The following is a 71,091-nucleotide window of genomic DNA, read 5'->3' as shown; positions in this document are numbered from 1 at the left end:
CTTGTTTTTAACTCTAAATCTTTTACTGTTTTTTGGTAAACCAATAATAAAATTTAACATGGTTGGATTTTACGTTCACGTTTTCACTCTGTAAATCACAATTCTCATCATTAAAATTCCAGGTTAATTGCACGTCTTCACTCTGTAAATTACAATTAATCTTATACATACATATATATTTACAATTCACCTCTGGAGTTTACTCATTACTAAGTTATTTTAGTTCTGATATGTAGAAATTAATAGGAAATTCCAAGTTTCTTATGATACTGTCATATTCAAGTTGGTTACTGAAATTGTAATCAATTTCTTGAAATTAATCTCTTCTAATTCTAATGGAGGTGTAAGGTAGAAGCATATAGCATGTATATGACCTTTCTTCCATACCGATGCGTCATATTTACACCCTAATTTAATATTTACACCCTAATTTACTAATGCATCCGTCTTGTAACGATCTCGGAAATTTAAAATGAAATACGTGTATTAAAAATGTCAAATGCGGAAGCGTAATAAAAATTTTGATTAACATCCCTTACACTAAAACCAAAAACGTGCTCAAAGTATAAAAGAACAAACTAACTAAAAAAGAAACTCGAAAATAAAAACTATAAATATAACTACGGAGTCTTTAGGCGTCCCATTCGCCGTCTTCCTGATCTGAAATGGTTAAATAAGGAGTGAGCTACACCAGCCCAGTAAAAACATCACACTATCTCACCGCCACGGAGGTAAAGGTGGGTAGAAAATACAAAAAGACCAATGGAGCATAATTTATAACAAATTCTTTTATCAATAATAAAATCCTTTACTGTCCACTTACCTCGGTGAGATCCATAAAACAACATACGAAAGCAATAACATTATCATCATCATGAAATCATATGAACTGTATAACATAATACTTACCACGCCTTTGCATTTCAATCATTACACAATATATTTTTCTCATTTACCAGCCTACTAGTATCCATGGGGATCCATAAGGGTCCCGCTACCCGTGAACCCTTAACATTTATAACCTGATTCCAGAGCCGTCCCCATACCCCGTTCGGTATGGGCACCAAAACTATGAACCTCAATACCCCGTTCGGTATGAGGGTGAAACGGGTCGTCCCCATACCCTGTCCGGTATGGGCGCCAAAACACCGAAGATCTCCATACCCCGTCCGGTATGAGAGACCACGTTCCCGGTAGGGTTCCCTACGGACCCGGTCCGTCCACCATCTCCCAGGATATCTAGTCAGGCTGTCCACATTATCCATTTATTAATGCACGTAACCTTTTATTCTTTTTTCCTCACTCACCATCATCAAATCACACATAAACATGCAAACCAGTAGTTTATGCCAAACAAGACAACACACAACATCGGGTTCTCAGTCATTCAACCCATAATCAATAAAACAGTGATATATACACACGAAACTATGAAATGAAAACACCAGACATCATACTGCATTTAGAACTGTGAAATAGAACAAACAACAACTGACCGACAAATACACCAGACTCGGGCTCCATTAGCGACCTTAAACAATTTCACACATCTATTGATTCATGAAATACTGTTTTATCATTTATTGAACTTTAATACCGTGATAGGAAATAGGGTGAGGGGTCTTTACTTGTTTCGGAGTCTGAATACGACTCTACAGTGCGCCTACAGGCTGTCCCTAATTTTTCCTGAATTTATTCCGGGGAGCTGAAACGCACTACTAGTACCTGCACATGTCCCAAAAAATTCCAAATTAGACTTAGGACCCCTTTCGGCCAATATCGCAATTCTGGCACGGCGGCTCTGCCGTGCTCCAGCGACGGCTTGCGGTGGCGATTCGCCTCGGGTTGGCCATTTTCGGCCGTTTCCGGCTGAATTCGGCCACACTTACTCGGTTCCTACGATAAAACAACCCTAGGGCCCTCGGTGGGCCAAAAAATCACGAAAAACTGAAGCTTACCGGCAGCGGTGCTCTCGGGTGCGGTGGCTCTCCGGCGTGAATCGTGTTTTGGTGATTTGGCTCCGATCAACCTGTAGAAAAAAGAACGGTGATTACAGTGGTATAAAATTTGCATCGAACGGAGGCCGGGAAGGGCCTCATCGGAGGCAAAAACCGAGGAGGGGCGCGGCTCTGCCGCTGGGTTTCGGCTGAATTTTTCGGCCGTTTGGCCGGTGGTTTGGCTTCAGTTTGGCCATAGGCGGACTCAGCATCGAAAAACGAGCAAGGGGAAGAAAAATTACCTCGATCGGCGGTCGGAAATTTCCTCGGTGCGGCGGCGGGCGGCGGCAGCCGGCTCCTCCGACGATTGGTTCTTCTTCTCCGGCGAGCACTGGCGACTAGGGTTTCTTTGATCAGGTGTGGGTGGGGGTATTTATACCCTTCGCCTTTTAATCTTGACCGTCCATCAAGATTGAATTTGGGCCGTTCGATTGCGATTTAATTGGGATTAAATCTGGGCCGCTCATCGCGATGCAATCTGGGCCATCCATGAACGTGAATCTGGACCGTCCTTGCGCGTGAATCTGGGACGTCCGTGCGCGTGAATCTGGGCCGTCCGTGCGCACGTTTGATCCGGTCACGTGGGCGATCCGCGTGCGCGCAATCGAACGGCAGAGATCCGTTCCCGTGCACACGGATGGCCTAGATATCACACGTGCGGACAGCCCAGATTGAATCACGCATAGGCGGCCCAAATCGCATCACGATGGACGGTCCAGATTCATTTCTAATTTAATCGTGATCGGACGGTCTATATTAAATCGTGATGGACGGCTCATATTAAAAGGGGAGGGTTATAAATAATCTCATCCACACCTAACCCCAAACCCTAGCCGCCAGAGCCCTCGCCGGAGAAGACAGCCCAGCCACCGGAGGAACCGACCGCCGCCACCCGCCGCCGCACTGGGGCACTTTCTGACCACCAAACGAGGTAAAATTTCTCTCTTTGGCTCGGTTTTCGATGTTGAACCCATCTGTGGCCAAATCAGAGCCAAACCACTGGCCAATTGGTCGAAAAACACCTCTGAAACCCAGCGGCGTCGCTGCGAGTTTTCTCGATTTTTGCTTCTGATGAGGCCCTTCCTGATTCCCGTTCGACGTAATTTTTACACCACTGCTACCACCATCCTTTCCTTTACAGGTTAACTGGAGCAAAATACCAAACCGCGACTCGCGCTGAAGGAGCTGCCGCACCCGAGAGCTCCGTTGCTGGTAAGTCTCGGTTTTCTTGATTTTTTTTACCCACCGATGGCCCTAGGGGTATTTTATCACAGGAACCAATGCAAGTTTGGCCGAATTCAGCCGAAAACGGCCAGAAACGGCCAACCCGAGGTGGATTGTCGCCGCAAGCGGCGGCACTGTCGTCGGAGCACGGCGGAGCCGCTGTGTTAGAATTTTGAAATTGGCCGAATAGGCCCTGGGTCTAATTTGGGGTTTTTGGGGACATGTGCAGGTACTGAAAGTGTGTTTCAGTTTTCGGAAAAAAAATTCAAGGAATCTAGGGACTGCCTGTAGGCGCAGTGAGAACCCGATTTCAGACTCTGAAATAAGTAAAGATCCCTCACCCTATTTCCTATCACGGCATTAAAGCTTAATAAATGATAAAACAGTATTTTATGAATTAATAGATATGTATAATTAATTAAGATTGCTAATTGGGCCCGAACCTGATGCATTTGTCAGTCTGTTCCTGTTTGATGCATTTTATAGTCTAAATACAGTATAGTATTTGATTGTTTATTCTGTGGTTTCGTATGCATGAATCACTGTTTAATCTATTATGGTTTGAATTATTGTAAACCCGATGTTGTGTTGCCTTGTTTGGCGTGCGTAACTGGTTTACGTATTCATGTTGATTGGGTAATTGAGACTAAGAAAAATAAAAAGGGTATGTGAATTTATAAATGGATAAATCGACAGCCTCACTAGATATCGTAAGAGATAGTGTACGGACCAGGTACGTAGGGAACCCTACCGGAAACATGGTCTCTCATATCGGACGGGGTATGGAGACTTTAAATATTTTGGCGCTCATACCAGACCGGGTATTGAGGTTTATAGTTCTGGTGCTCATACTGGACGGGGTATAGGGACAGCCTTGGAATTAAAGTGAATGGTTTACGAGTAACGGGGACCCCTATGGATCTCCATGGATACTAGTAGGCTGATAAAAGAGTAAATTTGTTACCTGATGATTGAAATACAAGAGTATGATATGTTATGTTACAGAGTGTGCATGATCTTATGATGTTTATAATGTTATTATTTTTATAAGTTGTTTTCATGAATCTCACCCATGTAAGTGGACAGTAAAAAGTTTTATTATTGATAAATGAATTTGTTATGAATTATGTTTCATTGGTCGTTTTTGTTTTCTATCAACCTTTACTACTGTGACAGTGAGATAGTGTGATATCTTTATTGGGGTAGTGTAGCTCATTCCTTACTTAATTATTTCAGATAAGGAGGACTTGGTTCCCGAGCCCGTTCCGCAGGAAGACGGCGAGTAGAAGCCTAAGAATTTATTAGTTTTCCTTATAGTATTCATTCATAGTATTTCCTTTAGTTAGTTTATTCTTTCATATCTTTAATACGTTTTTATTATTGTGTAAGGGATGTTAATCATAATATTTTACTTCGCTTCCGTACTTAGAATTTTATATATGCGTTTCGTTTTAATTTTCGGGACCGTTACAGTTGAGTATTTTGGATTCCTGCATGAAAAATTCAGAAAATTCGAGACCTATTGAGAGGCGTATTGGACAGTTTGAGATTTTGAAACATCGATTCGGATAAGGATCTCTCATCCTATTCCCTGTTACGGTAAATGAAAGCTTAATAATTGGTAATTATGTGTTTTTATAAAAAATAAAAAAACTCTAACAATAATTAGAGGTCAGTAGTGGAGCCAAAAAACTGATCAGTATATGTTCGCGCTAAGCTCGTCTATGTTGCCTATTTATTTTCTTGTACTGCCTAAATTATTTATTATTATACTGTGCATGTTTACACTAATTGTTTTTATAGTCTTCTTGATTATGTTGTTCATTTGGATCCTTCCTGCATGATTTATTCTCTTATCTGGTTACTCAGTTATTAGTTATGATAAATTAAATCGTTTGTTTAAATACTATTAAAATTTATTTGTGAATATGATATGAGAGGTTAGTATACACTAGGTGTTCATTTTGTTGATGGAGATCTTTATGTGAAAGGCTTGTTGGGTATCCTGGGAAAGGGCTGGGCAGACGCGGTACATAGAGAACCCTACCATGAACGTTATCTCAGTCAGATGGGGCTAGAAAGTTTCATACCGGAAGGTTTTGAGAGATATAGTTCACTTTTATACCGGACGGTGTATCGAGGCGATGGATGTTTGACACCCATTACCAGATAGGGTATGGAGATGGCCGGTTAACTGATAAATTTGGATATTTGGTTCACGCATATGAGGACATATCTATGGACCTTTAGGGGTACTAGTAAGTAGGTAAGAAAGAAAACTTTATATTTTTTGTTCACTTGTGCATGAAATTGAAAAGTTGTATGAATATTGGTCTTCATAGATTGATATTTGGAAAACTCATAACAGTAAGTATAAAATAAACTCTTTTTTTTCACGATAATTGAATTTACTTAAATTAGAGGCTCTATTAGTTATTTTGTAATTTTTACCAACCTTTGTTTTTCGTATAAGTGATTAGCATGATATTCTTACTAGATTAGTGTAGCTCACCCTTGTATTAACTATTTCAGATCAAGAGAACCAATATCTAGATCTCGATCATTAAGAAGGTTGTGAGTAGTTTACCTCCTAAACCCCTTCAAAAGTTAGTGGAGGTTAACCCCTAGGACATTTATTTATTTGTTTTAAATCATTTATTTGCTTCTTTTTATGAGCCACTGTAGTAGATACATTTTCATAGCTCTATTTGACATTCTAATTTACTGTGTAAGAAATGTAAATCATAACATTATTATTTGTTTCCGCATTTAAATTAAATTTTTTTTTCTTTAAGGTTCTGCACCTTTATAGTTAGTATCAAAGCTGCGTTCTTCGAAACAATTCCTGACACAAAGACTTAAAACACCAAATACAAACTATCGCTCAATTATTTCTTGTGAAATACAGGTACAAGAATATGAGGAGAGGAAGGGCTCCACTAAATCGAGCAGCTTGGGATGGTTCGATTTGAGATGATGTTTACCGACTTTTTGAGATGCTAAAGAAACTCATATCTACCCAACAGGCCTAGAAGAAAAAGAAGGAGCTGCCTGACCCTCATCTGCTGCCACAATTTAAGACACCTTGCAGCAAAAAGATTCAGAGCCACTCCAATACAACCCTGCCCTCCACCGTATCATCCGGCACTGCCACAGGGTCACCCAATCCCTCTACAACACAATCCAGTCCTTCTTCCACAGGACTCAATTCTACCCATTATGGACCTAAATTACATTGAAATGTACAAAATACTAAACTCATCTATCTTTGTAAGGGCATCCTCTTTCGAAGAAGCTGAGTATTGGTTAGCTGAGATAGAGAAGACTTTTGCAACTCTTGTGATGGTTCCTGAACAAAAGGTCATACCTACTACTTACATGCTCGTGGGTGAGGCAGGTTGCTAGTGGCAGCTCAAGCAGGCCACCCTGACCGTTCCAATTACTTGGGAATATTTTCTAATAGCTTTCAATGCAGAGTACCTCCCAAAACACCTCCGACACTTGAAGGAGATGGAGTTTACACACCTAGTTCAAGGTGATATGACTATGTCGAAGTATACCCGAAGGTTCCTATCGGTATTCCCCTAAAAGCATGGTGGATGAAGTCAGGAAAATAAAGAAGTTCGAGTGAGGTCTCCGTCCTGAGATCAGACAACAGTTATACATATTTGAGCTTAATACCTACTCAACCGTTCTAGCTAAAGCACAGCTCGTGGAGAGGAACCTTAACACCTTTCCTCAAGCAGTGGAGAATTCAAGACCTCCAGTTCCAAAATGCAGACCAGCGTCTATTGCACCAGTTCAGCAAAACAAGAGGTCTAGATCAGTGACTCAGACTCCTCCTCAAGGCCTGGTAACAGCACGCGGTAGGACTTGCCAGCACTGTGACAAGGATCATGGGGACCAACCATACTATTGTCTCAACAATACCTGCCGTATATATGGGAGTGCCCAACACTACTTAAGAGAGTGCTCACAAAATCAGAACTAGACCATACCTCCTATCTAGGGCAAAATTTACAATCTCACTCAATAGGATGTTGAAACTAATCCAGACGTGATACAGAGTACGTACACTATTTGTAATCACCTTGCACATATTTTGATTGATACTGGTGCTTCACATTCGTTTGTCTCACATGTTTTTACACCAAACTTGAATGTATTACCTAAAAGACTTGATTATGTATTATTTGTGTCTACTCATGGGAGTAGGACACTAATAGGAAATGTTATATGCAAAACATGTATCATAAACATAGTAGATAGAAAATTGAGTGTGGACCTAATAGAGATTAATACGGAAGAGTTTAAAGTAATTCTATCAATAAACTGGTTAGCGACGTATCATGTCACCGTAGATTGTTTGTATAAGAAACTTGTATTCACCCTTCCTAATGAAGAGTCATTTACTAGTTAATAAAAATTTTAAATATTATTTTCTCATGAAAATTTTCTTATTATATAGTGCTTTAACTCGGTTGTCTTCTTTACATTAGGTAAACCTAAGAAAGAAATCTGTATTTAAGAGATCCTGGTAGTTCGAGACTTCTTGGATGTGTTTCTTGATAAACTACTTGGGCTGTTAATGGACAGAAAAGTTGAGTTTACTATAGATCTTCAGCCTGGCACCCAGCCTATCTCGGTTGCCCCTCACTGCATGAGTCGTGTTGAGATAAAAGAGCTAAGAAAACAGATCAATGAATTGCAGAATAGTAAGTTCATCCGACATAGTGTGTCTCCTTGGGGTTTTGAAATCACATTTGCAAGGAAAGAGGTTGAGACGTTAAGATTATGTATTGACTATAGGAGATTGAACAGAATCATAATTAAGAACATAGACGTTGCAGGGTGCTCAAGTCTTCTTCAAAATAGACTTGCGTTCGAGTTACCATCAAGTGATAATCAGAGCAGAGGACGTTCCCAATATAGCCTTCAGAACTAGAAACAGACACTATGAGTTCCTGATCATGCCATTTGGACTAACTAATGCACCAGCTATTTTTATGGACTTGATGAACATGATTTTCAGACAATTTCTGGATTATGTGTTTATCGATAATATCTTAGTCTATTCAAAGAGCATAGAGGAATACACTCACCACCTGACTCAGGTTTTGCAGGTTCTCATGGAGAAAAAGTTGCATGCAAAATTAAGTATATGGGTTCTGGCTCGAGTAAACTACCTTCCTAGAGCATATCATATCAAGAGATAGAGAATCAATAAACCCCAAAAAAGTTGAAGCAGTGCTTGGTTAGGAGAAACTGACATCAATTAAGGAGATTCGTTACTTTTTGTGAGTAATAGGTTATTACCGTAGGTTTATGAAAGGATTTTCTAGTCTTGTCGTTCCTTTGACCCGACTAACAAATAAAAATGTTAAGTTTGAATGAAATGAGGATTACGAAAGGAGTTTTATAGAACTCAAGAAGTAGTTGACTACTGCACTCATGTTGGTTTTACTGAGTGGGACAGGTGGATATACAGTGAATAGTGATGCCTCCTACCTAGGGTTGAGTTGTGTTCTGATACAACATTAGAATGTCATTGCCTATGTGTCTATGTAACGACCCCGGAAATTTAAAATAAAATATGTGTATTAAAAAGGTCAGATGCGAAAGCGTAATAAAAATTTTGATTAAACATCCCTTACACTAAAACCAAAAACGTGCTCAAAGTATAAAAGAACAAACTAACTAAAAGAAAAACTCGAAAATAAAAGCTATAAATATGACTACGGAGTCTTCAAACGTCCCCTTCGCCGTCTTCCTGCGGAACGGGCTCGGGAACAATGTCTTTCTGATCTGAAATGATTAAATAAGGAATGAGCTACACCAGCCCAGTAAAGACATCACACTATCTCACCGTCATGGAGGTAAAGGTGGGTAGAAAACACAAAAGGACCAATGGAGCATAGTTTACAATAAATTCTTTTATCAATAATAAAAGCCTTTACTATCCACTTATCTCGGTGAAATTCATAAAATAATATACGAAAACAATAACATTATCATCATCATGAAATCATATAAGCTGTATAACATAATACTTATCACGCCTTTTGTAATTCAATCATTACACAACATATTTTTTCCTCTTTTACCAGCCTACTAGTATCCATGGGGATCCATAGGGGTCCCGCTACCCGTGAACCCTTAACACTTGTAATCAGATTCCAGGGTCGTCCCCATACCCCGTCCGGTATGGGTGCCAAAACTATAAACCTCAATACCTCGTCCGGTATGAGGGTGAAACGGGCCGTCCACATACCCTGTCCGGTATGGGTGCCAAAACTCATAAGATCTTCATACCCCGTCCGGTATGAGAGACCACGATCCCGGTAGGGTTCCCTACGGACCCGGTCCGTCCACCATCTCCCAGGATATCTAGTCAGGCTGACCACATTATACAATTATCAATTTACATAACCTTTCATTCCCCTTTTCCTCAGTCAGCATCATCAATTCGCAAACAAACAAGCAAACCAGTAATTTATGCCAAACAAGACAACATACAATATCGGTTTCTCAGTCATTCAACTTATAATCAATAAAACAGTGATATATGCACACGAAACTATGAAATGAAAACATCAGACCTCATACTGCATTTAAAGCTGTAAAATAGGCCAAACAACAATTGACCGACAAATACACCAGACTCGGGCTCCATTAGCGACCTTAAATAATTTCACACATCTATTGATTCATGAAATATCGTTTTATCATTTATTAAACTTTAATACCGTGATAGGAAATAGGGTGAGGGATCCTTACTCGTTTCGGGGTCCGAACACGGCTCCACAGTGCGCCTACAGGCTGTCCCTAATTTTTCCTGAATTTTTCCCAGTGAACTGAAACGCACTATTGGTACCTGCACGTGTCCCAAAAAATCCCAAATTAGACCTAGGGCCCCTTTTGGCCAATATCACAATTCTGGCACGGCGGCTCCGCCGTGCTCCGGCGACGGCAAGCGGCAGCGATTCGCCTTGGGTTGGCCGTTTTCGGCCGTTTCCAGCCGAATTCGGCCACACTTGCATCGGTCCCTGCGATAAAACAACCCTAGGGCCCTCAGGGGGCCAAAAAATTACGAAAAACTGAAGCTTACCGACGGTAGTACTCTCGGGTGCGGCGGCTCTCCGGCGAGATTCATGTTTTGGTGATTCGGCTCTGATCAACCTGTAGAGAAAAGAATGGTGATCACGGTGATATAAAAATTGTATCAAACGGAGGCCGAGAAAGGCCTCATCGGAGGCAAAAATCGAAGAGGGGCGCGGCGGCGCTGCTGGGTTTCGGTCGTGTTTTCCGGCCGTTTGACCGGAATTTTGGCTCCGATTTGGCCACAGGGGAACTCAGCGTGGAAAAACGAGTTGGGGGTATGAAATTTACCTCGATCGGCAGTCGAAAAACTCCCCGGTGCGGCGGCGGGTGGCGGCGGCCGGCTCCTCCAGCATCTGGTTCGTCTTCTCCGGCGAGGGCAGGCGGCTAGGGTTTTTGTGGTCAGGTGTGGGGGTTTTATTTATACCCTTTTGCCTTTTGATCACAGCCGTCCATTTTGGTTAAATCTGGGCCGTCTATTTTTTATTGAATCTGGGCCGTCCATGCACGTGTATCTGGGCCGTCCGTGCGATTGCATCTGGGCCGTCCGTGCGCACGCTTGATCTGGGCCGTCCGTGCGCGCGGGGACGAATCTGGGCCGTCCGATCGCGCGCATGCGGATCGCCCACATGGCCCGTTCCCCGGTCGACGTGGTCTTGCCATGCGGCAGGTCCTGGTTGGCCAGGGCTGCTGACTGGACTGCTGATGTGGTTGCTGACGTGGCGCTGACAGGGCATAATTTTTCTAAATTACGTTTTGACCCTCGGTTTCCGATTTTCTTTTCAAAAATACCCCCAGAATCCTAATTTTCAGCCCTTTTTTCTAAAATCAATTTTAATTAAATCCAAATAATATTTTTACCCAATTTTACAATTATTATTATTTTTATTATTATATTAAATTAAATTAAAATAAACAAAATAAAACAAAATAAATAAAAATAAAATTAATAATAATAATAAAAATAATTTAAAATTATTTGGGCGTTACAGTCTAGGCAGTTGAAGAGTCATTAGAAGAATTATCTCACCCACGATTTAGAACTTACCACCATTATCCACGCCTTGAAGACCTGGTGTCACTACTTGTATGGAGAGACTTTTGAGATTTATACCGATCATAAAAACTTAAAGCATATATTTACTCAGAAGGATCTCAACATGCGTAAAAGGTATTGGAGAGCTCCTCAAGAACTACAATTGCAATATTTTGTATCACCCAGGCAAGAGCAATGTGGTAGCCAACACGCTCAGTAGAAAAAGTGTAGGTATATTGACTCACTTAATGATTTCTGAATGTAGGCCAATAGGGGCTCACAATAAATATGACTTTAGGACTTGAAGAGAGTTTCATGTTTGCTCCACATAGTTATCCAACCCGAATTGATTCTGAGAAAAAAGAAGCCCAATTTACTAATTCCACCCTAGCTTCATGAAGGATGCAGAACATGGAGTAAATCCAGAATTTCGAGTCTCTACTGATAGGTCGCTCAGATTTTAGAATAGGGTGTGTTTTTCAAGTGGCAGTGAACTGAAAATGGACATCATGACAAAGATTCATAGCTTAAAGTTCACCATATATTCCGAAAGTTTTAAAATGTATCAAAGTATGTAGCTCTAGTTTTGGTGGAGCAGGATGAAATGAGAGATAATCAACTTTATCCCTAAGTGTCTGGTATGTTAACAGGTTAAGACAAAGTATAAATGCTTAGCCGAGCTACTTCATCCATTTGCGATCCCAAAATGGAAGTAAGAATATATCATAATGGATTTTGTGACAAGGTTACCTAAGGCACGCTTAGAACATGATGTTATCTGGGTAATTGTCGACCGACTCACCAAGTCCTCTTACTTCTTGGCTATCAAGATGACCGACCTTTTGGATAAGGTAGCAAGAATATATATCTAGAATATAGTTAGGTTACATGGAGTTTAAGTGATAGTGGTATCCGACAGAGACCCCAGATTTACTTGTCGATTTTGGTCCAGTTTTCAGCAAGTTATGAGAATGAAGTTGTCCCTTAGTACTGCATTCCACTCTTAAATTTATGGACAATCAGAGAGGACAATTCATACACTAGAGGATATGATTTAAGCTTGTGTTCTAGACTTTGGGGGCCATTGGGATGATCATCTACCTTTGATAGAGTTCACCTATAATAACAGCTACCAAACAAATATCGGCATGGTCCCGTACAATGCATTGTATGGCCGCCCTTGCACCTCGTCGATCTGTTGGGAAGAAGTGTGTGATAAAAAATTGTTTGGCCTACATTTTGTAGAGGAGACAACAGACAAGATGGTTACAATCAAGAAGAACATTCAGATAGCTCAGAGCAGACAAAAGAGTTCTGTGGACATCCGAATGAGAAATTTAGAATTTAAGAAAGACGATCGAGTATTTTTTAAGGTCATCAATTTCAAGGGAATCAGTAGATTGAGCAATAGGAGAAAATCAAATCTCTGGTTTATTGGGCCATTTGAAATCTTAGACAAAATTGGTGCGACCACCTACAGACTAGCACTAGTTCCAGAGTTTTCCAGAGTCCATAATGCGTTTCACGTGTCTATACTACGCCGGTACAACCCAGATCCCTCACACATTCTGTCTCATGAGCTCCTTTCATTACAGGAGGATCTATTCTATGAGGAGGTGCCAGTAGGCATTATAGATTAAAACAGTAGAGTACTTCGGAACTGGCAAATTCCTTTCATCAAGGGCCTATAACAGAACTATACGCAGGAAGAGACCATTTGGAAACTAAAATCAAGCTTCAAAACCTAGTACCCCCAGTTGTTCGACTGAGTGAGAGAGTGACCAATTTTGGAGATCAAATTTTCTTAAGGGGGAGTGTTGTAATAGCCGGGTCCAAAAATCAGCTCAGGATAATTTTTCTTATTAATTTATTTATAAAATATTGTATTAAAATAATTATTTAATTTATTATATTTTAATTTTATTGAATTTTTGAGAAAAAAATAAATTAAGAAGAAATTGAAAATAATTTTGGGAAAAATTGGTGAAAATTTGAATCCGGTAGGTACTTTTGAAAGAAAAATTAGAAACAAGGGGTTAAAATATAAATAGAAGAAATTTAACCACGTGGGACCACCCAATCAGCAGCCACAGCAAACTAGGGTGCGCCGCGTGGTAAAACACGCTGAAGTTGGCATCACGTGGGCGATCCGACGGCTCAAAATTGATCTCGCAGACGTGGACGACCCAAATACATTTCTCCTTTAGGCTTGATTAGATGAAAGAGATCAAATGCGATGAACAGACGAGATTTGGCCATGTCATCAGCCTAAACGAGAACCAATCTAAGGGTTATCCTTGCTCCACGTCAACGTAAATGAATGGCATGGATTGAAGAGGATATGAGTATTTAAACTCCTCTTCGTAGGGGAACCCAAACCCTAGTCGCCAGCCGCTGTCAGAGAAGAAGAACTAGACATCGGAGAAAAAAAACTGACCGATAATCGCCACCGCCGACCGCCAAAAAAGGTAAAATTTTCCCCTACCCGCTCGAAATTTGATTTCAAACCTCCCTGTAGCCATATCGGAGCAAGAGGGATGGCGAGTGAGGCCAAAATTACGGGCAAAGTCCGGCAGAGCCATCGCGGACAAAACTTTAAAATTCCTCCGATGAGTCCCTTCCCGTTTCCCATTTCACACGATTTTTTAATTATTGTGTTTGTCGTTCCTTTCTTAGCAGGTTAGCGAGAGAAGAATCCTCAACTGCGAAGGTGAACCGGTAGAGCCACCGCACGCGAAGACCCCTCCTCCCCTCCCCCCATCAGTAGCTTTAGTTTTTCAATTTTTCTGGCCAACTGAGGCTTTCTAACATGTTTTTTCGCAAGCATGCGTGTAAAACTGACGAAAACTGACTAAAATCGGCTAGGCCGAGGTGAACTGCCACAGTGTCAGAACCCTTAAATTGACTGAAAAGGGTTTTCAACACTTATTTTGGATTTTTGGGTATTTTTAAGTACGTGACGAGTATTTTATATTCCTATAAAAAATTCAGAAAATTCAGAACCCGTTGAGAGGCGTAGTGGATAGTTCAACATTTTGAAACACCGATTCGAGTAAAGATCACTCACTATATTATTTATTATGGTAAATGGAGGCTTAATAATTGATAATTATGTGTTTTTATAAAAATTAAAAAAATCCTAACAATAATTATAAGTCACTAGTGGAGTCGAAAAATTTATCAGTGTATGTTCGCCCTAAGCTTGTCTATGTTGCCTATTTATATTTCTGTACTGTCTAAATTGTTTACTATTATATTGTGCACGTTTACACTGATAGTTTTTATAGTCTTCTTGATTATCTGGTTCATTTGGATCCTTCATTCATGATTTATCTAGTTATCTGGTTACTCGGTTATTGGTTATGATAAATTAAATTGCTTGCTTAAATGCCATTAAAATTGATATGTGAATATGATATGAGAGGTTGGTATACGCTTAGTATTCATTTTGTTGATGGAGATATTTATGTGAAAGGTTTACTGGGTATCCTGAGAAATGGCGGACGGGCGCAGTACATAAGGAACTCTACTGTAAACGTTACTCAATCGGACGAGACTGGAAAGTCTCATACCGGAAAGGTTTGAGAGATATAGTTCACTCTCATACCAGACAGAGTATCGAGGCGATGGAATATTTAACGCCCATTACCGGATGGGGTATGGGGATGGTCGGTTAATTGATAAATTTGGATATTTAGTTCACGCGTATGGAGACATGCCTATAGAGACCCCGAAGGGTACCAATAAGCAAGTAAGAAAGGAAAATTGTCTTTTTTGTTTACTTGTGCATGAAATTGAAAAATTGTATGGATATTAATCTTCATAGATTGATTTTTAGAAAACTTATGACGGTAAGTATGGGATAAACAGTTTTCTTCATGATAAATGAATTTACTTAAATTAAGAGGTTCATTAATTATTTTGTAATTTTTATCAAGATTTGTTTTACGTATCAGTGATTAGTATGATATTCTTAGTGGGCTAGTATAGCTCACCATTCTTTTAACTATTTCAGATCAAGAGGACTAAAATCTAGATTCCGATCAATAAGAAGATTGTGAGTAGTTTACCTTCCGGACCCTTTCAAGATGTAGTAGAGGTTAATTCCTAGGATATTTATTTATTTACTTTAAATTATTTATTTGTTTCTTTTTACGAACCACTGTAGTAGGGACATTCTCGTAACCTTATTGATTATTTTAATTTACTGTGTAAAGAATGTAAACGCTAACATTATTATTTGCTTTCGCATTTAAATTATAAATTTTTTTTCATTAAAATCTCGGACTTTCACATGTTGACTTTTTATAAATTATAAAAAAAAATGAGAGAAAAAATAAATAAGGACGAGAAGTGGTTGCAAGCGTAGTCGCGACACTCAGCATTATTTTTTAAACTTGATGCATATACGGACGCATAGTCTATTATATGTGTCTTAAATTCAAGTTTTTTTGTCTCAAATTTTTTCCAAAACAATAATGAGCATTAAAGCTAATTCCAAATTCCTTTGAATTTTGTTATCTCAATATAATGTTGCCGTTTACATTTTTTGTCTGCTGGATTACCTTATTTAATCAATTACTTTCAAACTTCATATTTAATTGTTTTCTCAGATAATGTTGATATGAAGTATGTACCTATTTTTCAAACAAAGAATGCAGTACAGTTCTTTATTGCATATCTATGTGTGTGTACATATAATTCTGTGGTCTCACCCTTGACCATTAGTCTCCGTGAGAACAAAGGTTTGAATTTTGGTTATCAATATAATATGTATGTACGTTAAAATGTATACACACACACACACACACATATATATATATGCTAAAAAAAGCACACGCATATAACACCTATATATATTATCCGAAAACAACATATTCAAGCCAGTACGCCTTTCGCACCATTTTGTGGAACATAATTATTTGGACAAGTCATTTATATATATATATTTATTTATTTATATAAGGTTTTCACTTTCACTAATAATTAAGTTTAGAAATCATATTTTAGCAAAGTCCAATTAAGCACGCAAAAGCACGTGGAAACCCTAATAATGATATGTTATATGATCATGTAAGGAAGAATGTTTATATTAATATATAATATATTACAGGCATATAGTAAAATGTAATAAAGCCAATATTTTACTATGTTTCAAAAGTCAAATTTGCATGAAAATATTTTCAATTTTATTGACGCATGTTTTTGGTTATTGATGAATCCACAATATAATTATCAATTTACTTAAAAACCATAGGAAGTGGATCAAGAGTCAAATGCTATATTAAGCCTGTAAAACACTTTGCAAATGAATATGAGAGTTTTTTAAGTTTATAAAATTATCATTACAAAACTAATTTAGTTTTTCAAATTTTATTATTGAATAATATTGAAATTGGATTTCAAAGATTTTTTATTATTATTATTATAATTTGATTCTTAATTTTATATATTTATTTTAAAACTTTGACCTTTTAATTCATTTTTGAATTGAATAAAATTTTAAGTCTATTAAGATTGATTTATATGTTTTATATAACTCGGTTTTTATAGAAAATAAAATATAAATAGATTAAAAAAAAAAATACTTTTGTCGCTATTTTATGTCAAACTCATTACAATTATATAAAAATATTAAGATATGAATTGATTACAAGTTTGAGAATCAAATTGTGATGAAAAATATCTTAAAATTTAATTATAACACAACAAGTAATACAGAAACTAAAATAGTAATCTACCAAAGTAGTAAAATTTCAGCAAAATTTATTGCCCACTTTTTCCCCTAAATAAAATAGACTAAGTATGAAAAAGAAGCATTGTTCTAATTTGTTTTCAAATTCCATAAAATGATAATTTCAATATTTTGGAATTTCATGTTCAAGGTTGTGGTTTAAAAACATTACTCATATAGAGATTGTTTTTAATATTTTTACTTTATGTGACTAAAAATACACATAGAAGTTGGCTTAGACTTTATTGTGAGTATGAAGAGGAAGAAGGTTTTTACTAGCTTTTATTCTAAGGTTTTCACTAATTTTGACTTTCATCTAATCTTTTGTTGATAGTAAGTAGTTGGTTTTTACTTTTTGGTGATGTTATGATTGCTATAGGCTTAATGAATTTGAATCGTAATGCATATTCTAAATTTTTACTATCTTTTTGGAAAATGTCGGAGGTAAAATAAAATATTTAGTCATTTTTTAAACCTAATTTTCTCTAAATTGATCGTGCATGTCATGATATCTCACTACTCGATGTGATTGGTGTTAATTCCTTTATTTTATTTTTTATTTATCTTCAACAATTTAATTATATTTATTAATCAATTAACTATTCAATTTATTTTATTAAATAAATAGTTAAATTTAATGAGTTACATACTTAATTGATTAAATTTTTATTATATTACGAGTTATGAAGGACTACTATATTTAGACAATTCTAAAATTAAGTTAATCAAGTTGCTTGAAGATTGATTAGAGAGTTTAATGGCTACGTGAAATTAGAACTTAAATTAATTAGTTAAAGTTTTAATAACCTAACTAATTAATTAGAAATTTAGGATTTGATCCTTTGGGAGTTATGTTGTAAGAATTTTTTTAATGAGTTTTTAAATTTAATGCAAATATTTTTTATTTTCAAGATTAGAGTACTGAAAATTAATGGTGATACCAACATAAAATATTGATAGAAAGTATATTATGTATTGCTAAGTACATCAATAATTTTTTTTAGAAAATAAAAATTTTGTAAAGAGATAAAGAAAGAGTTTGTTACAAAACATTCAAGTATTATTATTATTTTTAATATATATATATGTATGGGTGATGAAGGTTGTGAGGAGGTGGTAGGTTGTAGAGGCAATACTTGCCAAAATTTTATCTCCATTTTTTAGACCTCTACACCAATTAATCTTGAAATAAGATAGTGCTTTATTACATTAAATTTTTTTTATTAGCTAGAAAATGGTAAATTTTTTCATTTTAATCAAAAATACATAAAGATGAGTTTTACTATGAAATATTAAACATGAACGATTAGTAAAATTTATATGGTATATTTTCAATTTTATCAAAATTTTCAATCTCTACTAATTCATTTAAATGTAAATTTTAAAATATAAATTTTGTTAAAATTGTGGATTTTTATAAACTACCTTAAAACAATTATCTTTAAAAAGGATTGAAAAATTAAGTTAATTAAGAAATGCATGAGTTGGTCTACACCATTAAATGTTGGAAGCAAAATTAAAACTTAATTTAAGCCAAATAATTTTTGGGTTTTTTTTTTTTTTTTAAATTCTTATATCTAATTACACTGTTTAAGCCATTTATAATCTTGAATTAGATTGAAGGGTCGAATAGATTCGTTTAATGAAGATTTTAGTGGAAAATTCTGTTGTTTATGTGTCTTATTCATTTAAATCTTTTTAAGGAATAAAATGTTCTTATAAATGATAATGACTTTCTTCCTTATATTTTCATCTTATTAAACAAATTAACTTTACCCTAATAATATTTTCAGACTGAAATTTTTCATATTTTCTTCATTAGTATCCTAATTAATTATGTCTTAAATAAATTAACTGTAGTTTGGATCAAATATCTTAGCCTTTTTTTTTTTTTTTTAAGGAAATACCTGATTGACCATTTTTGTGATTTCTTGAGATTGTGGTGGCGGTGGTGGGGTATTACGTAGTAGTCACCGACCTACAAAACCATACCGTTTTAGTAACTTGCTTCCACATTCAAATTGCGTTTTGGTCAAAAAATTCTGAGTAATTCAATTTACTTAATTACCCATCTCTAGAAAAAAGAACAGAAGGAAAACCACAAGAAGGAAATTTAGAAGCATGAATAATTCAGGGGTAAAGCTTCAATTTTGACATGGCATGTAAATTACAAGTTCCAAAAACACACAACCTTCGTCTTCTCACATAACGGTCTTGAGAATTCCATGCCTCTAAGCAACCAAAGATTAGCTCACACCCTAAACCTCAGTCGCTCACATGTTCCTTTCTCTCCTCCTTTTTTGCTTAGTCTCCTTAATTAGGTCATATTTCCTCTTCTTTCCATGCAAATCTTTCTGGGTATTCCTCTGCAGGTGATAAGTCCTTTTTTCTTCTTGCATGAAAATTTAAAGTTGAAATCACACCTCCCACTAAGGGGATTGATGGATTGAATCGATGCGTGTCCTCAACAACTTTTTGCATAGAACTCGTTTTTATTTACTAAGGTGATTGATGGATTGAAATCACAGCTCCCACTAAGGTGATTGATGGATTGAATCGATGGGTGTCCTCAACAACTTTTTGCATATAATCTATTTTTATTTATTCAATATAGGTGCTGTTAATGGAGTATTGTATCAAAAGATGGCTCTTTTTGGTACCTCTTTCTGGGTCTCTGTCTCTTCCCTGTTTCTTGCTCTCTTTGGTTTCGTAAATCGAAGCTTCTTCAGGTACTGGGATTTTGACTTTTGTATGTTGTTTCTTCAAATTAGCCCTACTTGTTTCGTTATATTGTTTAATTTTATTGCAGGTTTTTAGGAGAAGAAACCAATCAAAAAAAGAACCCAGACTGTTTGGCTGCTGATCCCCAAGAAAAAAATCTGCTGGAGTCGGTTTATAATCAGTCAGAAGATGAATCCCGTGAAAATACAGGTCCTGACATGATTGAGTTCTTCGAGGAAAACATGGAGGACGAAAAAGAGTCATCAAACTTGTTGTTCAAGTTTGAATTTCAGACGCGGACTTATCAAAAACTTAGTACAAGTTACAGAGGATATGATGGTAATGTTGGCTCTAGTTCAGGTGCTCTGTTAAGTACCAACAAGTACGAGTTCATGTCAGGGGAGGATCTTTGTTGTTTCATGGATAAGCCAGAGCATTTAAGCTCGAGTATCAGAGATTTTTATTCTGATTCAGAAAATGGTATTGAGGAGATTACAGATGAAGGGTCTTTGTCTGATAAGTATTTCCTGCATCACAACTCAGAAACAGAAGCTGTTCATGAAGAAAAACCAGATAATTCTGTCTCTAGGTATGACAGAATTTCATCATCAAGTGAGGAAGATTTTTTAGGGGAAGCTCAGTTTCTATCAGAGAAGGACTTCATTGCTATTAATTCTGATTTGAACTCTATAGCTTCAAGCCCTGAGTTTGTAAATGATCTCATGGGTTCAGTGGATGACGGATTCTTATCAGAAGAAGATTTCGAAGAAGAACTTGATAATGTTTCCGTTGAGGACATTGATGGGGAGAAGATAGAATCTTCCGAGCAAGATTTAGAAGAAGCATATTTGCAGAATTTGAGTAAAACTGAGGAAGATATTGAAATAATGGAGCAGCTTAAGAAACTTGAAGAATCAGAAATTAGCAGCAATTTCAATCAAGAAGAAAATGGTGATAGAAGAAATGGAAATTTGGATGATACTAACAAGTCTGGCTCAGAGAAGCCATCAGGTTGCGAGGATGAAGATCCTAACAGAATAGAAACTCTATGGGAACATCAAGATTTGATAGAGCAGCTGAAGATGGAGCTGAAAAAGGTGAGAGCCATTGGTCTGCCAACTATTCTTGAAGAATCAGAATCACCGAAGATAATGGAGGATTTGAAGCCATGGAAGATTGATGAGATGTTCCGGCATGAGGATAGAATGGGAGAGCTTCATAAATTTTACAAAAGCTACAGAGAAAGAATAAGGAAATTCGATATCTTGAACTATCAGAAGATGTATGCAATAGGTCAGTTTGCTTTTCTTCATTCAATTTTTCAGTTTTTCGAAGTAATCTTGGAATGATGACCAAATTAGTTTGAGGTAAATCTTTTTTGTTTTCTTGACCAATTGAAACTAATGTAATTATAGAATCATTTGGCATGAATAACACACTCTGCATTACTTTTTAGTCTTTTGGAAGTTAGATAAGGAGAATTTGGACCCACTAAATCTACCTGAGAATTCCATTTTAGGTTCATACTTACACGAAACCAGAAGTGTATATATGTGTATAGTTTTATGAGAATCTATGTTATTTATGGTGAAAGAAATTCCCTACCCACACAGTATGTAAATTGAGATTCATACTTCATACACTTAATTAGTTGAAATCAAATGCAGTCTCAAGTTCTGAGAATGCATTCTGATGTGCAAAAGTAAAGCATGAGTCCTATATGTTTAATCTCTACAGGTTTTCTGCAGTCAAAGGACCCACTTCACTCTATCTCAGGCCAGAAATCTTCTCAATATCCTGCAATCACATCACTTTTTCCCAATATATTCAAGGGTAAAAAGTTGGAGTTTGATCCAATGAAGCAGTTCATAAGAGAGCTGCATGGTGACCTGGAAACGGTGTATGTTGGGCAGCTGTGCCTCTCGTGGGAAATCCTCCACTGGCAATACGAAAAAACCTTGGAAATATGGGAATCTGATCCTTACGGAATCCATAGATACAATGAAGTTGCTGGCGAATTTCAACAGTTTCAAGTGCTTATACAAAGATTCATAGAGAATGAACCGTTTCAAGGCCCAAGAGTACAAAATTATGTCAAGACACGGTGCATTCTGCGTAATCTTCTTCAAGTTCCGGTAATAAGAGGTGAGAAATTCAATAATTCGATTCAGGAATCAGCATTGGAGTATTTTCTGATATGTATACAATTCCATATACATATATATGCTAAATTAGTGGCATCTCTTGATGTAGAAACAAAAGTTTTGAATTAAAAGAAAAATCTAACTGATTGTAATGCAGAAGATAGTACGAAAGGTAAAAGAAAGGCAAGACGAAGAGGGAGAGACGATGATGCTATTACAAGTGATATGCTAGTGGAGATCATGGAAGAATCGATCAGAATATTTTGGCGGTTTGTTCAAGCCGATAAAGACGCAAACGTCGCAACACGAAAAAGCAGGAGAGGAACACAGGTTGAACCCCAGCCAGGCCTTGCAGATTTAGAGCTTTTGGCAAATGTTAGATCAGCTCTTCAAAAGGTATGTATATTGCATACACACACACACACAAACAAACATATATATAACAAAAAAGTCCTCAACTGGTTTTTTTTTTTTTTTTTTTTTTTTTTTTTCCTATTTGGGTGTTGTTGCAGAAGGAGAAGAAACTTAAAGACATATTGAGAAGTGGAAACTGCATACTAAGAAAATTTCAAAAGCATCAGGAAGAAAACTCAGATCAAGTCCTTTACTTCTTCTCTCAAGTAGACATGAAACTAGTAGCAAGAGTTTTGAACATGTCCTCCATAATTACAACAGACCAGCTACTGTGGTGTCACAATAAGCTCAACAAGATTTCTTTTGTTAACGGAAAGATACATGTAGAACCATCATTCTCTCTTTTCCCTTGTTGATTAACTATAAAATATACATGTTTATATGGCTCTCTAACTACTCTATATTGACCGTAATCTATTAAATTATACATGTTTATATAGTTTTTTTTTTTAGTCTAAATTGCTTGAAGTAAAAAGTTTGAACCCGAATGATCTCTGGAGAATTTAGAGGAACTAACTATCCCATCCAATCTGATGTAGATATTTACCCAACAATGCTTGGCCTACTAGACGTCTATATAATTTTCTTGTTTTGCCTAAAGGATGCTGTGTATGGTGATGTTCTTGTTCTACCACATTAGTGGAAATCAATTTGTCAAAATCATCTTGTCTGTGTATGATTTCTGGCCCTCCACCTACAAGACAAAACTAATGGTGGCAAGAGAAGCAAAATATTGTGTCTTATTACATTAATTCTGAATTTTCTAAACCTAATTTAAGGGTTAAAATATTTATATCTTTCTCACAATATGTTTAGTTTAAATCCAATTATGTTATCATTTAATTTCTAAATTCCAATTATTTTATATAAAAAATAATTATAATTTACATATTTGATGTATAATTAAATTAATTTAAGTAGCTTAAATGTAAAATGGTGACACATCTCTTATGTTAATTTTGGTTTAAACTAATTATATTCTCATTTAATATTTATATGATAACAATTTAATATAGAAGTTAATCATAATTTACTGATTTGCCATGTAACTAAATAAATTTTCTTTTATCCTCAACTCTATAACTATTTATTTTGTATTATTTTTTGCCAATGAATGAATTGTAAAATATCTAATTTGAACTAGATATTAAATTAACTTGGAATTGAACATGTTATTTATATTTATATTTATATTAAATGAAATTAAAATTTGAATCAGATTAACATAATTAGTCCATTTAGTAGGTAAGGTCCTTGTGATTACATGAAAAGCTACATCTTGTTAATTTTGGTTTAAATTTATTTTAAACTTATCTTTCTCTAGGTTTTATATTTATATTTTATTTTATTTAAAATATTCGTTCTAGATAAATATATTTTATACGACAAAAAAAATAAAAATATTTTTTAATATTTTATGATTAGTGGCTCAATAATTGATATTAATATATTTAATTTTATTATCCACATAAATTATTTAACTCAATCGAACTAAAACCGGCATCGTTTTAAACTCAAATTTGGTCGCATCTTTAAAAGCCTTTCGGAATGGCTAAACACAGAGGAAGGAATCAACGCGAAAATCGGAGAACAAAAACTGAAATGTCAAGAATGGGATTCGAACCCATGCCCTTTCGGACCAGTACCTGAAACTGGCGCCTTAGACCAACTCGGCCATCTTGACTTGCATATCCAAAGGGACATATACTATATATAACAATAACAAGAGATAACGTATCTATAAACTGGGTTTATGTAACACTAATGAAAAGTATTGGATCTTGGTAATAAAACATCAGAAGATAGAATCACCCAATAAATTATATTCTAATAATCTATAAAAAGTTTAACACATCAAAATTAGAAATAAAACTAATTAAGAATTAAATAAAAATTAAATTAACTAAAATTTTAATACATATCATTTCAAATAGTTGAAAATTATATAAACAATACAAGATACATTTTTCCATATTAATAATCTCCAACTTATCACATATTTAAAATTTATGAGCAATCTTGACTAATTTTTTTCTAAATAATATATTTTTTGTGTGGAATAAGATGTTGACATTTCGCCAAGACAAGATGGTGATTCCCATGACAAATCAGAAGGCAAATTGTATGGAAATCCAACTGATGTTATACTACTTCCCCAATCATTAGAACTAGTACTATTCTTCTTTAACAGTACTTCATTATCATTTATTGCCATTTCTTGATCCAAACCCATCAAAAAGTTGTTACCGACCTGTTGTGATGAGTCTTTAAAATCATCAACTACGGCAGCAGACTTGTTATTATTATTATCATTCAGCAGCATGGAAATAGAAGGGGCATCACAATTGAGTTGTGGCATTTCCATGGGTGAAAACACCAAGTTGTTTGGGAAGCTTGAAGTGAAAATCTGATGCTTGTAAATTGTGGGATTATTATTGACTGGGATCACTTTATAGGAGAAATTAGGAATTTCCAAAGGAGTTTGTATGTCATTGCAGCATAAGTGGATTGTTGACCCAATTTCTGTTGTGGTAGAAACATTCTGTAAGCTGGCAAAAGGTCTTTGTGCCATAGGATTTGTTTTCTTGAATATCCTGCAAATAGCCCAAGTATCCTTTGGCCAAAAACGTCTCATGTTAGCTATGATCGTGATGTACCATGGTAACAACAAAACATATCATTTTTTAGCTATTTATGTAATCAAAATTGGCAACTAGAATTATTACATGAGCAGAAAGATTCTTGTCATGTAGCTTTTTTTGTGGGTGTGACTCGGAGGATGAAGGTAGGCGAAACTCGTGCATCATCCAATCAGTCTTCATCCCTTTAGCAGCTCTTCCTTTGTAGAACACAAGTGATTTCTTCAAGCCAATACAATTGGTTGCATTAGATGAGTAAATAGGTCTGTCAGTGCCTGTTGCTTTCCAAAACCCACCTCTTGTGACTCTATTAGGCCTTGAACTATTTCTATATTTTCTGTCTCTTTGACAGTAAAAGTACCATTCCTTCTCTCCTGTGGTGGCCAGTTCTTTTTATAGAAGAAAATGAGTAGAAGAAAAGAAAAAAAAAAAAAAAAAAGGGGGGGGGGGGGGGGGGGGGGGGGTTAAGAACAAGGAATATTAACTCAAAAAGTTGATTGTAAGAGATAAAAGGTTCTTACTAGGGAGATCCCAAGGATCATATTTATAGATGTCAACTTGCTTGATTAACTCAATGTGAAGAGGCTTCTGTTGAATTTTTCTCTTGAGATAAAACCCAACAAGCTCCTCATCAGTGGGATGAAATCGGAAACCGGGCAATAAAATATCATCAGCCTTATCAATATCATGCTTTTCTTCCATTCCTTCTTTTCAAGTTCCTCTCAAAAATTTTCAGATAATCTCAAAAGAATATTAAAATAGAAGAGTATAGACCGATACAACCTAATTGAAAGCGTGCTTCACGAAAATCACTACAGCTTGTTAGGAAACAAAATTATCCCAATATGTGCAGTAAAGTTCATAAGAGTGGATAGAAATTTGTAGCAGAAGAGTGAATGAGCAATGTTTTTGGATTTTGAAAACCAAGTTGTTTCACATCCTTTTTAACAGCAAATGCATCAAAGACAAAAAGACAAAGCAAGTTTCCATGTCATGCTAAATTTAAATAATATTTTGCTTGAATACTTTCTTGTACAACATATTGATATTGAAATGGGGCACCAGCTTCCAATACAGTAGCCTCAAACTTGTATTATAATTTTTCATTTATAATATTATCAAATTAGGATTCTCTGTCATTTATTATATACACACACACACACTGACTACATGGATGAAAACAATTTTTTTTTCTATTCAAATTCCGGATTCTTCCTTCTCCCATTTCTCAAAATGAATTTCATTAATTTTGGAATTAGATGAGAACAAAAGCATTTGACCCCTTTCATGGACCTCTCTTCCTCTCTCGGCTGCTGATTAAGATATCCTCAGCCTCTACTTCAATTTTTCTGCTTACTTTTATAAGAGCTGCACAAACACATGCCTGTATATGTAGACAAACACATGTTATCTTAATTTATGTATATATAGAGTTTAGTATTGGTGTTAACCAGATAAAGCCACGTCGTTAAGAATACATCAATTTTTAAAATTAATTTAATTTTTTTTCATTTTTATATTTTAAATATTTGTTTGATCAGAAAACTAACATATTATATGCTACTGTTCAGAAAATATCTACTTTATTTTCTAATTCTAAGTTGCTTCTTTTTGTTAAAAATTAGTGCATCTTACTTTTAAATTTACCCTGTCAACAAATAAATTTCTATTTCATAAAACATGAAGTTAGATTATGAAATGTCAGTTTTAGATTTAGTTAAATTTTTTTTTTTTTTTTATAACAGTTGCAGATTGTTTAATTGAAAGTTTTCTTATAGTAGTAGCAGATTTTTAGAAAATTTAATTTTAGTATTTTGCTTATATATTTAGTTTGTATCTAATGTATATTAATGCATTAATTTTCCAGAATAGCGTTAAACATTTTCTGGTATTTTATTATCATATTACTGCTCTATAAAATTCCTCAAACTTTTTTATTTTGTTTCACTCTCTCCATTCTTATCCATGTCTACTTCAATGCTTCTTTGGGGAGAAATCTCTCCACAAATTGTTATCAGATTTAACTGTATGTACATGTATCTCCATGATCAGTATCAACCTATAATGATCGTTGGTGTCATATTTTAATGATTTTACATTTAGAATGCACTTCTATGCTAGTTTCCAAGCTAATCACCTAGAAAGACAAAGTATTTAATCACCGTTTAAAAGTAATTTGCTCAAAGATTTATAATTTCTACATCTTTGTTTTTTGGAGTCTCACTCAGACAATAGTCGTCTGTCTCTATCTACTTACAACTCATAGACAACAATTTAAAAAATCACTTGAACAAGTTGATCATAGCATGACTCAACTGTGCAATACAATCAGTTAGTGCTAGATTTCTTTTTGGTTCACGGGAATCAATAACCCAATGATAGTGGCCTCAGAAAAAAAAAAAAAAAAAAAAAAAAAAAAAAAAAAAAAATCTCCATGTATAAAGCTTGATTTAAACCACGTAAATAAAATCAGCTCTTAACTTATAGTTGCTGAACATATTACTAAAACACTAGAGACATGGTAAGCGTTCATACAATATGATCATTATTTACAATCAGCATGATGATGGGGAAAGCAACCATGGCCTTTCTCTCACTCCAGCTCTCCACTTGGGCTTGAAATCCTGGAGCCCTTGAGTATGCGTGATGACATGATTTTGCCAGACGCATAGAATTTGCAACTAGGTCTAGGAGTCTCTTAAACAATTTGACAGAATTTCCTTAATGCCAAAACTTAGAGACGAAATTTGAATGTCAGCACTTTCATACAGCATTAGGACCATCTGAAGTTGTTACATGCTTCCCCTGGCCTGAAATCATAAATCACCCAAGTTAAACAACTATATTATCTGTTCCATTGATATAGGATTTCCTCTCACTAACCAACACTACAAACAGTGGCAGGGTAAAAAAATTTGAGCCCTTACATCCAGCAATAACTGGTTTCACAAACTCTGCTCGGTTCAGTTCTGTAGTTATATAGAATCAGAAGAGAAAGTTACTGGAGTATCAATCTCTACGTCTAAAGTTTCTAAGATGCTCAATTTGATGTCCTATAAATCAAAGATAAACTGTTTAATTCAGTGTTAATATCTTTACCAGTTTGCATACACCATAACATTGAACAGAACTGTTCTGGGGTCAGAACTTCGAATTGCACAATTCCAAGAATAATCATTTCCAGTGCCAGCAAAAACAGCGTGATGAGATCCATTCGTTTTAAGCTTGTTGAAGGGATTTTAGGTCATTTTGCCCTACTGCTGACCTATTTACCTAATGCTGCCTCAGAATTTGATTCTTCATTTCACTAATCCTCAAATTTTCACAATTTAGAATTCATTATCACCTAATTAGCTCTTCCAGTTAATTATCAAGCAAAGAGATCCTCTTTCTAATTCATGCCATGAGGCATTCCTCCCACAAAAAGAGGAAACAACTAAATAAATAGAACACTTACCTGACTTCATTTTCTTAGATGAGGCCTTCCTAAATTTCTTGGAAGATCTTGTCTCAGTAAAAAGATCAGAGTACTTCTCCAAAACCCTTTCCTTTTCTTCAGGCAAACCTAAAATCTCATATGCATTGGCCACTTTCTGCACTATTGATTTCTCTGGAGGTTTACGATCAAAAGCTTCCAGTCCCTTGAAAAGCTTCATAAACCAAATACATCAAAACTCAAAAGTTCAAACATGATGAATACCATCCAAATATAAAGGAAATGGCTCTAACTGGATATGACCGGAGCAGGACAGAAACCACATCATGCAGAGTGAATTAACTCACTATGGGAAAATCTATGAGCAAGATGAGGTTCTATTAATGTGGCTATCAAAACATGAATCCAGATTACGACAGTATTCTCACCTAAGGGGGGAACCTTGGGCAAGTGAGGAGTGCTTTTTTCTTTTCCTTTCAGATTATGCCAAAGAACAGATTAGTAGTTTGAAAAATTAAGTTTAGTAGTCAAACGTCTATTCAGTATGTCATCTCCTAAAAGTTGTTTACAATTGGGACAGTTAAGTTGTCTAGAAGCAAATATACATATATTTCACTTTTAAATTATTGGCATAAATGAAATCTCTGTTCCAACAGTAAAACAAACATTTCAATAGAAAATAAAATCTTGCTCTTTTCTTAAAATAAATTAAAAGTCTTTCTCATAAAACTCAAAAGCATATTGACTGCAAACAAAATAAGAATAGCTATGTAAGCTGTATATATCTAATAGCTGATTGGCTAATTGCCATGAAAATGTGTGCAGCTCGCGGAATTGGATTATTACTAAAAAAACATTCAAGTAAATAAGCATACACACCTTTACTAAGTCCTCCAGCCTGTTATTTCGGTAATATATAGATATCATGAGTCTGCATAACTGCCAAGACACGGAATGTAGATCTGTACCAATATTTTTAACCCAAAACTTATGTGCCTCTTCTGCCCTATGGTCCATATCTAATGCTCGTATTAGTTGAGCATAAGTCCCCATTGTGGCTCCTTGTCCCTTGCTTAGCATCCATTTAATTACCTGGAAAAGATTGGAAGAAGGTACTCACCAACTACTACAGCAAATTACCTTGACATATTGTGAGCTGAAATATTTAAAAAGAAAAGAAAAAGATAATTTCATGAAACGAATTCAAAATTTCATGGCTGAGTAAAGACATATGACCTAATCTTTAATTGTATGCAGAAAACTAATATAACGTCATGCAAATTGCAACGCATGTAAAAACATAAATGTTATCAACACATTGCAGCAAAAGGAAAGAGACAGAACAAGAGAAAATACAGAATAAGTTGATACTATATGTCCACTGTAAACATTTGTCACTTGTTTATTGGAAATCATAAAATTCTTGACAATCATATTAACCCTCTTCCTCCAGTAATCCAAGACCAAAAAGCCTATGATATATCTTAACATACAGTCTATTCTATCACCCTGATTTAGGAGAGAGAGTAATTAAGAGAACAGAAAAAAGGATGTGAAAATCCATGAACTGGTTGAAGAAAATGCTTGTTTGCCAAGAAAGTAGGCTGTCCTCGATAAATCTAATTACGCACTAATGCGATCAGACTTATCAACAAATGACATCACATTACCTATAACTTTCTTTGACTTTTTGGGCTTTCTCATTTTTTCTTTAAAGAACCTTGGCCTCCAACTTGTTTCTTCTGCTTTCTTTCTAATATAATTTCTTATTTATCCCCCCAAAGAAAAATGATGAGCATTACGTAAATATTTGAATAGTAGTATGTTCCATATTGATGTTTATGTTGCTGAAATTTAATGTTCTCCCCTGTATTTTCCTAAAGCAACTAAGTCATTAGAAAATGAAAACAATTGAAATTACTCGCTCTTAACCTAAAGAGAATATATCTATCAGATCTATATGGGCAAATACTATCAGGAGTTATCATTCAAAGAGTAACAAAGATACTAATTTCACCATTTCCAAGCAGCAAAAGAATTGCTTTAGTACAAATGAAGTACAAAAGAGACTTTTTTAAGCCAAAGTTCCATACTTTTTTTATATTCCTTCTATATCTTGCAGTTGAATTCAGTTTTGAGCATAAATCATTTTCATACAGCTGCAGCCAATAGTCAAGATCTCTTTTTTCTTTTCTTAAAACAAATAGTTTTTTTTTATGTAGTATATTAAAAAAAAAGCACCAAGGAAGTACCATCTATTTACAAGATATTTATAATTCTGTCAGTAAATTTATGACATTCTAAAAATTCTTCAACCTATAAATGTCACAACCTAACATCAAAGAGCCAAAATAATTAAGGTCTCATATATGCCCAGACACTCAATTAGGCAAGATAAAAGTTGAGCTTCCACCTGAACAACTCTATGCCATTGTTGCTCTTTCTCAAGGATTTGCAATACTCTCTTAAGTGATGCAATAGGAAAGTTCTGCTCCCAAGCCACCCACGCATCAAGAGCACTATAAACAGCTTCTTTGCTATCGTCTAGATCGAGAAGCTGCGCCAACCAGCATTCATCAATCATTCATCAAGAATTTCAGAAAAAAAAAAAATACTTTATCAGAATATTCTGGAAACAAATTCAATTATTTCATTCCAAAAGTCAAGTAATAGAGAGAGTTTATATTCACAAAATATTAATTTCATGTGAAAAAATGTTCAAGAAGCATGTCATACGAAAACATTAACTAAGGAATTCTCAAACCTTGCCTTAGTAACTAGTAGGAAACCTCTTGGAATGTGAATGCTCTACACAATAGAATGAGTTAGCATAGCTCTCAAAATAAATGGCATGAATTTGACTACCAAACTACAGCACATGGAAGAACCGAGGAACTCGACAGCCACAAAATCTAGACTCTGATTGGATTAGGCATATAAAACTGAAGAATCAACAAGTGTGCTGTGCAGGACAACTAGAACAAGTATTTGCAGGTCCACCTCTTGTAGAAAAGAACATATATCAATTTTAAGAAAACATAGCGTTGGAGTAGTCATTTGCATCCTAAGATCCCGACATTCTTAATAAATCTTAGAATCACATGTTAGATGCAAATTAAAAGCCTAAAGGTCAAAACTAGGAGTTAACAAATGACAGAGAAAAACTAAATTCAACATGTCTCTTTCATTCAAAGGAAAGGTGAAAACCCAACATTGCAGAACAACAAGAATACTAACCGTCCTCACTAGAAAATTTATCTTGTCCTTTCTCGAAACATTCTCTCCAATTTGATGCTTTCCCATGCTAGCATTATTTTCTGAACATTGACTAATACCTTGATTGTCCTGGAATATAGCAAAACAGTTGTAGAAATCAATTAAGTATTCTGTCGTGATAGATGCTGAAAGCCACAAGGCTGTAAAAAAATTTAATCAGCAATAAATATGTTTAGAACCAGAAATATAGCGAACAGGGTCAAAATTCTGCCTACTTGAGTTAGCCTCAAGTTCAAGTTTGGCTGAAGCTCAGAAAAACCTAAAAAATTTGTAGCTCCAGCTCAACTCAAGAGACAAGTGATAAGGCATAAAGTAGACCACAGGCTCACCCATTTGCCTTGTAGCCTAGAAAACACATGGCTAACTTAAATGTAAAGCCCTTTCAGGGCATAAGGAAGGAAAAATTATAATTACAGACAAGAGGTTCCTGACCATCCTTCATTACCTATGGTGGAATTCAATCCCACATAAAAAAGAGAGGAGAGGGAGTCGGTGAGATGACTATGGAATAAAAAATAGCAGTCATTTAAAATGCAAAATCTGACAGTTCAACATCAAATCTGTTTTCTTTCTATATGTTAACTTATGATCTGATAATCACTTCTCTATCGCCGAAATTACACTATTTATTTCCAATAAACAATTAGCACTATGAAAATGACTAATAAAACTTACGTACTTGTGGCCTTTAAGAAATCTAGGAGTCATGTCCATTTTCGTCATCCTACATGCAAGCTTCATAAAGTTGACAAAATCCCTTCTGACTATTCTTTTATATTACAACATAGTTGCAGATACATATCAATCATTATGACATACTCTAGAGTACCAAGGGCACTTTCTCCAACATAGAAAGAGCAGGTTCCAATTGATACCAGGAATTATTTTTTAGTTTTAAAGTTATCTTCTATATGTGTATATGGTTAAACATAAAAGCACGTGTGGTTAGTTGAAAATAAAAACAATTAGGAAATAGAAAGTTTTTTTCCAACACAAGTTTGAAAATAACAAAATATTATTTAGTGTTCAGAAAAAAACTATATTTTTTTATAGTTAAGCACCAAAAATCAGGTGCTATTATATCTGTTTTTAAGTAAAAATACTTGTATGACCAAAAAAAAGTAAAAATATTTGTACCATAACTGTAATTAGAAAATATCTTTATGTACCAAACAGCACTTAAAGTTAAAAAATTCTTTAAGTCATAAATCCAAAATTTTTTGCATAGCGAATCACTATTTGCATCAACCGAACAAGGACAAAAAAAATTGAAAATAACATTTAGAGAAAAATAAATAATTAAGTGATCATTCTTTTCCTTCAAAAATAGTGTTACACTGCCTGGAGCAAATAAATTTTGTAAATCCTACAGAACTTGTAAGTAATTCCCTTTTTCATGTTTGGCAAATTTATTATAGAACTCTGATAGCAAAGGATTCTTTCAAAATCGAACAAGTATTTTGAAATTTTATCATTTTGTTGGATAAGATCTCATCAAAATTGAATGAGATCTGCAAACAAATTCAACCAAAAAGAATATAAAATTCTTTAAGTCCAAAATAGCCATCTTTTAAGAAGAAAAAAAATTAACTCTATAAATTAATATAAGTGGATTAAACATGAATTTTTCATTTGGAAAATGAATTCTTAATCCTGTACATGTAGACAGAATATATTCCTCATTTCATTTTAAACTGAAAGTTAAAATTACCGCAGCTTCAGCAACATTTTTATTAGACATCTGAGCTTCCAGCATTGAACTGCGACTATAGTTCATAGTTTGAATTGTGACTGCTCGGAATTGAGTTGACTGACCCAACTGTACAAGAGTAAACAAGTTAGTTAAACCAAAAAGGACTATCGTGGATAATTCTTGAACAGGATATTGGACATTATACTTGCTTAGGAGTTATAAGGCTATGGAACTCCCATAATTCATTAAGCACTCTCCTTTTGGAGTTAAACTAACTGTATAATCTGGAATCCTAGCATCTTGAGTAAGCTAGATAAATTAAAGAAAGACACTTTGGATGAGCTCATGAGCTTCAGAAATCTAAGAAACTAGAATTAGTCAAAGCTTTTTCAGCCAAATATTAATATTTAATAGTGCAAGTAGCATACTTTCTATCAGTGTTTGTTAAATCTAGACCACAAGCTGGTTAATGAAATCACCAGCCAAACAATTATTTGTACACCAGAAAACAAATGATTAGTCAAAACACTGTTCAACTTCAAGCCAACCTCATTTTTTCAGATTTAGAGTGAAAAGAACTGTATTTCCTTCACTAGAGTTTATTTTACCCTCTCTGTAAGAGCAGAGGTTATCTAAAGGAAATTTTTATTTTAAGGCCTTTCTCTCTCCCTCCCTCCCAACCCCCTTCCCTGCCACATCTCCCCTCATCCCTCCCCAAACCCCCCAACTCCCTGGGCCAGCCTTCCCTCTTAATTGGCATGTAAACCTTTTATAGATTAAAGTCGCTACATAAGTAGCTTACCCCAAAATGATGATGAAACAGATGGATTAAGTCCTTGTTACTGCGAATGAGTTCTCCCCTTCTGACAAACAATAAGAAATTTCCAGTCATTGTTGCCATATAGATGGTATAATGTACATTTAACAATAAAAAAAATCACAAGCTCTATCAGACACCATAAATCTGTAAGGAAAGCATATAATTGGATAAGATAACAGGGCAATGCAACTTCACTAGCAGACAGAACGATTAGAAGTTAATCTTTTAGTTATTGACTCTGCTAAAGTATGTAGGGAGTTGCATAAAGCAGCAAAGAGCCCTCCAGTGAAAACAATTGCACAATCAACATATTACATCAAAGAATAAAATTTCATGAAAAAGTCCAATGAACCAAATGTTCAGCAAAAATAAGTCACAAAGTCTAACAGCAAAACATTTCACTAATAAATTTCAGCTGCTAAATGCAACACACCTCCAACTTATCATTTAAAACAATAAAAAGTTAATAGCATAGAACTTCACCTGATTATCCTAGAATCAATAAAACTGCAGGGCTTTGGGACGCCTGAAATATATTTGTAACCATTGTTATAGCTAAAAGTGACTAAGACCATTACAGAATACCAGAAAAATAAAGTTAAACTCAAATATGTTAAACTAAAAACCATTCCTATCCATTTCTTTTTTTTTTCTATCGCTTCTTCGCCATCAATAACATAATAAAGAAATGATAACGCACGCAACAAAGTGCATAATTCATACATGTAGACCCGTCGGTCTTGGATGGATTGACTGGTTTGGCTCCCTTGTACGCATCTCCTCCAAACAGAAACTTGAATGTCGCAGCCAAATCGATGAGGGAAGCTTCTAGGGCTCTATTCACGCCCAAAACGGCGCCTTTCATGCCAGTTCTGGGTATCATGGACATGAAATTTGCCATGAAAGTAAGTTTGTGAGTTGTGAGGTGTGACGAGAGAGGGTAATTTGGTACGTGAAGAAAAAAAACGCTGGAGCTCAGTTCAACGGTTTATTCTATTGAACCTCACACATACAAGAAACAAGTTGTTGTTTTCCTGCCGGTAGAGACACAGCGCAAGCACAGAATGTCCGACGGCTGCCTAAACCAACCCGGCAACCAATTTCCGGCGCTGGTCACTCAATATCCAGCGCAGATGCCATTGAAGGTACAGCTCCTGCGCATAGAATAGGGATGGACAGAAGACGGCAGATATACGCTCTGCTACTAGTTTTTTTTTTTTTTTTTTTAATTCCCGGCGCCGTCTCCTCAACTCATTCCCACCGAGTTTTTTAATTCTGAAAATTTTTATACAAACCATTTAATTAAAATTAAATTTTAGTTAAAATTTCAAAACATTTGATAATTTATAATAATATTTTTGACTGATGGAGAGCCTCAAACCTTGAACTTTGAAGTATCACTGACTTAATAATTAGGTACAATTATTTGCAATAATATTTAAATATAATTTAATTATAATAAATATAAGATAGTATTATAAAAGTATAACATCTCATATATTAATTAAAGTTTAATAATTTAAATAAAATCAAAAATAAATTTAAAAGCATATTAATTATATATAATAAAGGGCGCAAATAAATTATTTAATTTATATATGCTCAATACCTATCTTAATTTTATAACTTTTTATTATTTCATAATTTGTTAGTTACAAATTTTACCTATATTAAATATAATGAATTAATAGATAATTTGTTCTTATACATATTTTCTTATTAGTTACAAATTTTACCTGCATTAAATAAAATGAATTAAAAGATAAACTTGTTTTTATATCCATTTTCAACGTAAACCATACTATAATTTTTTTAAGATGTTAATTTTCATTTAGTAATTAAAGATAAAAACAATAAACTTACCCAATGAAAGCACCGAGTTTCTTCATTGATTTTTCTTCACCAATTTGATTTTTCTTTTTCACTAGGAAATCGATCTTTCTTATGTAATTTTACTTGATCGATTTGTTTCTAAAAGCCTTCTACCAATAAAATTTAAATATTTATATACTTTTTACTTGTAGATAGGCTTGATTCAAACATTTTTGTTTAATTCCTCCTCCATTAATGGAAGAGAAAGGAAAAGACATTTTTCACTCTCAAACTAAGGTTTTTACTTTTATAATTTATAAAATATATAAGTGGGTATTTTAAATAAAATTAAAAGTTTGAGAATTAAATTACCACTAAAAGATATTTTTGGAACTAAACTGTAATCTAATGGCAGTTTACGTAAGGATTAAAATAGTCTTTATGCAAAAATACTTACTAAGCATGGAATTTGAAGAGTTTGATCGTCCCGTTGAAATCTTCCATCTATTTTCACCAGACATTTAATTCTCAGTCAATTTATTATTTCCAGAGAAAGGAATTGGTGATATCCCTTGTTTGGGACGCTGTTGGAGCCTCTTGTAGTGGTTGTGATCAATCACACATTCATCCTCCTTACTCCTCAACTTCTCTTTTTTGGTGGTGGTGGAGGAAGACGACACTATGTATATATATATATATATATATATATATATATATAAAATTTAATTTTTTAAATTCATCCATTACAAAAAAGCAGCATTGTGAATCTCGTTGTCATGTGTTAATAATAAATGAATAAATTTAAATATTTAACAAGTAACAATTTCCTTTATTCATAATCTCCTACTGGAAGAGAAAAAAAAAAAAAAAAAAGAAAAAGAAGGTTCTTGGGCCTGGGCCTTTGTTTTTCTTTTTTATACAAAATCTTAAGTTTATTATTTATCCTCTCTTTCCCAGCTGCCTGTACTGTCTTCCTCTTCCGCTCTAGAGTCATATCTTCAAGCCATATGATTTATCAGGGCTTTTCTGTTCTTATTTGAAAAAGACCCTTTTTGATATTTCCATCTTTTTTTTTTTCCTAAAGACAAATAATCGAAATGCAAGTTCTTGCATGCCATTCTTCCTCCCTCAATTCTCGTGGAAATAGCTTACTCCTTAGCAGACGGGAGCTCTTGTCCTCTGTCTCTTCAAACATTTCTCTGCGCGACGTCGTTTCTTCCCAGTCCATTTCAACTCTAAGGTTTTTAGCAGTTCGATTTTGTTCTTTTATCGGTGTACTGGAGTAATTATTTTCTTTACTTTCTGAGTCTACTCTTCTAATTTCATCTCACTCTCGTACATTTCTTTTCTTTTCTTTTTTAAATGTATTGATGTTATTGGGTCTTTCTGGTAACAGCAAGCTTTCACCTTTAAGCATCTAAAATGTTACAGGTTGATTTTCTTTTTATATAATGTCAAGTTATATATATATATATATATATATATATATATTCATTGTATACCTGCATTTGCTTAACTTCGATTGTCCATGTTTTGGGTTGTAAGCAGCACGTTGGGTCTGTTATATGTTTGTCATTGATGCTAATTTAAGTTGTTTCTTCTTTTTTCTTTTAAACGTTGGTTTTGATTTGCCGTTTTGAAGAATGTTAACTTTGTCCCTGTCATACAAAATATTAGGGCTGGTCAAGATCAGTCTTCCAACTTGGGTGATTTGATACTCAAAAGCATTCCTTTGACCACAAGGCGGATGTTGTTAACAAGTCTTGCCCTGCATTTCTCTTATTACCCTTCGAGGTACTTACCAGGTCCGCACATTTGGCCTTTCTTCTCTTCCATAAATTTCTTGTTTGTCCTAAGCTTTGGTTTGTCTGATTTGGTTGTGCCTTTAATTTCTAATGAATTGCATCTTCCATTCATTTCGTGGGGTTTCTTCTCAGAAGTGGTCGTGATTGAATTTAGTCAAAAGTGTGTAAATATCTTGTCTTAAAATTTTCTTGGTGGTGAAGATGCAAGTATGCATTGGCGACTAGCTTTAGCCTGAACAGTCATTGTTATCTGAAAGTTATGAAGGTAAAACATAATTTGTGGAAGTTCTCGTGTGGTTGGCTACTTCCTCATTTGTTACTCGTTTCAAGTTTTATATTATATTTAAATTTTTCTTTGGGCGGACACAAGTTTAGTTAATTTTCTATGTCCAATGAATATAATGCCTTATTTGACATTATCTTCATTTGTTCTCTGGATAAAGTATCAAGATTTCTACTTGGGTCAGTATGTTATCATACTTGTAGTACTCAATTATGAAAACAGGATTCGTATACTTCTGTTGATGTCCGAGTATGCGATGAATTTTTGGCATGCAGCCCAAGCATTGGGTGATCCAAGTGTCACAGTTGAAGATGTAACACCTCCCATTTTCCCTTCTGGGGCTCTATTCCCTACTGAGGTTCGTTTTTACTATGTTATTTAATTTTTTCCTTCTTTTAAATATCATTAGTGCAGTTACGAGTTTATGCTTGGATGATTCCTGCTGTATCTTAGCTAATATGAGTATAGTTGGCAGGAAAGAATTGTTGAACTGTTTGAGAAGAATACATACTCTGTTGTCAATATATTTGATGTAACATTGCGACCCCAGCTTAAAGTAACTGGCATGGTTGAGGTATTTTATCTCTCACAGGAAAATATTTCAGTTAATTCTCTGATATCAGTAAACATAAAAAAGCTTACTTACAGTTGTGATATATAAAGTTTGTATAAAATTTGCAGATTCCCGAAGGAAATGGTTCTGGAGTGGTCTGGGATGAACAGGGACACATTGTAACAAATTATCATGGTAAGAACTAGAGGATAACATATAATTACATAACAGTTTTGAAGATTATATGGTGTTCAAATACAGTAGACAGGTTTCTCTTGCAATTGTCTGCTCTGCTAAGATGGTTAGACATTAGTCTTTCTGTTACGTGATTGTGTCCATAACTGATACCTGCTTCAAAATATCATCTTTGCTTTAACTCATGAACTGTCATAACCTGCATCTTATTCTTATTCTTCCTTGTGGATTGCAAGGTGCCGTCCTTTCTTTAATACATCATAAGTTTCAACTTTTCCATTTGCTTTACAATTTCTAGTGATAGGCAATTCACTCTCAAGAAATCCTAGTCTTGGTCAAGTTGTTGCACGAGTTAACATTCTGGCAACAGAAGGGTGAGTCTTTCAGTTTCCAGTAATTTTACTGGTAAAAATCGAACAATCTCATTTGTATACTCATCTATCTATCTCTCTTTCTCTCTTTCTCTCTCTCAAAGGGTGCAGAAGAATTTTGAGGGCAAGCTGATTGGGGCTGACCGTGCTAAGGACCTTGCTGTCTTGAAGGTATGTCTTCTTTCTGAAGTTTTTTTGAATGCTTGTCATCTGCATAAGTAACTTTTAAAGAATGTACTCTATATGTAATTAATTTAGGAGAATTAAGTCAAAAGGTATTCTGGTAAATATGTTCTGTGTAATCAATTATCAGTTTCTTTTCTTACTCTAGAAAACTTATTTATACAGGGCCATATTATTCAATAATAAACATAACACAGTATTCTTGACATGGTGGCAGAGTTTTAGGAAAAATACTCTTGCTCCACAACCCTTTGAGTTTTATTGCTGAAATAAGAAAAAACACAAAAACCTTATACGGGGTTAGCCTTCGTAACTGGCCACCACTACAACCTCTGCTTGCCAGCAAACCTAGTTGCTGCCACCTTTAGTTGTGCGCACCAGCAAGGCAACGCGCCTCACCCAGACACTTCCACCTACAACTGCACGCACCAGCAAGTCAAGGCGCCTCACCTAGCGCGTCAGCCTCCAACTGCACCTGCCACCCAACCGCTCACCTCCAGCTGTGCCTCTGCCTCTAGCCGTGCATCTGCCACCCAGCAGCAAACCCCCAGATGTGCACCAGCGATCTAGTGCGTCCCTCAAGCCGAGCCTCTGTCCAGCAGCCGCCATTGATTCTGTCCAGGGGTGCAACTGTCTGTCGAGCCACATATTCAGCCTCGTAATCTTTTTTTTTTTGAAATAAAAAGTGTGAATACATATATTAATATGATACAGTACGCATATCACAGAGACCTAAGATGCCAAACCCTCGATAATTCAAGAACCACCAGGAATGATTAAACAGTTACCAGAGTAGTTTCTGAAGAAGATGTGATTAGATAGTTTTTAGTAGTTATTTACAATTTATTGTATTAGATAAGCAGTTATGTTTTCTTTTCTATTTAAGGCTTGTATGTCTAAGGTACTGGCAAGAATAATTTTCAGCAATAAAATTGTGGTTGATTTCTCACCCTAAGAGAAATGTCTTTGAATCTATTCTTGTTCTGATTGGGACCATATTAATTGGTATCATAGCAGGTATGTCAACTAATAAAGAAAGAATTGAATAATTGGAAGCAAGTGTAGGGGGTCTGTAGGATCACCTCAGCCGAACGGAAATTGGTGTGGCGGACAAACTCCACGCGATGGAAGAAACCCTTCGACGATTGATAAAAACTTTGAGTCTCAACAAGGAAGGCTCAAACAGCAACACGGTCGGTCGGTAAGGTCTGACATGTCAGGCCGGAGATCGTGGCACGGAGCGTACTGTAGGAAACCGACCCTAGTTTAGTTTGCGATTGGGATGCCTCAACTTTCCGATCTACGACAATACAGATCCCACTGAATGGGTAAGTCGGGCTGAGCAATTCATTGATTTGCAGGATACCTTGGAAGCAAACAAGGTGCTGTTGACGGCTTTTCATCTGGCAGGGGAGGCAAATCTCTAGTGGCAGTGGATGAAGAAGGCGTGCAGGGAAGGAGGAGAATTGGACTGGACCAGGTCTACAAATGAACTTTTGGGCTTGTTTTGGGCCAATTGAGTGTGAAGATGCTGATGAAGCCCTATCCAAATTAAGGTAGACTAGCCCACTTCGAGAATTCCAAATGGATTTTGAGCGTTTGGGCAACAGGGTTTGAGGCTGGACTTAGAAAGCTTTAGTTGACTCGTTTATGGGTGGGCTCAAGCCCGAGATTGTTGATGAGATCTGTTTGTTTCGACTCAAGACTCTAAAGGAGGTCATCAGTCTGGCCCAGATGAGAGAAGATCAATTAGACTGACTGAGGTGGTCTACTCGAACTGGATGACTAAACTCCACAGACACAAACCCTAACAATCGTGTCTTCGTCTCCAGGTGCTCCAGTGCCACAATCGACCAAACGGTTGTCTTGGGAGGAGATGTAGCATTGCGAGCCCAAAGTTTATGCTTCAACTGTGACGAAAAGTTTGTGGTCGGCCACCGGTGTAGCAACCCCCAATTGCTGCTACTCGAAGGAGAAGAGGAAGAAGAAGAAATGACCGTGGCTGAGGAACCAGAAATTTCCCTTCATGCTTTTTTAGGTTGGTTGACCGGTCGGAGCATGAAGATTGTCGCTTCCATTAACAACCAGAAGATAGTGGTCCTTGTAGATAGTGGGTCGGCTCACAATTTCATCAGTGAGTGACTCGCCAATCAGCTTCACCCCCTTGTCATTCCAACCGAATCCTTTTTCAGTACGAGTTGCCAGTGGACAACCCATGAGTTATTGGGGAAGATTTGAATGGGTTCCGGTGAAAATGCAAGGTATCAAATTCTCCCTCACTTTTTATGCACTACTATTGATTGGGTTAGATTTGGTTTTAGGAGTACAGTGGTTGTCCGAATTAGGCACAGTTGCTTGTGACTGACAAAGTATGACGATGAAATTTAGATGGGAAGGACAGATACGGCTCCTTCAGGGTATCACTCCACCTCTTCCCCGATCAGCCTCTTTAAAAGAAGTCAGCAAGGAATGGAATCAGAAACACTCTTTGTTTGCTATTTGTGTGGCTACCCATGCAGAATCTAAGTTATCTACCATGAAGCCAGAATTACGGAATTTGGTTTCCAAATTTTCTGACATTTTTCAGGATCCAGAAAGGTTGCTGCCTATTAGAGAAGTTGAGCACCAGATTGTTCTTTGGGAAGGTACTGAACCAATCAACGTCAAATCTTACCAGTATGCTCATTTTCAAAAAACAGAAATTGAAAGACAGGTTAACATGATGTTGGATTCTGGTTTAACTAGACCCAGTATTAGTCCTTTTTCATCACCAGTATTATTGGTACGCAAGAAAGATGGAACGTGGAGATTTTGTACTGACTACCGTGCTCTTAATTTTGCAACTGTGAAAGACATATTTCCTATACCAACTGTAGATGACATGCTTGATGAATTACACGGAGCTCAGTTCTTTACTAAATTAGATTTAACTGCAGGTTATCATCAAATACGAATTCATCATGCAGATATTCACAAAACGACAGTTCGAACACATAATGGGCATTATGAGTACCTAGTAATGCCATTTGGGCTATGCAATGCTCCATCCACCTTTCAAGCTATCATGAACTCCATTTTCTGTTACTATCTACGTAAGTTAGTGTTGGTATTTTTGATGATATCTTAATCTATAGTAGCAGTTGGGTTTTGCATCTTGAACATGTTGAGCAGACATTTAATATTCTCAAGCAACATCAATTCTTTGTCAAGTTGAAGAAATGTATATTTGGTGACCAAGAATTAGTGTCTGGGACATATTATTACACCGCAAGGCGTAAAAGTAGATCAACAAAAAATTCAGGCAATGGAGTCTTAGCCCCATCCAACTACTATCACGGAACTTAGGGGATTTCTTGGACTCACTGGTTATTACAGAAAGTTCGTTCCCAATTATGGAATCATAGCTTGACATTTGACCAATCTCTTAAAGAAAGGCTAATTTGGATGGTCTGACGAAGCCAAACAAGCTTTCAATAAGCTCAAACAAGCTCTATCATCAACTCCCACTCTGACACTACCTAACTTTCAAATTCCTTTTGTGATTTAGACTGATGCTTCTAGTGATGGTATTGGGGCTGTTCTTTCTCAAAATAATTAGCCAACTGCATACGTGAGCAGAACTTTAGGCATTTCCAAACAAGCTTGGTCTAACTATACAAAAGAAATGTTGGCAGTTATTGTTGCAATTAAGATGTGGAGGCCATACCTCATTGGTCACAAATTTTATATACAGACGGACCATATAAGTTTAAAATATCTGCTTGAGTAACATATCACAACTCATGAACAACAGAAATGACTTACAAAACTATTTGGTTATGATTATGAGATTATCTACAAACTAGAAAAAGAGAATTCTACTGCAGATGCTTTATCCAGAAGAGATGATGGTCCTACACTTCATGTTCTATCCATTCTGTATACATAACTATGGGACGACATCCACCAGTCTTTGGTGACAAATTGGCTATGGAAAATCCTGATCAACCATATGCAAAGAAAGACGGATTGATTTTTTTCAAAAATCGGATAGTAATTCCTCCTCGAACTGACATCATTAATCAACTATTACAAGAATTCCATGATTCACCTATGGGAGGGCATTCGGGTATTCAACACACATTCAAACCTCTTGCTCGACAGTTTTATTGGCCGTCCATGCATAAGACCATTCATGAGTATGTTTTTTCTTGTGATGTTTGTCAGAAATCTAAGGCAGATGCCCTTACTTCGTTCGTACTACTTCAACCATTATCAATTCCCGATCAAGTTTGGAAGATATTTCTATGGATTTCATTGAATGTTTACCTACTTCTCATGGTAAAAGTGTTATTTTTGTTTTAGTCGACCGCCTCGCTAAATCCGTGCACTTTGCAACTTTGAGTCATCCATATACTGACAAGATTGTTGCATAACTTTTTATCAACACAATAGTCAAATTACAAGGCATGCCTCGGTCAATTGTTAGTGATCGTGATCCCATATTTCTTAGTAACTTTTGGCAAGAATTCTTTAAACTGTCTAGTACCAAGTTCAAGATGAGTTAAGCATATCACCTAAGGACAGATGGTCAAACCGAAGTCACTAACAGAAGTTTGGAACAATATATTCGATGTCTTTGCCACCGACAACCTTGCAGTTGGGCTTCTATATTACCTTGGGCCAAATTCTGGTACAATACTACATACCATTCATCTATTAAAATGTCTCCATTTCAAACACTCTATAGACGACCATCACCTTCTATTCCCCTTTATCATACGGGTGGTTCCATTGTGAATGAAGTTGATACTCAATTGACTAACCGAGATGCCTTGATACAGAAACTTAAAATTAATTTGCAGAATGCCAACCATCGCATGTAGCAAATGACCAATTCCAAGCGGCATGACGTCGGGTTTTAGGAGGGTGATTAGGTTTTCCTTAAATTGCAACCTTATCGCCAGCACTCCGTCTTCAAGCGAACTTTTCACAAATTCGCTTGTCGCTTTTATGGACTTTTCCAGATCATTCAACGAATTGGACCAGTGGCTTATAAGCTCCAATTGCCTGCTACGTCCCGCATCCATCCAATTTTTCACGTTTCGATGCTTCGCGGAAAGCTTGGTACTATCACTTCTACTACAAATATCTTGCCTCCTATTACAGAAGACGATGCTCCACTCCTACAACCAGAATCTATTCTTGATCACCGATAGATTAAGCATGGTTCTAAGTTTGTGGAAGAAAGTCTTGTCAAATGGCGTCATCTACCACTCGAAGATGCTACTTGCGAGATAACCACTCCCTTGCACAAACAATCTCCTGATATGAACCTTGAGGACAAGGTTCCTCTTCCTGGGGAGAGTAATGATACAGTACGCAGATCACAAGAACCCAAGATACCCAACCCTCGATACTTCAAGAACCACCAGGAATGATTAAACAATTACCAGAGCAGTTTATGAAGAAGATGTGATTAGATAGTTTCTAATAGTTATTTACAGTTTATTGTATTAGATAAGCAATTATGTATTCTTTTTTATTTAAAGCTTGTATCTTTACAGTACTGACAAGAAGAATTTTCAGCAATAAAATTGTGGTTGATTTTTCACCGTAAGAGAAATGTCTTTAAATCTATTCTTGTTCTGATTGAGACCATATTATAATATAGTACTAAAAACCGAGGGTACCGCCCATTTACAAATCTTTACAATGTAGTTAGCGAGTTAAAGATAATCCCAAAATCCACCTCACTGATAATTTCATGACTTAACAATAATAACTCAAAATAATGCATCCATTTATCCCTCAATCTATACAAATCAGTTTCTTTACCCTCAAAAGCTTTATAATTCATCTCTTTCCAAATAACTCAAAAAATGGTCAGTGGAATTAATTTTTCCAAATTGCTGTCTAATGCATCCTCTCCCAAGCCCACAATTCCTCTCTAATAGACCCAGACATCACCCAACAAATATCCATAAGGCTGTAAATAACATTCCATTGACTAAAAGCCACTGGACACCACATCAAGACATGATTACAACATTCCTCACTCTGCTTGCACATATGGCACCGGGTGGGAATGATCAGCCCTCTTGTTTTTAATTTATCAATTGTCAAAATACATTCCCTACTTGCTTCCCATGCAAAAAAAGCAACTCTTGGAGGTACTTTTGCTTTCCAAATCTGTCTCATTGGGAAAATTAAAGTTCAAAGCATTGTCCCTTCCAGTTAAGTGCTTGTAATAAGATTGTACAGTCTAGTTTCCACTTTTTTCCAGTTTTCACCGCACCTTATCCTCCCCAGAGGGCATCTGCTGTGTAGCCAGAAGAAGTAACAGATTCTCAAATTCTCTGATTTCCCAATCCTGCAGGTTTCTTGTGACATTAATCAACCATTCAACACTGCCATTGTTGTTTCTGTAAGCATCCTGCATCATCATATTTTGTGCCTTAGAAGTTTCAAAAATTCTGGGAAATCTCCTCATTAAACATTCCTTTTTAATCCACACATACTTCCAAAATCTAATTTTTTTACCCCTGCCAAGCTTCCACTGCAGATTATCCAGAAGCAGAGGCGACTGCATCATAATTCTCCTCCATAAACTCATGCCATGTGCTCTCCCAATCCTTGCCCCTCCACTGTTATCCCATATCAATTCAACCCAACGCAACCTCATGATCTTCCTTCACAGCCTGTTTTCCTCATCAAGAAATATCCACAGCCAAGTACCTTGCGAAGCCACATTTAATTCAACAATAGACCTGATACCCAACCCACCGTATTTGAGAGGTTTTTTATGTCCTCCCACTTTACTAAATGAAATTTATGATTCTCCTCATCGTTTCCCCAAAGTACTCAATCGTTATAGTGGACAAATAATAGATAGGTAAATTGGCCATGGTACTTTTAATTAATGTAAGTCTAACTCATTTGGACAAAAATTTCCTCTTTCAAGTAGCTAATCTTCTCTCATACATATCCACTACTGGATCCCAAGAAGTGCTGATTTTGTATTTTGCACCCAAAGGCAAACCAAGATATTTGATTGGTAGTGATACCTCTTGACACTCCAGCACAGCCGCAAACAGCCTCCCATTGCCAGCATCCCCCACTTTAACCAACTCCGATTTTTGTATATTTACTGTCAAACCCGAAACCCCCTGAAAACACAAAAGGACACATCTCAAGTGAAGAAGATTCTTCACATTTGGATGACAGAAGATTAAAGTGTCATCTGCAAAAAAAAAAGATGTGAAACATCTAAAGTCAAGTCGCTTTTACCCACACCCACTCCCTTGAAGAATTGCAGCTCCTTTGCCTTGTTCAACAACCCATCCAAAGCTTCTATTATTAATATAAACAGCAATGGAGAGAGGGGGCCTCCTTGCCTTAGTCCCTTAGAAAAAATAATAAAATTAACTATCTATTTCTCTTCTCGACTTCGGTCTTCTTTTCTTCTTCTCCTTTTTTTCGTCCTCTTTTATTTGTCATTTACTACAAATCAGACAGTCATGTCAAAGACTTCTGACAATGTGCTATCAAAGCAGGAACCGGCCGAATCCTTCGCTGGAGTCACAACCCGCACTCGTTCGAAAGGAAAAACCACGATAGTAGCCAAACCAGAGAATCCTGAAATACCCGAACTCACCATGAAGGACATCGATCAAAAGCTTACCTCCTTCATGGAAGAGGTATATGAAATGAGGAGGGGATTCTGCCAACAGCTGAGTTCCATCATGGGATGGTTCCATGGGGACACCGTTAGAAGACTGGCCGAAGTTGCCGAAGCTGCCGACGGATGCACGCAAGAAGGGAGATCTGTTTCCCTTTCCGATCGGCACAAATGATGCTCGGATGTCCACGGACGACTAGCTAAAACTGGTAACGGGTGCACGCGAAGAGGGAGGTTTGCTTCCTTTCGCGAGCGGCGGCCAACTTTTTGCTGTCCCCCCGAGTAGCGTGCACAGTTCTGCAGAAGGGTTTTGACCCTCATTTAAGTCTGGTTCCGTGGACCGAACCGGACCGGTGGAGAAGCAGACAAAATCGACCTGAACAGAATCAAACCAAACCGAACCGAACTGAATTGACCAGACCCGATCTGAACTAGACCGGCCCGGTTACTACTCGAACCAGCCCAATGAATCTTATGCATAGAATCAATTCCGCCCATTTTTTTCGCTTCCTAAGGTGGAAATTCTAATTTTTGAAGGAATAAACCCCCACGGGAGGGTTTGAAGATGCAAAAAATATTTTATGATCCATAACACTCCTGACGAGCATAAAATGGAGATTGCATCGATATATTTGGGAGAAGTGGACGATATGTGGTACTGCGAGTGACAAGCCAAAATTGATGTTGTAGATTGTTAGTATTTTGTGGAAGAACTTTGTCATAGGTTTGGAGAATCATCACGAAAGGATTTCATAGAGGAGTTCACTAAGTTATCTCAAATAGGTACTGTTTTTGACTACCAAGAACAATTTGAACACTTACGTTCTCTTATGGATACAGAAAACTCAACACTTTCAAAAAGATTTTTCATATCCAGCTTTATCAGTAGTCTCAGACCACAACTACAACCCATGTTAAGATTCCTCAAACCACAAACTCTTAATCAAGCATTTGAACAAACTTTACTTCAAGAACAATATGTTATAGAACTGTCCCGAATTTCATATCCTATTAAAGTAGCTAAAGTTGCAGAAGTATATGAAACAAGAAATTATGACCATCCACTCCAAAGGGATACGAAACCTAGAAGAGCAACGGCTACTTGCTACAAGTGTGGAGACCGATACTTCCCTGGATAATGTTGCACAAATAAAACTGTAATAACCATAGAGGAAATTGTTACAGAACGGGCTCTCGAGGAAAAAGCTTTTCCAAATCAACCTTGAGGACAAGGTTCATGCTAGAGGAGGGTATTGTCAGGCTATTAATGGTAAAAAAGGAAATAATAAAAAGAGAAGGGCAAATTAGTCTTTTATGTAACATTTAGGGTTAGAGTTATTAAACCCTAATTATCTCTTCATTTTCGCAGCTATCATCTCATCCCGCGGCTGCCGTTGCGCGGATAATGGTCGCGTGATTCTGGCTGCTGATATTGTTTGCTTTATTGCTTTAAGGCCTATAAAGGGCTCTCTTCCATTGCTTGTAAGAACATCAGAAAAAATAATAAAATTAACTATCTATTTCTCTTCTAGACTTCGGTCTTTGCTTCTTCTACTCCTTTTCTTCGTCCTCTTTTCTTCTTCATTTACTTCAAATCAGACAGTTATGTTAAAGACTTCTGACAAACTTTTATATATTAAATCATATTATTCTATAATAAGCACAACGCATTACTCTTGACATTGACTTTCCATGATTGATTGCATGAATTTGTGGTAACTCCAGTATTTTTACGCATAAATTTTCTTCGGGTTACTTTGGTTTCCTTTATTTTGGCAAGAGAATTAAACATCTGACTTGAACATATTATCTGAAAAAAGGGATGGCTGTGGGCAATAGCAACTATTCACCCTATATGCATTGCATCTGTATAGATTTCTTTGTCGTCTTTCAAATTGACTCAGCTGCCACATTTGAAATTTCTGGACATCATAGCATTGCTTTAATATAGAAGTCAGACAGCCTCTCCAAAGAGCAAAGTCAATATTATTGCAGAAGACATGTCAAATACACATGTTCTTTGCACTGTTTCCACTCTTCTGCGTTCATAACAGTTTAATAAATGGTTTAAGTTTGCGGATTCTTTTTCTAATATGCTCTCTGGTATAGCTGATTATTGTAGTTTGACATGCTAGGTAGAAGCCTCTGAAGATCTCTTGAGGCCAATTAGTGTTGCACAATCATCTTCTCTAAGAGTTGGACAGCAATGTTTAGCAATTGGAAACCCATTTGGTTTTGATCACACTCTCACTGTTGGGGTTATTAGTGGATTGAATCGAGACATTTTTAGTCAAACTGGAGTCACAATTGGTGGTGGAATTCAAACAGATGCAGCAATCAATCCTGGAAATAGGTTGGTTCAGGATATATTATGATTTATGAGAATTAAATCCTCAACTCCTGCATCCTGGAGCTTCTCCTTGGGCTCTATTTGTCTTCTTGGTTCTTACAGTTGTTTGTTGAAAGTTAGGGCAGATTTTCTTTGCCTCAGTCGACACCAAAATGATTATGATGCTTTACTGTTTTATGTAATTGATGCAGTGGAGGTCCTCTGCTCGATTCAAGAGGAAATTTAATTGGGATTAATACGGCTATATTTACTCAGACTGGTGAATTTTTCTTCCAATTCTTTAGTGCACCAATTTCATGGAATGATTTGATTATGAATAGTTTTGTACTGGAAATATATATCATAAGGACCACTTCCTGTTGCCTTGGGTTCTTATTCTGTTTCATGGCTTGGTAGGTACATCTGCTGGTGTTGGTTTTGCCATTCCTTCCTCAACTGTGCTCAAGATTGTGCCAAACTTGATCCAGTTCGGAAAAGTAAGTCCTATTTTTATTAACATTGCAGGTTGTATCTCTTAACCTTTTGACTATTTCAGGTTTGTTTTCTTGGTGAACATCATAAATTTTTCGGGATGAATGGTCAAAATCTTACTAGCTAATAGTTGGAAACTGGATTATGTTCTGTTGGCTGATGTTATAAAATCTTGGAGACCTTTTTAAGTTTCTAATTTTGAGGTCAATCCATGTTAGGTTGTTCGAGCTGGTTTGAATGTCGAAATTGCTCCAGATCTTGTGGCAAATCAACTTAACGTTCGAAACGGAGCTCTTGTCCTTCAGGTATTCTGGTGGAATTTAGCCATCAATTTCTGATAGGAATCTCTAATATTCAAGACATTTTTAACATGGTGATCACAATTCACTTATAGTTGCTGTATGTGCTATAGGTTCCTGGAAATAGTCTTGCAGCCGAGGCTGGTTTGCTTCCAACTTCAAGAGGTTTTGCTGGTAATATCATACTCGGGGATATCATTACCTCTGTTGATGATAAACCGGTGAGTTCTCACCGAATACAAGTTTTTCCTTCTTTCATGCATTCACTTCTTATTTGGTTATTGTCCTTTCACCTTTTTATTTCTATAGCAAACTATATAGGGAGGTTTGGGCCCCAAAGCCTCTAATTCCTCTTAGCTTTCTACATGAAAATCTATCCTTTATGTAGACATTAAAATTTTACAATTTCTCCAAAGTTATTATTTAATTAGTCAATAACAAATGAAATAATTGATTAATTGGACAAAATTATTATTTAATTGACTTAACCTATTTCAAATGAGCTTATTTTAATTAATATGGTCTTATTTATGATCCTATGAAATGTTAACACATGTAAACACCAAATACACTTTAGGGTTTTAGGTAATCCTAGCTGCCTTGCCACCTGTATAAATAGAGGTCTTCTATCAACAGTTAAGGAGAATTCACAAAAAGAGATAGCAAAAAGTCTTCTAAACAAGAGTGAGAGCATGCTTCTTCCTCTTTAAAGCCTTCAAAGCAAGAGCAAACCTCCTCATCTCCAAAATTGTTGAAAGCAAGATCAAGAGTGAACCTCACCATCTTCAAAGCCTTCAAGAACAACTTTCTTCCTCTTCAAGTCTTCCTCTCTAGAGTGAGAGCCAGTCTCATCCTCTACATCTTTCTCTCAAGCTTTCCGGCATACAGAAGATTCTGGTTAAATCTTCAAGCAATTTAATTTCAATTCTACAACAAATCTTCCAATAAGTCAGAGAATTTCTATCATCATTGTAAGGCATCGAGAATCTTAACCCTTTTCCATGATTGAGATTCTCTATTCAAAATCATCTGAAGACAGTCAAAAAAAAGAAAAATCAAGGCCTTGACTGTTTCTTCTGATAATTCTCCATCAAGACCTACCCTATTTTGAGATCAAGTGTATCTACCCTCAAATAAAAAACACTGCCAAAAATTTAATTTTGCTTGGAAATTCTCCTCAAATTAAAAACTCAAAAAAATCAATGTTATTCGAGATCAAACAATTTTTACCCTCGAATCAAGAACATTGTGAAAGAACAAATAGGAGGAATGTTATTTTCTAAAAGGAATAATAGCACAGAACTTGTGCCAAATTCTTTTAAAATTATATTTATTGATTATTATTCATGATGTGATTTTTACCTAGATGCGAAATCTGTCATTAAACTTTATTTGATCTGAGATGCTCCTTTATCCTTCTCAAGTGGAGTAAGGGCATCCTTTCTTTTGGCAATGAAAAACCTAAACTTATAGCGAGTTCTATGCCATAAATTTTAGATGCTTGGCGAACTTAAGTTCGTGTTCTTTTTGTTATGCAAGAAACAATATATACATGCCAATACGTGCCACACATAAGAGCAATGAAGAATTTTGTGCTGATATATAAATTAAACTGACGTGAAAAATAATGTTGCCATTATTACTTACATAATTCTTTGCATGTTTGTCAGGTTAAAAACAAAGCAGATTTGTACAAAGTTTTGGATGACTACAATGTGGGTGATAAGGTAATCTTAAAGATTCTTAGAGGTAGTGAGAATGTGGAACTGCCAATAGTCTTAGAAGAGAAGAGTTTATGACAGGATTTGCCCCTCTGGTTTAGAGGACTGTTTGTAGCTATATATATATATATATATATATATAAGAAAATTGTATATGGTGTACTGTGTATTTCAAAAATCAATTAAAATGACCAGGAAATTTGGAAATTAAATTAATAAAAGGAATCAAATTCATGCAAGAAGCTGATAAACAAAGAAATGTCGTGTGTTGTCAAATTTATACTCATTTCAACTAGGAGATAATATAAATTATTTTAGGATGAGAAAAAACTGACCTAATATTAGAATTAGAATGATTTACTTTAATTTTCTTCAGCTTTGCTGAAAATTTAACTGTTTATCCAAGTTTAGGTTATGTTGTTTTTTTTTTTTTTAAATTATTTTAAGAAGGATATTTATCATTTTCTAGCTCAATAAGTAAGGATTTATAAATAAATTGAATTTATTCCAAACAATATGAAAAGTTAGCCAGCTTTTCTTTGGTTTTTGTTCTTATATTTATATGTAATAAGCTTTCTCTCTTTAATATTTTTCTTATCTGAAGTTCCAAACCAAATACAGAGAGGTAAAAAGAAACACTCAAAAACCTATTATATTGACACAAGTACATGTGAATTCCATCAATTTCAGAAGGGCACAAATATATAACATCAATTTCAGAAAAATAAGAAAGTTTTCAATGTAGGTTATAAGAACATCTCAAGTTAATAATATCAACATTTAATTTGCAATAAATGATTGCAAAAATATATATTCCTTGGTTCAAATAAAATTAATTGTAAACTATGTCCAGAATGCCATACTCTTATTTTCTTTTTGTTCCTGGAATATTATTTACATCTGATATTTTTTTCCTAAATATGAAAATTTGATGACCCTTCTAAGTTTTCCCTAACATGTAGAAGCCTCTCAACTAGAAATTTACTCATAAAAGAATTCAAACAAGAGCAATCATATTTTCTATATAATTAAGAGTACACCCTTATGTCAATCGCATAGGTCTTTAATGGATATATACTCTTAATATACTCAATTCAACTATGAACAAAGTTCATTAATAAGAGAGTTTTAATTTATCATATGCATTTTAAGTTGTTAAGACTTGAGCTAAAATACTACAGCTTTCCATTTCCAATAATAGCTTTATACAAAAAGAAGTTTGTTGTGAATCCTAAAATGTAGAATAGATAAAGTCTATCTCTTAAGTTTACATATATCTAGAAATTTGATTTTGAATGAATACTGATAATGATAATCTCTAAATCTGTATATCACAACATATTTTTATAGTGGTAGATATTTATCTATTATGCTCCCTCAAGATGGAGGTGAAGAACAATGTCCAATCTTGATTTTGAGTTGAAGGAATCGTTGTCGAGGAAGATGCTTAGTGAGAGCATCAATAATTTGATCTTCAAAAGAGACATGAGCAACATGAAAAATGCCAGATAGAACCTAATCTCGAATAAAGTGAAAGTCAATTGCAACATGCTTCATTCTTGAACGAAAAATTGGGTTGGAGCAAAGTTGGATGGCTCTTATATCATCAATGTAAATTACAGGGCAACCAGGGATACGAATGCTAAGTTCTAATAAAAGAGAGTAAAGCCAATTTAGTTCAACAACTGTATTGGCGACAGAGTGATATTCCACCTTAGTGGATGATCGAGCAACAGTCTTCTGCCTTTTGGAACTCCAAGACATAGGATTTTTACCAAGATAAACAACATAGGCACCTGTGGAGCAAAATGTGTCTTTGTCCCTTGCCCAATTTGCATTCGAAAAGGCATGTAAACTAAGAGGGAAGTCACGGTAAATTTGGAGGCCATCATTGATAGTGCCAATGAGATAACGTAATATGCGTTTGACAAAGGACCAATGTTCGGTTGTTGGACGATGCATGTATTGTGATAATTTGTTGACAACAACGGCTATATTTGGTCTTGTGATCAGTAAATATTGCAAGCTACCAATGACTTCGCAGTAGTTAGATGGATCATATAGAGAGGAGCTCGAGTTGATTGTGAGAGAAGGACTGGTCGGTATTGGAGTGAGAACTGGCTTAGCTTCATGCATCTTTGCTTGAGTTAAAAGATCCATAATGTAACGACGTTGCGAAAGTAATATACCATTGTTGTTGGATATAACCTCTACGCCCAAGAAATACGTTAGCACCCCAAGATCTTTAATAGAGAATCGCTGAGCAAGTGCAGTAACAAAGCTATTCACTGTAGAAGTGTTAATACTAATGATAATTATATCATCAACATATAAAAGAAGATATAGAGTATGGCAAGAAGCTTTGAAAACAAATAGAGATGCATCAACATGTGAGTTCTTAAATCTAGATGAAATTAGAAAAGTTCGAAGTTCCTGATACCAAGCTCGAGGGCCTTGTTTCAGGCCATAGATCCATTTTCGGAGTTTGCATACATGTGTTGGGTTATCTTTATCAATAAATTCAGGTGGCTGAGACATGTAGACATTTTCAGAAAGGTTTCTTTGAAGGAAAATATTTTTTATATCAAGTTATCTTAATGACCAAACATGACTCATTACTAAACTGAGAACCAATCGAATTGTGGTGGGTTTGATCACAGGGCTGAATGTGTCATGAAAATCTTCTCCAAGATATTGATGAAAGCCCTTGACAACTAAACGAGCTTTATACCTATCAATAGAACCATCAGATTTACGTTTAGTTCGAAAAATTCACTTGCATCCAACCAGGTTGTGGTTTGGGTAAGGTGGCACCAGGTCCCATGTTCTATTCTTAACTAAGGCATCATATTTTCAGACATAGCTTGACGCTATTTATGATTTTTGAGAGCTTAAGTCATTGAAGTTGATTCAAAGTCACTGGTTGTGGATAGTTGACTATGAAGGTTTATTTTGGTGAGAGGTTTGTGAATGTTATTTTTGGCTTTAGTTATCATGTGGTGAGTGTTTTGTGGATGAGTTGAAAGGAGAATTGTGGTAGGTGAGGCATCAAATGAGGGAGTGTCACATTGGGACGACGGAGGGGTTATTTCATCTAATGGTGTATTGAGTGGCGAAAGTAAAGAGTGTGAGGAAAATGGAATTGGTGGTGGAATCCAAGTGACAATGGTGTTTGGTTTGGGACGATGAGAGGAAGGAGATAGAGTTTTAAAGGGGAATACAGACTCAACAAATTTAACATGCCTAGATACATAGATTTTGGAAGAGGATGGATCAAGACAATAATAAGCACTTTGAGTTAGAGAGTACCCAAGGAGACATAAGGTTTGGAACGGGAATCAAGCTTATGTGAAGTATATGGTCTAAGCCAAGGGTAACAGAGACAACCAAATACTCTAAATTTGGAGTAGTTCCAAATATGTGTTTAAATGGAGAGGATAAGTTTAGGGTGGGTGTAGGCATGTGATTTATTAAGTACACAACAGTAGCAAATGCATGAGACCAGTAGATGAGAGGAAGAATGACATGAGATAGTAAGGCGAGACCTATTTCAACTATGTGTAGATGGGAGAAGCCATTATGTTATGGTGTGTAAGGTGGTGTAGTGAGATGGGAGATTCCATTGATGGAAAGGAAATTAGAGAAAGAAAGATATTCTCCACCATTGTCAGAATATAGTGTTTTGATGGTTTTATTAAAGAATTTTTCCACAATGGCTTTAAATATGATGAAAACATCTTTAACTTCAGACTTTTGTTTAATATGGTAAAACCAAATATATTTTGTGAAATGATCAATAAAAAAAACATAGTATTTGAAGCCATCATGTGAAATTATAGGTGAGCTCCAAACATCAGAAAAAATTAATTCAAGTGGATGATGAGAAACAAGTGTGACGTAGAAAAAGACAGTTTGCGGCTTTTAGTGCATAAACATGCATTATAAAAAACATCTGATGAAGAAGAAGAGGATAAGTGCAAATTGTTGCTAGAAATAATATGTTTGAGAATAGAGAAGGCCGGATGTTTTAAACGGTGATGTCACTCGAATGATGTAGATTTTATGGTGGAAAAAGCAAGCAAAGATGGAGAGACTGGCCACTTATATATTCCATCTTTAGCGTGATCCTTCAGGAGTGTTGTTCCCGTGCGAAGCTCCTTCACAAGAAAAGCAGATGGTAAGAATTCAATTGAGATATTATTGACAGAACAGAACTGAGAGACTGAAATAAAATTCTTTTGCATGCTTGGAATACAGAGAACATTATTTAATTGAAAATTATGTTGAAGAGTTTTAAGAGAAAGGGGACCAGTGTGACTGATGGATAGACCCGAGCCATTACCAATCATAATATCATCAAAACCATTGTATGGAATGTGCAGTGAGAGGTTGCTTAAGTCAAAGGTGATATGATGAGAAACACCATTGTCTGCTTGATGGAGTGGTTAGGTTATTGGCAGCAAAGTGAGCTCGTGGTTGCCATGGTGTGGTTGGAGTACTAGTGTCGTTTGAGGAACAAACAGGAACAAGTCGAAAGGAGGGGTAATGCTTTCCAGTGTGCTCTTGAAGTCGACAGAGTTGACAATAACCAAGGTATGGGCGAGAGGAGCGATCACCTTTCATTAAAGTCGACCCATCAGTTGGAGATGTTAAGTGATTAGTAGTATGAGAATATGATGGGCGTTAAGAGGATTTGTTGTATCTTGTATGGGATGGTGGGCACCAATTTGTGGTTCGACTGGTAGGACTAGCGTAGCTGGAAAGTAAGAGGGCTTAGTTGCAGTTGTGAGTAGTGAGACTTCAACATTGAGTAGTTTTTCATGAAGTTCTTCAAATGAGATGGCAGTGTCTCTGGCTTGGATAGACATGACTAATTCTTTGTAAGAATCGCCGAGACCCTCTAGAATTTTCTCACTTTGCATCTATTGATGCTTCAAGAAGAACAAGTTCATCGGCTCAGGCTTTGACATTCTGCATATGCTCAGTGATAATAGCACGCCCTTTGGTGAGGTTTTTGAGTTGGCTTTTAACTTGCTTGATGCATCCACGAGAGGGCTTGACATATGTGTTGGCTAAGATTGTCCATGCTTCATGTGAGTTTTAGATTGAGCAATAAAAGGGATGGTAGCTAGATAGATGAAACCAATAATATCATTTAGGATAAGTTGATCTTGTCGGATCCAAAAGAAGTGTGTAGGATTTGGTGTGGTGATTCCATTATCAGTGAGGGTGGCAGGTGGGCATTGTTTGGTTCCATCAATATAACCAAAAAGATCATATCTAATGAACAAGCTATGAAATTGTAATTTCTACAATATGTAGTTGGTGGAGGTTAATTTGAGAATTGTTTGAGCAACAACATTGATACTGATAAGATTGGTGAGCTTCATTGTTGTTGTTAATAGGAATTTGATTAGACGGATTGGTCATGATGAATAGATAGAGTAATGTTTGAATACCAGCTTTGATAAAACCGTCGGTGGCGAGAGTATTTACGACTCGAAGTTGTTTGAGAGGGAGGAGCCTTTTTGGCGTGTGTGTTGGTACACTAGAGGCTTATTGCCAGGTGCTTGGAAGTTGTTAAGGTAGACGGGATGGAGATGGAGAAGAAGCTGATTGAGGTTTTGAGGGAGATGGTGAGGTTGCAAGTTGAGTTTTTGAAAATGGTCAATCCAGATTGATTGCTCTGATACCATTTTAAGCTGTTAAGACTTGATCAAAAATACTACAGCTTCCCATTTTCGGTAGCAGCTTTATACAATAAGAAGTTTGTTGTGCATTTTAAAATGTAGAATAGATGAAGTCTATCTCTTTAGTTTACATATATCTGGAAGTTTGAATTTGAATGAATATTGATAATTATGATCTTTAAATCTGCGGATCAGATTAGATTTTTATAGTGGTAATATCTATTAATGCATACATTTTTATATTTGAGTAGTTATCTAAAAAATACATTGAGGATGAAAAAGTTGTTTCACATTATATGGTATTATTCTTAATTCTATGACAAGTTAGAAACTTTTAAATGCTTTTTCAAATAATGTAAGAGTTTTTTCAAATTACATAGAATAAAACCTAAAAAGTTCATAAGTAATAAATATGTATTATATGTTACTAAAGCAAAAATGAGAAAAAACATAGATGAAGTTTATGTACTTTTGTAACATAATTTATCTAATATTTGTTTTATAAATTATGTTGACAAATAATTATTGTTAATTTTAATTGAATTAATTTTATATAGAAATGAATTATTGAGTCTAATTGCATAGATGAAGAAAATCAAGAGACATGTTACTTCATATTCCTCCTTTAATTGGTTACTAGAGTTCTTCATTTTTTTTTTCTCTTTTTTTTTTTTTTTTGGGGGTCTTTGGGATTATGACTACTTGAATTCCATTTTTTTTTATCTTTAGAAGTTTCTTTTTTTATGCATGCTTTGTATTTTTTTTCCTTTTGTGGATCTTATTTTATTATTTTTGAGAATGATATTTTTTAAATACTTGTTTTATTTTTTAAATTAAACGTACAATTTCATTTATACAATTCGTCTTTATTTTAATTTATTTTAGTGACTTTTTTATTAGTTAATTTTTTGTTATTTTATATAAAAGTTATTAATTTTTTTGAGAATGTTTAAACATATCTACTCTACTCTTTTAAATACAAATGCATAGAAACTTAAAATTAAATAATTCAAAATTAACAAATGAGCTAAATATCAATCTAATGCTTAAATTTTAATATTAAACCACATTTATTCAATTAAAAAAAGATATTAATCACTAAGGTTAGTTCCATTATTGATATTATTATCATTTCTAAGCAAAGTCATCTCTCAAACCATAATTCCATGAATATTCATCGCTTGGTTTGCACTAAATTTTGGTTGTTGTCTTCACCATTTTTCTGGATATCTTTTCGAACTTCTTGTGAATTTTCAGAATTTGTTTTAACTTTATCTTTAAGTTCTTGCATATTTTTTTATAAATTATTGGATCATACATCGAAAATCTTTTAAATTTTTTAACTTTTTTTTAAAAATATTTTTTTAATTTTTTGACTGCTCGAGAACTCTTTGACTAGACGTTCTAATATCATTAATATAATTTTACTATCACGACTATTCTTACGTATTTTTTTAATTGATCCTTGATTTTTGTGTGCTTTTCTTCGAAGAATGCTTCCTGGCCTAGCATTTCTTGGTCATGCTTGATCTTGCACATCCCCTTGAATTCCATTATGACTTGTTAGACTTCTATTAGAAAACATTAAACCTCATGTTGAACACAGTAAAAACTATAAATGATAATACCTATATTAACTAAATAGAAAATGGTTAGTTAACTTGCTTTCTTCGACAATCCATTCTTCATCTGGTTGAAAGTAATTGAGTTATATTTTCTTCTTAATTGTGCTAAGGTAGATAAAAATCACATTAGACAATAAAGATATATATAATTCTAAAAAAAATCTAAATTATTTATTATAAAATTTGATTGGTTCTATATTTGTAGTATGCGTATCTATTAGAAATTATAAGATTTAATTGACTTTATATTTATAATGTACATATATGTTAGAGATTCGTTTTATAAAATATCATTTTATAAAAACTAAATATTGTAATTGCAATAAAAGGATTGGTGGAAAAATAAGAAAATTTTCAGTATAGGATAATTAAAATATCTCAAATTAATAATACCAGAATTTAATTTGCAATATATAATTCCAAAACGTACCATGATGCATGTATTTAGTTCACATTGCTTTCCCCTTTCCCCCTTTCTTTTTTCTTTCTTCATTTTTTTTTTCTATTTTATTTCCTTCTTCTTTTTTACTTTTTTCATTCTCAAATGGGCTGGGCTCAAAAAGAGCCCAGTCTTTCACATCCCTCCTCAGGCTAGGCTTGAAAAGCCCAGCTCGAGCCTCTTTTCTTCGAACTGACAACGTTTTTGGAGAGAGTAATTAAAGCCTTCAGCAAAATGCCGCCATTTTGAGGAAAGGCCTTTTAAACTTTTTTCCTTCGGCTTTGTCGATACGATGAGATTGATATTGAATCTTACTCTTCATTTTATCTTAACAATATAATTCTACTTATTTGTATATTTGTTAATTTGATTAAGATAAAAATTATTTGATATCTTCAAAATGGCTTTCAAAAAAGCCAGAATGAACCCACATTTTATCTGAAGATGCATGACATAATTTATACTGAGTTCTTGTTTCTTTAAACTTTTACGAGGAACAAACTTCAAATATTAGATTTGGGTCTTTTGCAATATTTCCTTAATTTGGAAGTGATTCAAGTTGAAAATGTAGTTCTTGGTGCACAAAGGAAATATGCAACTGACCTTCGTAAGAGATTTAACATACTGAATTGTAAAACTCAAGCCATGACTTTGAATTTAAGTGGGAAAGTACATCAATAAGGTGACACAAAACAAGTAACTCAAGTTACTTCAGAAGCGTGGTTGATGGCTTGCTATATTTACTCATACCAAAACATGATATGGCTTGGAGTTATTTCAAGGTTTATGCATTGTCCTGCATAACTTCATTTAGGAGATGGAAGAAGGATCTTGTGTTATATTGCTGGAACAATAGATTTTGGTTTGTGGTATTACCATGTTTCAAGTTTCAAGTTTCAATAGTGCAGATTCATTGAAAATAACTGGGCTGACTGTTTGGAAATAGAAGAATATATTTTCTATTTGGGATCAAGAGCCACTTCTTGGAGCTAGAAGAAGCAAGAAGCAACAACTTTATCTTCATCTAACTTTCAAAATGTAGCAGCAAGTTCATCGGCATGTCAAGTTGTATGGTTACGATGGTTCCTTACAGACCTTAATCAAGGACAAGATGAAAGAAATTGCATGGCTAAGAATCCAGCCTACCATGGAAGAACAAAGCATATAGATATCCAAGTTCACTTCACTGGACAGCTCGTGGCAAAAGGGCTGATCAATCTACAGTACTGTAACACAATGAGGAGATAGCTGATATTCTCACACAATTGCTTTCTTGTGAAAAGCACGTCTACTTGAAACATTAGCTTGGAGTGTGCAATTCTAAATCAAGGGCGAGTGATGAAGGTTGATTCAAATTGACATGTGCTTATTTTAGTTATCGAAAATTAGATTAATTTCAGCTTGGTTGAGTTGTAGATAATGATATAAAATTTGGATTTAGTTGAGAATTTTTAGGTTTTTCAGCTGTTTGGAAGCCTATAAATAGGCACTTTCAGTTCTTTAATAAAATAGCAGGAAAACATACAAAATTCTCTGCGGTAGTGGTATCCTAGGTAGTCAAAAGTGCTTATCTATGGAGGCTAAATATGGTGGGAAATGAAATCACGAATTTGATGGAAACTGGGACGAGTATCATTTGTCAACATAAGAAGAGAAATGGACGTTTTGGCAGATGAGTAGCAAAAATGAGAGTGAATCGTGGTCAAGATTTATACACATGGATTTAAAAGCTTAAGCTGAAGGGCAACAACAGGAGAAGCATTAGGGTCTTCTGCTTGTCAAACAATCGCTTATCCTGGAAATGAGCTGCAAAAGTAGCTTTGGAATTCCAGCTAAAGGAAGAGCTAAAAATAAGGGAAAGGGAGTTGCCCGGAATTTATTCTAATTTTTATCTGTTTGCAGGTTGGAGTAAAGCTTAGTGAGATTGAAGGAAAGGGGATGTAGGAAAGGAGATAAGAGAAAGAAGTGGTTTATGTTTAGAAGGATGTTCTAGTGAGATTGAAACATGTTCTTCCCAACACAAAACCAATGCTGGCTCTGAAGGAAAATGTAAATTAATGGAATTAAAAGCAATAACAGTTTCTTTTTAGAAGACTATACTTATTCCACTCTAACAACTTCCAATCCTCCAAAATATAATTGCTATAAATTAATATTATAGCAATATGCTCCTGACCCAAAAAAAAATCATTGTAACAATATGCATGAGATTATTGAAATCCAAATCTTTCAACTATATACACAATCCTTTCATCGAAGTTCAGCCAAACAACTGGACATGAGGCTAACCTACTTACAATCAGGCATCTGTTTTCACCACTAGTAACTATGATCACATATTTTTTTAATAACTATGAGTTTTTAAAGTTTTATGGGCAAGGAGACTCCAATTTGCCCATGCCCCTATTGTCTAAAGTCTCTTCTATCTACTCTTTCCTTCTCTTCTATCCACACACAACACTGTAACTGCGACCACCTTATTAGTCACCATTTCAAAGAGATTTCTTCCTTAATGAACTGCAAGAAAGCCAGAGAGAAAATGGAAAATAAAAGGCACTAGAGTGGGAAAAAATAAAGATTTCTGTTTTATCATTTTGTAGACATAAACTCACATTCGGATATCAGTAGCACTAAAAGGTGGGAACTCATCATCATTTGGGACATCTTTATATAGAGGCTGGTGCTGGTAATATCCCTTTGATGGGTCCAAAATAATCTTCTGGACTTCTACATCACATACTACACATCTGTGATCCAGATCTCTGGCCGCTCTTTCAGCATGTAGTTTGCAATCACTGCACCACACTAGGTGTTGACAGGGAAAATTAGCCCACAATAATTCGGACTGCTCGCAACAGAAGCACTTCCCTCGGAAGATGCTTGCTTTATAACGCTGCATACACCATCCAACAACAAATAAGTAACATGCTTCAATGCTCAAATTGCATAAATGTAACAAGTTTAGCTCATCTCACCTTATAAAAATCATATTCACGAAGAAAAAACTTAGACTTGCTGTTCTGTTTTCTCGCAAGGGTCTCAAGAACTGAATGCCTCTGCCAATCTCCACATTTTCTTCCGTTAGACGCTTCAATTCCTCCTCTGTCATCATCATCTCCACTTACCACATTTCTTTTATTGTATGATAATTCTTGAGCATTGCCGAGTGATTCTGGCTTTAAGAACTGTAGAAACCTTGAGGATGCACTATGGGCTGTATCCTTCAGAGTAGAATTCTTTTTCTGAGCGTAGTTCTCATCAGGAACTTCTTCGGATGGGCTCCCAATCTCAATGCTGGTACTGTAACTGCTAATATTTTCACCAGACACCAACAGAAGGTCCTGAGGGCATTTGGAGTCATTAGAATCACCATTTCCACTGACATCAGCTGGTGCAGCATAAGAGGGACAGAGCAATTTCAGAGGCTCACACCGTCGTGATGGAGGCTTAGGGAGGCTAGGTAAGAGTACCATGTGTGTGGCAGGTCCACGTCTACCAATGGGAACCACTTTCATCTGACAAAGATCTGAAATATATCTCATGAAGTCACTAAGCTTTGGGTAGCCAAGAGAGGCATGATTGAGCTCCAGGCCAAACGTGGCCTTGAAATCAGCTTTCAAAGATGAGAGGGGATATTCTTCTTCTTTTCCATCCCTTGATACATTCTCCAACATAGAGGGAAGCCATTTCCTGAAAGTTTTGAACCATGATGGCATATTTTCATGCACAAAACCTTGTGTTTTAAGTTCAGAACTACACGAGTTTGGCTGCCCCTGAAGCAACCTATCAGCCCAGGAAATGGTCTCAGATTTAGCCTCTTCTTTGGTGTACCAACCAGGCATATCTGTTGTATCCTCATTGCATGTCTGTCCTTGCAGTTGATTCTTGTTCCTCTCTTCTTGCCCGTATCGTCGAAGTGACAGTTTCTTGGATTCATTCAGCAGCACCGACTTCCGGATTGCACTCTTGATCTCAACTTTCTTGCCCATAATGCTCACATAATGTGCTTGAACAGCATCTGAGACAGATCTCTCATGCTTGAAGGTGACAAACCCAAATCCTCGAGACTGTCTATGATCTCTTGTCTGATTTCCAATTACCACGGCATCTTCCACGGATCCAAATTGTTCTCCAAAAAATTTTCCCAGTGAATCTGCTCCAGAAAGTGGATGAGAGAAATCAGGATATTCGAACTCAACATGACTACAATTGTTAAATATAGCCAGAAGATTCTAACCGGAGTCCAACGACGAAGGAAGACCTCCAACAAAAATTTTCCGTTTAAGCTCTTGCACGGAAGGACAATGAACTGTATGAGTTCCCTGCTTCTGCCGAAGCTCCTCCTGACCATGAGCAAACAAGCATTTTGATCCTCTGATGCATCCTGTTGGAGATTCAAAATATTTGCAAATCTCTGTCTTCTTGTTCGAAGAGTTTCTAGAATCCAGCAGCAGACCAGGATTATGAGTTCATATATACAAAAAGAAAAATATCATAAAACAGCAAAGTTTAAGCTGGTGGCTTCAAGCAGGATAATCACCTTTCAAAGGCGGTGTCATCATCTGTCGTGGGGAAAAGTGCATCAAATGTGTCTGAAACAGCCTCATCAGCACGCAACCAATCAGGATGTTTCTGTTGAATGGGAGAACCACGCTTCACTGTAGATTATTGCGAAAACAAGAAACAAAGAAATTAGATAAACTTCGCTTCTTGAAAGTTATATCATATTCAGTATTAGTCAGAATATGTTTGCATTTAAACTTACTGAAACTAATATTTGTTGGATTTAGCATGAAACGCATATCTTGTGACTTTGCTAATTCTAAGGGCCTCTGTCTACTGTAATTGATAACAATGATAAGCAACAGAAAGAGTAAAGAATAAAAAGTTAGCCATATTATGTCCCCTGGGAGAAGAATAATTTGCTTGACCCATAAGACTTTATAGTTTCACACCGCAAATTGAACACTTCACTGTCTGCTCCCCTCTGTAGAAGCAACTCAGCACAGTCCATGTGGTCATTCTTAACGGCAAAAAACAGAGGAGTCTCTTTCATCTCTGTCTTAGAGTTGATGCCATCTGGGCTTTCCAGAAGAAGGAGCTGCAGGCTCAATATAAGGAAAAAGTAAAACCGAAGTGGAGAAGAAAAAACAAGAGACCGCTGAGAGAAAACATGAAGTATACCTGAAGTGCCTGTGAATTACCATTAGCAGCAGCAAAGTGAAACGCCGTTAACCCCAACTTATTTCTTTGTGTCACTCGAGCACCATGCTTCAGAAGAAGCCATATAATTCTGGACGACATTAATATATCAATATGTTTCTGCATAAACATTTACGAAGAAGGGAGAAAAAAAAATACTTCATCTGGTCCGTAAGTGATCCCCATGACATCTTGAGAGACCAATGAAGTGCAGAGTTTCCTTCAGCATCCGTATCATTTATATTAATGTTTGTCTCCAGGAGCAGCTCAATGACAGCTTCATCTCCATCCTACATGTAGAGAAAGGAGAAGTCCAGAAATCTTTGGTTGCATATCATATAACCAAATATGAAAATATTTGTATGTTTAATATTTAATTAAAAATCTAATATGAATATAAAATAAAAATATTTAAAATCAGTATAACAATATTCATATACACATTAGGAATACAATTTTTGAGAAATATAATATATACAAGCTAATTTTTTTTTTGTCCAATTTCAGATTTTTGGACATAAAAATATTTTGTAATTTTTACTTTTTCAAATTTTATTCATAAAAAATAAACAAATTAGTTAAAAATAATTGTATAAAAGCAAAAATGATGATAGAGTTTGAAATATTATTTTTAAATATTTTTAGAAAAATATGTATATTTTTTATTGATTACTTTATAAATATATAATCGTAATGGGTATAGATAAATATATGAATTACACATAAATATAAAATATAAAATATAAAATATAAAATATTCTGACGTAGTAAAATGAAGTAAAATAGTTTAAAAAGATTTAATAAAAATAAACTAAATTAAGTTAAATATCTTCTGTTCAGCTTTTACTTGCAGTAAATAAGAAATATGCATGGCTTACAAAAAAACCAGTAAAGCTTATGTCTATAGGCACTTCAAAATAGACTAACCAAGTTGCATTTTCCTTTCTTAAATTACTTTTAACCATCCAATCTTCATACGTAACTCTGATTTAGATCCACCTTCCGTTTCCCCCGTCGAAAAGCAAAATTCTTATAAAACATTCAATAACTGAAGTTTTCTTAGTTAATCAGAACTTATTTTAGTTTTTGATAAAAATAAAATCAAAAATTTAAAAATAAGTAGATTATGCTTTAAGATAATAAATATGTCTATTGAGTTTATATTTACTTAATAAATTAATGGATCAATTTTTTTTTTTGAGATAAAAATAAAATATTATTTTATTATAAAAAATTTTATATCTAAATTAAATAATAATAATTTAAATTTAATATTTATTTACAATAAAGAATAATATTATTGAAACAATTTTTATTACTAAGCTTTTTATTATCATGTACTTTTTGTCATTTCAACATTATTACTAATTTTATAACATAATTAATTAAAAACATTTTCACATTAAAACTATTTTTACCGAATAAATCATTTTTATTGCTAATTGCGCAAATATCAATTATACCGCATGGACCATATACTGATATTTATTGTAATTGTATTATTTATCAATTATACATTTTTTCTTTAATTAAATTTGAAATTTAAAACCTCTTATAGTTCTTTTAAAAATATTTCAACAGAAATTAATAAAAATGAAAAATAAAAAATGAAAGGGTTCTTCTAATTCTAACTAATACATGTTTGTTTTTTATTCTACGATTCTAATATGTTTTTCTTAAGAAGATAATTCCAAAACTAAATATTACGGTGTCATCATGCTTTAATTTACTATTTTTTAAAAAGAAAAACGAGACCTGATATATTATCATTCTCAATACTATGTTGTCATTTTTTATTTTCTGAAGCCTTCAATTACTTTTCTAGTTTTGTAATTTACTTAAAATAAATAATTAGTACAATATAATAAATTTTTGACAAACTTTGTAAAAAAAATTTAATTTACTGAAAATAAATAATTAAAACTAATATATAAATAAAATGCTGCTAACAAAATGGAATAACGAACCTCTAAAACAAATACTGGGGCCACTACAGAAACGAGAGAATAATAAATAAAGCTACTTTTTTTTTTTTTCTTACCTGCGTTCCCCGGATTAATGGTGACATCAGCTTCTTCTCCGTAACACCGGTTTGAGCGGCAGTTCCAGCACCAAAGATCTGCAGCAACTCCATCTCGCAAAGCAAAAGCTTTCTTTTCACCGAAGACTGGTCTCTCGAAGGAGCGCAGGTACGTATGGCGGCTCCTGACGACGTCGTTGTTGCTCGGCCCAATGATAACGCTTCCTTAATCACGCATTCATATATTGTCGTCTTCTGTTTGGGACCCAAATCGGCGTCTTGCAACTCTATATCCGCGTCGATAACCTTCTCTGCTGCTACTATGAGTAAAGCAGCTAATGGGACTATTCGCCCATCAATGGCGTTTGCGTATGCCACCTCGTCGACCTCCTTTCTTTTTTCTGTTAGAAGCTTTACCGCGGTCAAATCCTGTGGAAGGAACAGTCAAACTAGGCATTTTAAGGATAAAACGCTGCATAGAGGTTTGTTATATTTGGAAAATTAATAAAACTCCTCCTTTGACCAGACTCCAGTTCTTCTGTTCTTTTTTTACTCGTTCATGGTTTTTCTCGTGAAGACAGCACAAGACGCTGTGAGAGTTTCATTCTCGAGAATGTCGACGAACCTTTTTGCGAAGCAGATCCACCAAGTGTTTTACTGAGTAGTCATCCGGATTCCAACTCACATCCATTCTGAGAAAAGAGATACCATGGAGATGGCTGTTATAAACTATAATTCGGAAGGCAGATATAAATGCAATGAAATAGTATAGTAGCCTAATAGGACAAACAAAACGCAAGGAGGGTAAAGAAAAGGCAGAATTTGTCAAAAAAGGCCAAGCTTCTTCCGTGGAGTCTTGATCATAAAGAAACCAACCTTTTACCTCTAATATCAACAGAAGAAAAACGAAAACGACGTGCTAGTTTGTCGAGCCTTACCTCCTACCAGAGAGTGACAGCTCCAGAGGAAGCAGGCCGCGACCGTCTCTGGTCCTAAGGTCTGTACGCGCGCGCTTCTTCAACAGCAGCTCTACGCACCGTACCGCGTGCGCCTCAGCTGCCACGTGCAGCGGCGACAGCCCTGCCGATGGGTCCACCTCGTTCACCAATGGTACAGCTCCTAGCTCGCCATTGATGAGTGATGTGGTGCAGTCGATTGAGTCATATGCGCAGCATGAGTGAAGAAGCTTTGACGCCACGCTTCGGTCTATGGTAGAACCTCTTTCGGTGACGAATAGCTTTGCGGTATCTAAGAAAAGAGGTTTGTCATCTTCAAGTATTGATTTGAAGAAGCTGTGTTCTAACTCAGTGATATTGACTGCTTCTGCTGGTGTCCAATTCTGAAGATTGGCATCAGGTGAAGAAGCTTTTTGAAGGGGAAAACTAGGATCGGAGCATTTCGGAAGCGACTTGAAGAACTCTTTTAAATCGAGTCTTCCAGTCTCCTGTGATCAGTTAAATGGTACATTTTATATAAAATGAGGATACTCAAAAAACAAGCGTGCTTCTCCCCAAAATTCGCAGTAAAGCATGAAAAACTTGAAAAATACAGCAAGATATTTGCAGAAACGTCAATATACAGGAGATCAAGTACCTATTCTACACGCATGAATATTATGAAAGGAAGGTTTCACCATGAGAAAAAAGGGGAGATTCCGAGAAAATGCCAAAAGTTTCACAGAAACCTCTAAAAAAACGGAAAGAACTATGACATGGAAAGCTGCTCGGTTTTGTTTTTATCACTGAGAATCTTTTTATCCTTAAAAGAGGTACAACTTAAAAATTGAAACATTATCACTGAATTTTGCAAAATGTATATTAATCCAGCTCACCGTAAAGTCTTTCACCAGATCCATCAGCAAACCCTAATTTGAGGTTGAAATCAACTTCGTATCACTGCTCCGCCAACAATGTGCACATTGTTTACACCAAATTGAAATATTCTGCACAAGAAATCCCCGACTTACCAAAGAGCAAGCATAATCCTACTCCAGAAGGTAGGCCTTAAAGAAGAGAATATACTATAAGAGCCTAATTGCCATTAAAGATGTTCTGCATTTTTTGTTTGATAAAACAGTAGAAAAGTGGAGAGAGAAAAGGCGGAAACTCTTGCAGTTGCAAGCTGAAACGACAGAGACGTTGATGGTGGTATTTATACGAGCGGATTTGGTATGAATAATTAACTAGATTTAAAATTTGCTTGAAGTCCAATCCCTAATTACATTTTGACTAAATTGCCCCCTGTGGGGACGGTTTCGTGGAGAAAAGATGAGTCTAATTTGGGGAAACGAAACACACCAAATGTAATATTGACACGTGTCAGAAAGCTAGAAATAGCTGCTGGTGGCAGGAGAATGCCGAGCTGGCTGGGTGTCGTAGTAATGCTTTTTTTTTTGGGTTGGGTTTAATAAATAAATAAAAAATAACTTCCATTAATTTTATCAATTAAACACCAATAAATACAAACTCATTACAATATCACACGTAAATACAATTTTTTAATAAAAAGATATGATACAATTTCATGACTTAAATTCACACATCATAAAAATTTTAAAATAAACCAAATATATTTATTATATATTTATATTTTTAAGTAACATTGTAACGCCCGAAAAATTGGGAAATTTTATTATTTTATTATTAATTATTTTTATTAAGTTTAAAAAAAAAAAGAGTGTTACGTCAGCAGACCCAGTCAGCAGTTTTGGCCAACCAGGACCTGTCACGTGGCAAGACCACGTCGATCGGAGACGGGCCACGTTGGTAATCCGCGTACGCGCGATCGGACGGCCCAGATCAAGCGTGCGCACGGACGGCCCAGATTAAATCAAAAACAGACGGTTCAGATTAAATCAAAATGCACGGCTAAGATCAAAAAGCAAAAGGGTATAAATAGAACCCCCACACCTGACCACAAAGACCCTAGCCGCCTGCCCTCGCCGGAGAAGACGAACCAGACGCCGGAGAAGCCGGCCGCCGCCACCCGCCGCAGCACCGGGGAGATTTCCGACCGCCGATCGAGGTAAATTTCATACTCCCGACTCGTTTTTCCACGCTGATTTCCCTTGTGGCCAAATCAGAGTCAAAATCCCGGCCAAACGGCCGAAACCCAGCAGTGCCGCTGCGCCCCTCCTCGGTTTTTACCTCCGATGAGGCCCTTCCCGGCCTCCGTTTGATGCAATTTTTATATCACCGTGATCACCATTCTTTTCTCTACAGGTTGATCGGAGCCGAATCACCAAAACATGAACCTTACCGGAGAGCCGCCGCACCCGAGAGCACCGCCGCCGGTAAGCTTCAGCTTTCCGTAATTTTTTGGCCCCCCGAGGGCCCTAGGGTTGTTTTATCGCAGGGACCGATGCAAGTGTGGCCGAATTCGGCCGGAAACGATCGAAAATGGCCAACCCGAGGCGAATCGCCGCCGCTTGCGCCGGAGCACGGCGGAGCCGCCGTGCCGGAATTGCGATATTGGCCAAAAAGGGGCCCTGGGCCTAATTTGAAATTTTTTGGAACACGTGCAGGTACCAGTAGTGCGTTTCAGTTCCCCAGGAAAAATTCAGGAAAAATTAGGGACAGCCTGTAGGCGCACTGTGAAGCCGTATTCGGACCCCGAAACGAGTAAGGACCCCTCACCCTATTTCCTATCACGGTATTAAAGTTCAATAATGATAAAATGGTAATTCTTGAATCAACGAATGTGTGAAATTGCTTAAGGTCGCTAATGGAGCCCGAGTCTAGTGTGTTTGTCGGTTAACTGTTATTTGGCATATTTTACAGTTTTAAATGCAGTATGAGGTCTGATGTTTTCATTTCATTGTTTCGCGTGCATATTTTACTATTTTATTGATTATGGGTTGAATGACTGAGAAACCGATGCTGTATGTTGTCTTGTTTGACATAAATTACTGTTTGCTTGTTTGTATGTAAATTGCTGATGCTGACTGAGGAAAAGGAGAATGAAAGATTATGTAAATTGATAATTGTATAATGTGGTCAGCCTGACTAGATATCCTGGGAGATGGTGGACGGACCGGGTCCATAGGGAACCCTACCGGGATTGTGGTCTCCCATACCGGATGGGGTATGGAGACCTTATGTGTTTTGGCGCCCATACCGGACGGGGTATGGGGACGGCCCGTTTCACCCTCATACCGGACGGGGTAATGAGGTTTATAATT

The 71,091-nt window shown here is 35.8% G+C and overlaps 5 protein-coding genes and 1 non-coding gene across 12 annotated transcripts; 2 read left to right on the top strand and 4 right to left on the bottom strand.

The window, feature by feature from the left end:
* Positions 1–19,182: 19,182 nt before the first annotated feature.
* On the top strand, positions 19,183–22,797 carry LOC110820296 (uncharacterized). Of its 4 annotated transcripts, none has more exons than XM_088218104.1 (6): positions 19,187–19,593; positions 19,704–19,818; positions 19,899–21,103; positions 21,548–21,955; positions 22,112–22,350; positions 22,467–22,797. In XM_088218104.1, the coding sequence occupies exons 2-6, from the start codon at positions 19,733–19,735 to the stop codon at positions 22,722–22,724; spliced, it is 2,196 nt and encodes a 731-aa protein (XP_088074230.1). In that variant the 5' UTR covers positions 19,187–19,593; positions 19,704–19,732; the 3' UTR covers positions 22,725–22,797. The 4 variants fall into 4 exon arrangements, with proteins under 4 accessions (XP_088074217.1, XP_088074230.1, XP_088074223.1 ...); XM_088218097.1 differs by having other exon boundaries at positions 19,187–19,628; XM_088218091.1 differs by having other exon boundaries at positions 19,183–19,818; positions 22,115–22,350.
* Positions 22,798–23,971: 1,174 nt separating this feature from the next.
* Positions 23,972–24,052, bottom strand: TRNAL-CAG (transfer RNA leucine (anticodon CAG)). The gene has a single exon. It is a non-coding gene; the product is annotated as a tRNA-Leu (tRNA).
* Positions 24,053–24,361: 309 nt separating this feature from the next.
* On the bottom strand, positions 24,362–25,907 carry NAC094 (NAC domain containing protein 94). The gene is made up of 3 exons (XM_088218077.1): positions 25,529–25,907; positions 25,095–25,396; positions 24,362–24,982 (listed from the first exon to the last, which is right to left on the bottom strand). Exons 1-3 carry the CDS (start codon positions 25,707–25,709, stop codon positions 24,392–24,394), a joined length of 1,074 nt encoding a protein of 357 aa, XP_088074203.1. The 5' UTR covers positions 25,710–25,907; the 3' UTR covers positions 24,362–24,391.
* A 1,535-nt stretch (positions 25,908–27,442) lies between these two features.
* LOC110820196 (PPR containing-like protein) lies at positions 27,443–35,507 on the bottom strand. 3 transcript variants are annotated; one of them, XM_022049623.2, is made up of 9 exons: positions 34,956–35,504; positions 34,716–34,758; positions 34,215–34,275; positions 33,431–33,538; positions 31,681–31,788; positions 30,857–31,000; positions 29,323–29,535; positions 28,465–28,657; positions 27,443–27,817 (listed from the first exon to the last, which is right to left on the bottom strand). In XM_022049623.2, exons 1-9 carry the CDS (start codon positions 35,131–35,133, stop codon positions 27,771–27,773), a joined length of 1,095 nt encoding a protein of 364 aa, XP_021905315.2. In that variant the 5' UTR covers positions 35,134–35,504; the 3' UTR covers positions 27,443–27,770. The 3 variants fall into 3 exon arrangements, with proteins under 3 accessions (XP_021905315.2, XP_088074189.1, XP_088074184.1); XM_088218063.1 differs by lacking the exon at positions 27,443–27,817 and adding an exon at positions 27,824–27,976 and having other exon boundaries at positions 34,215–34,272; positions 34,956–35,507; XM_088218058.1 differs by lacking the exon at positions 27,443–27,817 and adding an exon at positions 27,824–27,976 and having other exon boundaries at positions 34,956–35,506.
* A 1,486-nt stretch (positions 35,508–36,993) lies between these two features.
* On the top strand, positions 36,994–52,147 carry DEG8 (Trypsin family protein with PDZ domain-containing protein). 2 transcript variants are annotated; one of them, XM_022049595.2, is made up of 13 exons: positions 36,994–37,284; positions 37,722–37,838; positions 38,355–38,490; positions 38,608–38,706; positions 38,814–38,880; positions 39,179–39,254; positions 39,356–39,422; positions 49,230–49,447; positions 49,636–49,703; positions 49,841–49,920; positions 50,134–50,220; positions 50,328–50,435; positions 51,885–52,147. In XM_022049595.2, exons 1-13 carry the CDS (start codon positions 37,142–37,144, stop codon positions 52,011–52,013), a joined length of 1,395 nt encoding a protein of 464 aa, XP_021905287.1. In that variant the 5' UTR covers positions 36,994–37,141; the 3' UTR covers positions 52,014–52,147. The 2 variants fall into 2 exon arrangements, with proteins under 2 accessions (XP_021905287.1, XP_021905288.1); XM_022049596.2 differs by having other exon boundaries at positions 36,995–37,284; positions 37,722–37,849; positions 38,408–38,490.
* Positions 52,148–61,879: 9,732 nt separating this feature from the next.
* On the bottom strand, positions 61,880–69,047 carry LOC110813791 (uncharacterized). Its single transcript, XM_022041054.2, has 13 exons — positions 68,743–69,047; positions 67,850–68,355; positions 67,537–67,603; positions 66,933–67,340; positions 65,051–65,181; positions 64,874–64,982; positions 64,645–64,790; positions 64,455–64,528; positions 64,230–64,347; positions 63,927–64,126; positions 62,665–63,842; positions 62,302–62,582; positions 61,880–62,206 (listed from the first exon to the last, which is right to left on the bottom strand). Exons 1-13 carry the CDS (start codon positions 68,764–68,766, stop codon positions 62,182–62,184), a joined length of 3,267 nt encoding a protein of 1,088 aa, XP_021896746.1. The 5' UTR covers positions 68,767–69,047; the 3' UTR covers positions 61,880–62,181.
* Between the last annotated feature and the right edge of the window lie 2,044 nt (positions 69,048–71,091).

This window comes from Carica papaya, chromosome 1 (genome assembly GCF_054855325.1).
Source record: "Carica papaya isolate Zhongbai chromosome 1, ASM5485532v1, whole genome shotgun sequence".
NCBI classification, from domain to species: Eukaryota; Viridiplantae; Streptophyta; class Magnoliopsida; order Brassicales; family Caricaceae; genus Carica; species Carica papaya.
Note: the sequence above shows the minus strand (reverse complement) of the source record. Positions and strands in the feature narration are given on the sequence as shown.

Excerpts from the sequence above, each read along its gene's own strand:
- LOC110820296 (XM_088218089.1), top strand. The coding sequence starts at position 19,649 with ATGGGTGTCCTCAACAACTTTTTGCATATAATCTATTTTTATTTATTC. Across the intron at positions 21,104-21,547 it reads TCAGAAGATGTATGCAATAG|GTTTTCTGCAGTCAAAGGAC; the intron begins GTCAGTTTGCTT and ends TAATCTCTACAG. Across the intron at positions 21,956-22,111 it reads TCAAGTTCCGGTAATAAGAG|AAGATAGTACGAAAGGTAAA; the intron begins GTGAGAAATTCA and ends ATTGTAATGCAG.
- NAC094 (XM_088218077.1), bottom strand. The coding sequence starts at position 25,709 with ATGGAAGAAAAGCATGATATTGATAAGGCTGATGATATTTTATTGCCC. Across the intron at positions 25,397-25,528 it reads TGATCCTTGGGATCTCCCTA|AACTGGCCACCACAGGAGAG; the intron begins GTAAGAACCTTT and ends TTCTATAAAAAG. Across the intron at positions 24,983-25,094 it reads ACAAGAATCTTTCTGCTCAT|GATACTTGGGCTATTTGCAG; the intron begins GTAATAATTCTA and ends TTTTGGCCAAAG.
- LOC110820196 (XM_088218058.1), bottom strand. The coding sequence starts at position 35,133 with ATGGCAAATTTCATGTCCATGATACCCAGAACTGGCATGAAAGGCGCC. Across the intron at positions 29,536-30,856 it reads AATGGCATAGAGTTGTTCAG|GTAATTAAATGGATGCTAAG; the intron begins GTGGAAGCTCAA and ends AATCTTTTCCAG. Across the intron at positions 28,658-29,322 it reads GGCTGGAGGACTTAGTAAAG|CTTTTCAAGGGACTGGAAGC; the intron begins GTGTGTATGCTT and ends TGGTTTATGAAG.
- DEG8 (XM_022049595.2), top strand. The coding sequence starts at position 37,142 with ATGCAAGTTCTTGCATGCCATTCTTCCTCCCTCAATTCTCGTGGAAAT. Across the intron at positions 37,285-37,721 it reads CAGTCCATTTCAACTCTAAG|GGCTGGTCAAGATCAGTCTT; the intron begins GTTTTTAGCAGT and ends ACAAAATATTAG. Across the intron at positions 38,491-38,607 it reads GGGCTCTATTCCCTACTGAG|GAAAGAATTGTTGAACTGTT; the intron begins GTTCGTTTTTAC and ends TATAGTTGGCAG.
- LOC110813791 (XM_022041054.2), bottom strand. The coding sequence starts at position 68,766 with ATGGATCTGGTGAAAGACTTTACG. Across the intron at positions 67,341-67,536 it reads TGGATCTGCTTCGCAAAAAG|GATTTGACCGCGGTAAAGCT; the intron begins GTTCGTCGACAT and ends TTCCTTCCACAG. Across the intron at positions 64,983-65,050 it reads TCACTTACGGACCAGATGAA|AATTATATGGCTTCTTCTGA; the intron begins GTATTTTTTTTT and ends AATGTCGTCCAG.